The sequence below is a fragment of the Cervus elaphus genome, chromosome 23, assembly GCF_910594005.1.
Source record: "Cervus elaphus chromosome 23, mCerEla1.1, whole genome shotgun sequence".
NCBI classification, from domain to species: domain Eukaryota; kingdom Metazoa; phylum Chordata; class Mammalia; order Artiodactyla; family Cervidae; genus Cervus; species Cervus elaphus.
This window is the reverse complement of record NC_057837.1, coordinates 47,469,899-47,541,987: the sequence shown is the minus strand read 5'-3', so window position 1 is coordinate 47,541,987 and position 72,089 is coordinate 47,469,899. Positions and strand designations below refer to the sequence as shown.

Here is a 72,089-nt window from a genome sequence, read left to right as displayed (position 1 = left end):
GAGCTGGATCTCTTCTCTCTGGAGTGCAATGAAGTGTCCAGTAGTGAGTTTTGAGGTGTCTATGGGTTTGGTGTGACTTTGGGCAGCCTGTAGTTTAATGCTCAGGGCTATGTTCCTGAGTTGCTGGAGAATTAGCATGGTATGTCTTGCTCTGGAACTTGTTGGCTTTTGAGTGGAACTTGGTTTCAGTGTAGGTATGGAGGTTTTTGGATGAGCTCTTGTTGATTAATGTTCCCTGGAGTCAGGAGTTTTCTGGTGTTCTCAAGTTTTGGATTTAAGCCTCCTGTCTCTGGCTTTCAGTCTTATTCTTACAGTAGCCTCAAGACTTCTCCATCCATACAGCACAGATGATAAAACATCTAGGTTAATGGTGAAAAGATTCTCCACAGTGAGGGGCACCCAGAGAGGTTCACAGAGTTATATGGAGCATCTAGGTTAATGGTGAAAAGATTCTCCACAGTGAGGGGCACCCAGAGAGGTTCACAGAGTTATATGGAGAAGAGAAGAGGGAGGAGGGAGATAGAGGTGACCAGGAGAAGAAGAGAGGGAATCAAAAGGGGAGAGACCAATCTGGCCAGTAATCAATTCCCTATGTGCTCTCCACAGTCTGGAACACCCATAGAGGTTCATGGAGTTACATAGAGAAGATAAGAGGGAAGTGGGAGATAGAGGTGACCAGGAAGAGAAGAGGGGGAGTCAAAAGGGGAGGGACCAGTCAAGCCAGTAATCACACCCTTAAGTAAAAATGGGTACTGAAAAGTAGATTCTTAAAGGTACAAAATTGATAACAAATACCAAAAAGCAAAGATTAAAAATCTAGAGTAGGGGTTAGGCTCTCAAAAATACAATATTAAAAACACAAAACAAAATCAATCACAAAAATTATAAAAAATATATATATGAAATTTGCTTTAAAAATAAGATCTTTTTTGCAAGGTAATAGATTATAAAAATGAAAATTAAAGGAGTAATAAAGAACTTAAAAAATTTTTAATTAAAAAATGATAATAGTAGTAATATATCTAGGAATTTCTTGGAGCTGTTGAGGGCAGTGTGGGGTCAGTTCAGTTTCAGATAGTTCCTTGTTCAGCTTATACTTCTTCTCAAGGTCTATAGGCCCCTTCCAATGTTGAGTCAATTTTAACTATGGGGTTTTAAACTGTTGCACCTGTCACTTCCAGAGTGGTTTCCTCTTCTTTGTTTATTTTGGCTTCCACTCTTTGCAAGTCTCTTCAGTGTCTAATTTCTGCCCTGACACAAGGGGGCAAAGGTGGTCACTTATTTAGGCTCACTTGTTCAGTTGTGCTATGAGGAGGGAGGAACACTGCAAATAAACATCACTGGCATGTGTGGGGAGTGCTCACAGTGTATGGACCACAGTGGGTTTGCCCCTGCTCACTGCGTGTGTGCTTTCCCGGTCTACACGACTCAGGCTCCAGGTTGCTCTGCAGGGGAACTGTCCAAAGTGGGCCCTGGGTTTTGTGTACTTCCCAGGTCTAAGTTTCTCAGGTTTTGGTTCTCAGGTACTCCACAAAGGCACAGACTCAATTGGGCATGCGTTTTGTGCCCTTCCCAGGTCCAAGGAGCTCAGGCGACTAGGTGCTTGGTGAGCACACTGTCCCAAGCTGTGCATCTCAATCACCTCCCCAGTCCAAGCTGCTTGGTTTCCTGGGTGTGCTGCAAGAGAGCCGTCTCAGGTGTGCCATGTGTCTCCTTTGGGGGGCTGATCTCTGGCTGCGACCCTCCTGGCAGATGTCAACCATCCAGGATCCAAGGAAGACTTGGTTAGCAACTGGGAGCCTGCTCACAGTTTGGTGGAGGATGCTGTCTCTGAGGCTGAGATTGCCCCTTGCCTTCCAGCTCTCGCTGTCGCCTGCCTGCCTCTCTGCTTCTGGCAGTGGGGTGGGCTGGTCCGCAGCCAGCTAGCTCTCCTTTGTTATTTGCTCAATCCTTTGTTCTGTGAGCAGGCCAGGCTGTGCCTTAGGTTAGAGCTTTTCATAGGAAAGTTCTCTATCTTTTTTTTCTCTCTCTCTCTGGCTATCCCACAGTTTGCATTGCTATCTCATGTTAGCTCCCTTAGATTGTCCTCAGGGCATTCAGGCCCATCCTTGCCCTAAGCATGCAACCTACCCCTCCCTGTTCAGCCCCCGCTCGCTGGTGGTGGACACAAGCATCTGGGCTACTTCTCCACTAGGAGTTGTGGTTATATGCATATTCTGTGGGTTGTTTTTTTTTCCTCCCAGTTATGTTGCCCTCTGAGATTCCAAAACTCCCCACAGACCTGCCAGTGAGAGGGTTTCCTGGTGTTTGGAAACTTCTCCTCCTTCATGACTGTCTCCCCAGGATGGGTCTCCATCCCTAAATCTTTCATCTTTTTGTCTTAAATATTTTGTCCTACCTCCTTTTGAAGAGAATGGGCTCCCTTTCTGGGTGCCTGGTGTCCTCCACCAGCATTCAGAAGTCGTTTTGTGGGAGTTGCTCAGCATTCAAATGATCTTTTGATTAATTTGTGGGGGAGAAAGTGGTCTCCCCATCTTATTTCTCTGCCATCTTAGGACCGCCCTTGGTATTCCCATCTCTTGAAGAATTTTACACAGTTTGATGTGATCCACATAGTCAAAGGCTTTGGCATAGTCAATAAAGCAGCAGTAGATGTTTTCCTGGAACTCTCTTGCTTTTTTGATGAAAGCTTATGAAATAATTTTTAAAATATCTAAGTTGTAGATATCTGTGTTTTGTCCCTTCTCAAAATTTCCTTTTGTTATATCACTTACTTTCTGAATTTTTCTAACTTTTTTCAAGTTTTTTTTTTTTTTATGTGGACCATTTTTAAAGTCTTTATTGAATTTGCTACAATATTTGCTTCTATTTTATGTGGGGTTTTTTTGGCCATGAAGCATGTGGGATCTTAGCTCCTCGACCAGGAATGGAACCTGCACCCCCTGAATTAGAAGGTGAAGTCTTAAACAACGGACCACCGGGGAAGTCCCAATCTTTCTAACTTTGATTTATGCTTTTATTGTTTTTATCTGTTCATTAACTTATTTTAACTTGTTTAAAATGCAAGGGTTATAGTCTTTATCTTCTTTATGAGCATGTCTTTCTTGTATGCCTTTGTTGCTTGTAAAAGTGTTATTCTGCTCCATATTCTATTTTCTTTATAGTAACTTTGCATAGGAGTCAAATTCAATCTATTCCTTAAATCACCCTTAATCAAGAATGATTAAGTTGTCTATACGTTTAGGAAAAGTTGGGCCTGATATTTGTCACATCACAACTCTCAAGCTCCCTCTTCTGTTGTTTTTGGGACATGATCTTAAACATGATCTCAGAGATGCCACTGACTCATTCCCCCCACTTTTCTCTAGAGTTTATCTTTTTTTGCCCCCATTGTCCTTATTCTGTTCAATTTGGATTCTATTTTCAGTGTTTTTTCTCAGTACAAACTTTCCCTCACAGAGATAGTCTGAAGAAAGCATTAATCCTAAGAATCTGTCTTGCAGAGAGTTGAGAAGTGGGCCCAAGATGGTGGAAAATGAGGGCAAAACAGGCATCCAGCTGGCAAGAGCCTCACAGTATACGTGGAGGGAGGGGAAGAAAGGTCCATATCCCATGTGGAGACAGACAACCCAGTAGAGTGGCAGACCCTTGTTCTAGAGGCTCAGGGCAGACAGGAAAGAATGTTCCAATGTGTATTGGGTGACTGAGAGCATCTGGTAGGCCTAGTCTCCATCTTTTCCTCTCATTAGAACTGTCTTCTCTCTTTCTTTTCACAGAGGAGAAAAGGTAGGTAAGGGGGATTTTCTGCTATACACAGAACATGCCACAAATGGACATGTCCTTAAAGGCAGTGGGACACAGTTCATTTATTTAAATGTGTATTGAAATCATACTATATGGCAAGCACTACCTACACATTAGAGATTCAATCTTTGTTAAGACAACTGGTCAGAAGGAGTATGATACTGTTTGTGATTTTAGAAACTTTTTTTTTTAAAGATAATAGAAGCATATCTAAGCATATAAGGCCTAATAAATGACAGGCAGGTATATATATCATCTAATTTAATCTCCCTCAACAATCCTGAAAATGAGATATCATCTATATTTTGTCATTCATAACTGGCTCATAGAAATTAATTGACCAGTTCAAGATCTTAGTATATAGTGGGACATGGATTTCACAGCTGGATCTTCTGGTTCGAGAACCCACCTTTCTGCTATTACATCTATTTGTCTCTCAACTGGTCAAGATTGAACAATACTGCATAATAACCATATGATCTTGACCTCACTAGTATTCCTGGTTGACTACTTCAACTAAATGAGCCAAAACCAGTAAATAACAAAATAGCCTAAAAATGGGTTAGCAGCGGAGAGGAGGATGGTCGGTACTCTTGAAAGTTCTAATGCTGAAACTCCATTAAATGACCAACCTGTGAATGTTGTTCATTGCTTTCCTTCTCCCCCATCCTAAATTGTGAATGGCTCATAAGCCTCCCTCCTCTCCATTATATAGGGCAAAGGGCAGTCACCATAGAGGGCTAAGTTCTGATGGCTATTCTTTGCTGCTATAATTAGGTTTGAAAAGATTAAAATTAGCCATGTCCACATATGGAAAGCCCACAGTTGGGTAGAAAGAGCCTGACTTATTTCCTATTATTAGATTTTTTTTACAACCTTGCTGCTTTTGTTATTTACTGGAAGTTGGTGAATATTGACAGTAAAGATAATTTCCCAAAATAAAGAACATTGGAGATGGGTGACATGGGGAGAAAATTACCCCCAAATCCATGTAAACAGAGGAGGATTAGCAATAGGTGTTCTGTGTGTTTGCTAGGTACCAAGTTGTTCAGTCATGTTCAATTCTTTGCAACCCTATGGACTGTAGCCCACCAGGTTCATTTGTCCATGGGATTCTCCAGGCAAGAATACTGGAGTGGGTTGCCATGCCCTCCTCCAGGCGATCTTTCTGATCCAGGGACCAAACCTCTTATGTCTCCTGCATCGGCAGGCAGGTTCTTTACACTACAGGCACCAAATTGAAAAGTCCAACAAACTGGTGTCAGAAGCTAACAACTCTTCCAAAATAAGAAGTCATGTCCTGGGACTGCTCTAAAACAAGTTTAGTTATGGTGAGCAATGGTTCCAAGAGCCTAGACACTAAAGGGCTGGTGGGCATGAGAAGAGTGTTTTTAAAATATTAGAGGCTTCCCAGAGGATGATGCATTCTTGATACCTTGACAGTTCTTCAAAATGTTGAACCCCAAAGCCAAAGAAATTGTTATGCATTTAGGTGACCACTCATTTTTGGTACACACAATATGATTTAAATGATTCTGTATTTGTTCTGAGTCTGCATTACTCAGCAGAGGTATGTTTTCTGTTTCATTTGTTTGCTCCCAGCATCTAAGCACTTTCCCAATGCCCTTTATTTATTTGCTTTTATCTGCAAAGTACCTCTTCCTTCAGGTGGGGAGGACTTTGCAAAGGAAGATACATCTACCAATCCCCCATTCAAGATGAAACAGAATGGTTTCAGATTATTGGGATGCTTGGGGAAGAAATGCACATCATGGTAACATGATGTCACCATGAGATTGGTAACAATCTCATGGTAACAAATTGGACCCTGCCTGAGTGTGACACTCCATACTACCTCCACGACTTCAACAATACCCTGTTTTGAAAATATTGGGTACATGACAATTTCCCCAACATGCCTGTTCTTAACTGTGGTATATTGAGGTATAATTTACATACAGTAAAGTGTATACACCTTAAGCATACAGCTCAATGACTTTGTACATATAAGTGATGCACCTGCATCACTACTGCCCAGATCATTTAGACTTAGAACATTTCTATCATCTCAGAAAGCTTCCTTCTGCCTTTTACAGTCAATTGTTTTTCTTTTGAGAGTTCTGCATTTTCTCTTTTTGATATAACAGAAAAAAAGAGGTCCAACAACTCAATAGCAAGAAACAAAATACAGTTTTAAAATGGGTAGAGGACGTGAATAGACATTCCCCTCAAAAAAAAAAAAAAAAATCACGCAAATAGCCAGCAGGTACATGAAAATGTTCTTGACATCACTAACCATTAGGGAAACACAAATCAAAACCATAATGAGATATCATCTTAGGCCTATTAGAATGGCTATCGGAAAGATAATAGACAAGTGTTGGTAAGGATGTGGAGAAAAGGGAACACTTGTGTACTGCTGGTAGGCTTGTAAAATGGTATAACCACTGTGTGAAAAACGGTGTGGAGGTTCCTAAAAAAATTAAAACTAGAACTAGCATATGATCTAGCCATCCAGCTGGATCCAGCCATATATCCAAAGGAAATGTAATCATTATCTTGAAGACATATCTGCATCCCCATGGTCACTGTAGATTTATTCACAATAGCCATAACATGGAAATAGGTCCATATTATGTGTCCATCCACAAATGAATGGATGGTACATATACAATGGCATGTATACACACACACACACACTCATGATAGAATATTGTTCATCCATTAAAAAAAAGAAAATTCTGCCATTTCAACAATATGGATGGAACTCGAGGGCATTGTGGTAAGTGAAATGTCAGACTGAGAGAGTCAAAAGACACCAATTTATAAGATGAACAATTTATGGTGATCTAATATACAACAGAATATACAACAGAAATGCTCAAAGTTCTCCAAGCCAGGCTTCAGCAATATGTGAACCATGAACTTCCAAACGTTCAAGCTGGTCTTAGAAAAGGCAGATGAACCAAAGATCAAATTGCCAACATATGTTGGCTCATTGAAAAAGCAAGAGACTTCCAGAAAAACATCTATTTCTGCTCTATTGACTATGCCAAAGCCTTTGACTCTGTGGATCACAATACACTGTGGAAAATTCTGAAAGAGATGGGAATACCAGACCACCTGACCTGCCTCTTGAGAAACCTGTATGCAGGTCAGGAAGCAACAGTTAGAACTGGACATGGAACAACAGACTGGTTCCAAATAGGAAAAGGAGTACGTCAAGGCTGTGTATTGTCACCCTGCTTATTTAACTTATATGCAGAGTACATCATAATAAATGCTGGGCTGGAGGAAGCACAAGCTGGAATCAAGATTGCTGGGAGAAATATCAATAACCTCAGATATGCAGACAACCCTACCCTTATGGCAGAAAGTGAAGAAGAACTAAAGAGCCTCTTGATGAAAGTGAAAGAGGAGAGTGAAAAAGTTGGCTTAAAGCTCAAAATTCAGAAAACTAAGATCATGGCATCCAGTCCCATCACTTCATGGCAAATAGATGGGGAAACAGTGGAAACAGTGGCTGACTTTATTTTTCTGGGCTCCAAAATCACTGCAGATGGTGATTGCAGCCATGAAATTAAAAGATGCTTGCTCCTTGGAAGGAAAGTTATGACCAACCTAGACAGCATAGTAAAAAGCAGAGACTTTACTTTGCCAACAAAGGTCCGTCTAGTCAAGGCTATGGTTTTTCCAGTGGTCATGTATGGATGTGAGAGTTGGACTGTGGAGAAAGCTGAGCACTGAAAAATTGATGCTTTTGAACTGTGGTATTGGAGAAGACTCTTGAGAGTCCCTTAGACTGCAAGGAGATCCAACTACTCCATACTAAAGGAGATCAGTCCTGGGTGTTCACTGGGAGGACTGATGTTGAAGCTGAAACTCCCAATACTTTGGCCACCTCATGCGAAGAGTTGACTCATTGGAAAAGACCCTTATGCTGGGAAAGATTGAGGGCAGGAGGAGAAGGGGACGACAGAGGATGAAATGGTTGGATGGCATCAGCGACTCAATGGACATGAATTTGGGTAAACTCCGGGAGCTGGTGATGGACAGGGAGGCCTGGTATGCTCTGGTTCATGGGGTAGCAAAGAGTCGGACATGACTGAGTGACTGAACTGAACTGAACTGAACTTAAACTCAAAAGCTTTTGCACAGAAAAGGAACAATAAAGAAAACAAAAAGACAACCCACAGTTTGGAAGAAAATACTTGCAAATAATGTGACAAATAAGGGATCAGTATCCAAAATTTACAAACATCTCATGACACTTAATAACATTGAAAGAAACAACCCATTCAAAAAATGGGAAGGAGACCTAAATAGATATTTCTCCAAAGAAGACATATAGATGACCAAGAGACACATGAAAAGATGTTCAACACTGCTAATTATTAGAGAAATGCAAATCAAAACTCTGACATAAATTATGTTTTCTTAAGTCAATCTGTCAAGACAACAGAAATAAAAGCAAAAAATAAACAAAGTGGACCTAATCAAACACAAGCTTTTACACAGCAAAGAAAACTATTTTTAAAAACCAAAAATACAACCTATGGAATGGGAGAACATATTTTGCAAATGATGTCTCAGACAAGGGCTGAATCTCCAAAGTATACAAACAGCTCATACAATTCAACAACAACAACAAAAAACCAAACAACCCAATCAAAAAATGGGCAGAAGACATTAATAGACATTTTGTCAAAGAAGACATAAAAATAGATGGTCAGTAGGTATGTGAAAGATACTCGACATTCTCTAATCATTAGGAAAATACAAATCAAAACTACATCTCACTGGTCAGAATGGCTATCATTAGGAAGTCCACAAATAACAAATACTGAAAAGAGTGGAGGGAAAAGGGTACCCTCTTACAGTGTTTGTAGGAATGTAAGTTGATGCAGTCACTATAGAAAACTAAAAATAGAATTACCATCAGTTCAGTTCAGTTGCTTAGTCATGTCTGACTCTTTGCAACCTCATGAACTGTAGCACGCCAGGCCTTCCTCTGTCCATCACCAACTCCTGGAGTTTACCCAAACTCATGTCCATTGAGTCGGTGATGTCATCCAACCATCTCAGTTTTGAGATTGCATCCAAGTACTGCATTTCAGACTCTTTTGTTGACTGTGATAGCTACTCCATTTCTTCTAAGGGATTTCTGCCCACAGTAGTAGACATAATGGTCATCTGAGTTAAATTCACCCATTCCAGACCATCTTAGTTTGCTGATTCCTAGAATGTCAACGTTCACTCTTGCCATCTTCTGTTTGACTACTTCCAGTTTGCCTTGATTCACGGACCTAACATTCCAGGTTCCCATGCAATATTGCTCTTTACAGCATCGGACCTTGCTTCTATCACCAGTCACATCCACAACTGGCTGTTGTTTTTGCTTTGGCTCCATCCCTTCATTCTTTCTGAAGTTATTTCTGCACTGGTCTCCAGTAACATATTGGGCATCTACTGACCTGGGGAGTTCATCTTTCAGTGTCATATCTTTTTGCCTTTCATACTGTTCATGGGGTTCTCAAGGCAAGAATACTGAAGTGGTTTGCCATTCCCTTCTCCAGTGGACCACACTCTGTCAGACCTCTCCACCATGACCCATCTGTCTTGGGGAGCCCCACACAGCATGGCTTAGTTTCATTGAGTTAGACAAGCTGTGGTTTGTGTGGTCAGATTGTCTGGTTGTCTGTGATTGTGGTTTCAGTCTGTCTACCCTCTGATGCCCTCTCTCAGTGCCTACCATCTTACTTGGGTTTCTCTTACCTTGGACCTAATCATATGATTAGGTATTACCATATGATCCAGTAATTTCACTCCTGGACATATACCTAGACAAAACTATAATTCAAAAACATACATGCACCCGTAAGTTCAAAGTTCATAGCAACACTATTCACAATAGCCAAAACATGGAAACAATCTAAATGTCCAGCAACAGATGAATGGATAAGGAAGATGTGGTCCATATATACTATGGAATACTACCCAGCCATCAAAAGGAATGAAATAATGTCATTTACAGCAGCATTGATACAACTAGATTTTATCATACTAAATGAAGTAAGCCAGAAATAGAAAGACATATATTCACTTATATGTGGAATATAAAATATGGTGCAAATGAACCTACCTACAAAAAAGAAACAGACTCACAGACATAGGGAACAAACTTTCCCCAGGGGGCACGGATGGAGGGAGGAAAGGATTGGGAATAGCAAATGTGAACTCTTATATATAGGATGGATAAACAACAAGGTCCTATAGTATAGCACAGGGGACTGTATTCAATATCCTATAATAAATAATAATGGAAAAGAGGTGTGGGTCAGCAGTGGCTTGCCATGGGGATGGGGGTTCTGGCAGCAACAGTCCTGGGATGTGCCCCTTGGGCATAAACCCTCTTCAAGCTCACCATTAACCCTACTGTAGAGCCTGAGACCAGGGTCACCTCAGGCCAAAAGACTAACAGGGAGGGAGCACAGATCCACTCATCAGCAAGAAATTTTATTAAAGTTTTACTGAGCACAGCCCTGCCCATCAGAGAAAAACCCAGTTTTTCTCATGCCACTTCATCCCATCAGGAAGCTTATACAAGCCTCATCCACCAGAGGCTTGAATTAAAGAAGCAGAATTAAAGAAGAAGCAAGAATTAAAATCCCACAGCCTCTAGAATGAAAACCACATTCACAGAAAGTTCATCAAAATGAAAAGGCAGAGGACTATGTCCCAGATGAAGGAACAAGATAAAACCCCAGAAAAACAAATAAATGAAGTGGAGATAGGCAGAAGAATTGATAAATGACCTGGAAGAGTGAATGGTGGAAATCACTGCCACAAAACAGAATATAGAAAATAGAATTTAAAGAAATAAAGACAGCCTAAAAGATCTTTGGGACAGCAGTAAATGTACCAACATTCACACTACAGGAGTCACAGAAGGAGAAGAGAGAAAGGACCTAAGAAAATATTTGAGGAAATAATAGCTGAATAATAGCTGAATAATTTCCTTTCCCTAACATGAGAAAGGAAATAGCCAATCAAGTCCAGGAAGTGCAGAGAGTCCCAGGCAGGATAAATTCAAGGAGTAACATACCAAGACACAGAGTAATCAAACTGACAAAAATTAAAGACAAAGATATTCTCTATGTCTGTTCCTCCATTGCTGCCCTGTAAGTTAATTAAAGTTCTGTAAAGCAATTATTCTTCAATAAAAATTAATTAATTAAAAAAAATTAAAGACAAAGATAAAATATTAAAGGCAACAAGAGAAAAATGATAAGTAACATACAAGCGTACTCCCAGAAGGTTATCAGCTGATTTCTCAACTCTACAAGCCAGAAGGAAATGGCACAATATAAAGTGATGAAAGGGAAGAACCTACAATCAAGAATACTCTATACAATCAAGAATACGGTAAGACTCTAGTTCAGATTTTTTTTTTTTCTAGTTCAGATTTGACAGAGAAATCAAAAGCCTTCCAGACAATCAAAAGTTTAGAGAATTCAGCAACACCAAACCAGCTTTATAAAAAATGCTAATAGCACTTCTCTAGGCAGAAAATACACAAGAAGGAAAAGACCTACAAAAAATAAACCCAAAATAATTAAGAAAATGGTAATAGGATCATACATATCAATAATTACCTTAAATGTAAATAGATTGAGTGCATCAACCAAAAGACATAGACTGACTGAGTGGATACAAAAACAAGACAAGAAACCCACCTCAGACATACAGACACTTACAAACTGAAAGTAAGGGAATGGGAGACAAATGAGATTACTTACAAAACATAAACAGACTCACAGACTTAGAGAATGAACTTACGGTTGCCAGCGGGGAAGGATGGAGGGAAGGGATAGTTGGGGACTTTGGGATGGACACGTATACACTGCTATACTTAAAATGGATAACCAATAAGGACCTCTTGTATGGTATATAGCAGATGGAACTCTGCTCAGTATTCTGTGGCAGCCTGGATGGGAGGGGAGTTTGGGAGAATGGATACATGAATATGTATGGCTGAATCCCTTCACCATTCACCTGAAACTATCATAACATTGTTAATCAGCTATACCTCAATACAAAATAAGTTTTTATTTTTAAAAGAATGTCTATATGTGTATAACTGAGCCACTTTGCCATACAGCAGAGATTGGCACAACATAGTAAATCAACTACACTTCAATTTAAAAATACAATTAAAAAAAGAAAGTGTCACACATCATGACAGTTAACATTGAAAGATTTAAGTATGTATCTTCTAAGAGTATTCTCCCACACAGCCACAATATTATGAGCACACCTTAGAAGGTTAATGTCAGTGAAATAATATCAAACATACAGTCCATACTCAAAGTTTTCCAGATCATCCCAATAATATTCTTATATTAATAGTTTCTTTTTCCATTGAAGATCCATTCTAGGATCACTTACTACAATTGATTTTCATGGCTCTTTAATCTTCTTTCATCTAGAATAGCTATTCTGCTCATTTTTGCATATAATACTGGCTTTCTGAAGTGTCCAAACCAGTTATTTTGTGCAATGTACTTCAACTGTATTTGTGAGGTTATTTTCCTTATAACAAGATTTGGCTTATGTATTTTTATTAGGAACACTGCAAATGTGAGGTTGTACCCTTCTCAGTGCAACATCACATCAAAAGTCACATGATATCATTTTGTCCCATGACTTGGAATATTAAGTTTGACCCCTTTCCTAAAGTGAAACCTTCTAGATAATTCCCTTGTAAAACTACCTTTCTTCTTTTATAATTAACAAGTAATCTCAGGGCTCATGCTTCAAGGCTGAGGTCTGAAAGATCAATTACTGGAGGTGGAATAAAAACCATGATCCATCAATAATTCTGGGAAAGAAGAAAATGCAAGACTATTAGAAAGGAAAGTAAGTGCTCCCTCCCACACCACTTCCCTTTCATGCACACACACTGACACAATCTAAGGATCCCTGGAGATGCTGGGAAGAAGATAATGGTAAACCCAACATGTATGGGATGAGAGTTTGAGCTGTTTCATTTCAAACTAAAGGAAAAGTAACCCAGGCTGTTGGAAGAATTGGTAGCTCTTGAGGTGGCAAGCACTCTTGTAGATTGTTTGCAGTAATGAACCCAATTTGTCCATGCCCCTCAATCCATGCTCTTTGATAGTGCCTTCTCACATGGCCTCTGAACCTGGTCATATGACTTGCTTTTGTCAATGGGACAGTAGCAAATGACACGAGTAGAGATCAAAACAGAGAAGGCAATGGCACCCCACTCCAGCACTCTTGCCTGGAAAATTCCTGGACGGAGGAGCCTGGTAGGCTGCAGTCCATGGGGTTGCTAAGTGTCGGACACAACTGAGCAACTTCTTTTCACTTTTCACTTTCATGCGTCGGAGAAGGAAATAGCAACCCACTCCAGTGTTCTTGCCTGGAGAATCCCAGGGACGGGGGAGCCTGGCGGACTGCCGTCTATGGGGTGGCACAGAGTCGGACATGACTGAAGCGACTCAGCAGCAGCAGCACCAGAAATCAAAAAAGTGCACATTAGGATTTGCTCTCTTTCTGCTCTTGATCCTTGAGACTACCATTTGAGTGACCCAGCTAGTCTACTGGGCATTGAGAGACCACAGGACCCCAGCATTCCTCTCACCACAGTCTACGACAAAAGCCAGCAGACAAATGAGTGAAGCCATCTAAGACCAACTAGTCCACATACACCTTTCAAGCTGACCTCAGACACTTGAGCAAACACCACGGAGATCAGCCAAGCCTGGCCCCGTTGGCAGAACAGCCCAGCTGACCCATAGACTCATGAGAAATGATGAATATTTCTTAAGTTACTAAGTGTGGGAAAGATATACTAATTAATATTATGCAGCAAAAACAAACTGATACACTTAGGAACTACTTTCATTCACAAACTTTGATTCAAGATATAAACTGTTACCTGGTTTTTAAAAAATAATATCCCTCTTCATAGGTTATAATCTTTTTCAAAATGAGATTTATACTGAAACTTTATGAGGGTTTTCAAAAAAAACTTAACATGGTTTCAGCAAATTCTAAATTCAACTGAACTCAAAACCAATGTCTTGTGACTTTCTACATATATGCTTATTTTAGTACAAGATAGCTACGTACAGAATATATTGGAACATTCCAATGTTCTTTAGTTGGGTTATTAACATAAACACACTGTTCAATAGAAACACCAAGCCTCAAAGAAGACAAATCAATTTGACCTCAAATCATAACTTTGTTGTAAAGAGTTTAAAGTAGTATGAAAATCCCATAGAGAAATGCTCAAACTTTCCTGTGCATTAGAATCATCGGGAGAAGCTTTTAAAAATCCCAATACCCAGGCCACACTCCAAACCAATTATGTCAGAATCCCTGGGAGTAGTCCCCAGGTATCAGTATTTTTTGACAGCTCCTTGGGCCATTCTAATGCAGAGCTAAGCCTGAGAACCAGACCCACCAAATGTGCCTGTATATAAACGTATCAACAGATGTAAGTCATTGATTCTGCAGTTTCAGTAACTGAGAAGCAAAAATACAGTGTGTGATCTACTCACTAATATACATGTTACAGCAACCCTTTACAAAAGCATCAAAAGGTGTGTTCATCTCTCATTTCTACCCATAACAATTTCATATTTTAGGTAATATAAAAACATCTGACAACCAAACTTCACAATTATCCAAAACTACTTTATTTTTTTTTCTCTTCCAGAGTGTATCCTGAACCCTGGAAACTTACCAAAATAATTCAATTGCTTAATTTTAGAATTAAATAATGTAATACTTGTCTCAAAAGACCTCTGCACTCTAAGGATTCCCTATTCTCTAACTACTTGCCTGGCAGAAAATACTTTTAAATTTCCTTTGAAAACTATTCTTGGCTTGCTATTCTGAGTTCCTTAGCCATTATATCCTAACTGCTTTATGACTCAACCCCAGGACCCCTAAACCATGTGCATGATAAGTCATTGCATCTACATTGTGAGCTTTCCATAAGGGTCTTTTGCTGCTCGGGGATTTTGTCTACATTTTACAACCTGGCTCCTACAAATCCTCTGCAGCTTGTTTAGCCACAGATCTCTAAAATGAGCCAAACTGGTTTCCTTCCTAGATTTTTTAAATCCTCCAAGACATCACTGAACAGTTAGTTGTCTAAATTTCGTCATACCTACAACACAAGACATGTTGTATAACAATATTCTCTGAACAAAAAGATAATACACCAGATGATGGCCTAGAAGAGATTCAGAGATTACACAAACTCCCTTTCCCAGACATAGCCAATTCAACCAATTAAGTTGTAAATACAATCATCAGTATCTCCTGTCATGATTTCCCCACCCAACTCAGAGTTGGTATTGAACACCTTGAATCAAGTTAGGGTTATTGTGTGGCGGAAATAGACAATAAAATCTGAAACAGAGAAACTACAAACAGTCCCAAAGCCTCAAAGAATATTCTAAGGTCAACTATAAATATACTGACCTCCAACTACAAAAGGTGGTCGATGACTTGTCATTTCACAAGAGAATAACATTTTGAAATATGTGCCCAGCTGTATGGGTCTAAAAGGATGATGAGCAAGGATCAGGGGCTGTTGCATTCAAAGGAAACTGGGAAATTCCATGTCATCAAAAAAGCATAGAAGTGAAGCCTGAGTGACTGATCAGGAGAGCCTGCTCTACAGGGAGGAAAGGGAAGAAGGGGCTCCTAACGCAGCCTGAGTCTTGTCAAACATGGGAGAGGGTGGAGAATGGGGAGGGAAAACAGATGTAGAAAGTCAGCGGCTTTCCTGAAATACAGATGGGTTTTTATGTCTAATATGGGGAAAAGGTTGACAATTACAAACAGATTTCATGAAACTGAGTTGGTTTATAGGAGTGGGTTCAAACAGAGTTTTAAAAGGAAAGATCTGATTGCTTTCTCTGAGCCTGGTATCTTGGTCCATTCAGCAGGGCCAGGAGAAGCACTCTAGACCCTGCCTCACCACTTCTATACTATCCCAGATGCTTTCAGTCTCTAGAATGAAAGCCTCCTAAAGGAGAACTGTTACTTTCTTTAGTAAATTATTTGTTTCTTGGTGGTGAGGCTCAGAAGCTATCGTGTATTTTACTCAGTTATTTGATGGTATAGATTGAGCCCAGGGGATTTTTTTTCTTTTTTTTTTTTTAGCTATACATAGTGACACATATATCAACTTGGATTTAATCAAGTTCTTTATACATATAAACAAAGGTTTATAGTTTCTTTGTGGAATATGCCAGCACAAAGTACCTTCAGCCCCACTGTAACATGATCTGCCTGAAAGAGGTAGAGTAGAAAATTCTAGAGCTGTTTTTGTTATGGAGGTGGAGGCGAGAGGGGAGAGTGCTATCTCCCCCCTCACCTGCTTGGGGGAGTCCATACAATTCTCCTTGCCCCCACCCAGCCATAGATGATTGGACCGGAGGTGGATAAGGGCTTCCATGCAGTTGTCTGTGTTGTACCCTGCACAAAGAAAGGGAGTGGCTGGGCTCAAGTGAAACCCTGGCTCAGGGCTGTATCTGCCTGCCTGAGGAAGGATGCCTTTTCCAAGTAACACTAATGCACCCCAGATACCTTATCCAAGTGGGTGAGTTAAATGCTTTTTCTCCCAGGCAAATAGGATTCCTGGGATTTAAAACTATAAATGCAGATGTAGATGCAACTGGGTCTGAGAACATGGAGAGAGAGCAAACACACAGAGGAGAAGGTGTGGAAAACCAGGCAGAGACCTCACAGAATGTGGAGATACAAGCTTCATAATGATCTCCAGCTGGGTTTCTGGCCCCAAGTGTTCTGACTTGGGTTCCTGGCTCTCTCACCTAGATTTCACTCCTTGACATGGGCTGGTTCAGGTGCACTTCTGGTGGTTGCAACTAGTGTTGCTTGGTTGAGGCAAAGACCTTGTGAAAAGCTGCTCCCCAGGTGCCTTTGAGATAAATCATCTGATTCCTCTGCCCAGTCAGTATAACTTTCCCTAATGTTTCACTGCTGATGACAGTAGAAAAGTGGTTTTCAAGGGCTAGAGAGAAGGGGAAGAGGGTACTAGAGTTCAGTGGATATAAAGTTTCAGTTTTTCAAGATGGAAAATTCTATAGATATATCACACAACACTACTGAACTGTATACTTCAAAATGGTTTAGAAGATAATGTTGTGTTTTTCACTACAATAAAATATATACATATAAAAGGTGATAGACTATCATTTGCTAGTTCTGAGAGTTGCCACACTTTTTTCTAAACCAGTCCAACTGCAAAATGAACCCACCTTAGAATGGTAAGTGCTGTCTGCAAAAGAAAAAGTGGAAAATGGTAGTTGTCCCATCAAATAGCTTTCTACTTCAATAAAAGTAGCAACAACCACTAATTCAAGGCATGAGGTAGAAGTCAGCCTCTAGCTCTCTGAAGCTAGAGCCCAGCAGGTGGACTTCTGTTAGGTCAGGGTGCTAGCTGGTTTTGGAACGTACACAGAAGTAAATGGGGAGATGCTGACTTCTGAACTCACTGAAATTCAATATCCAGTGAAGCAGATTGAATTTGTTGGCCTTAAATAGCAGGAAAGTTGCAGACTGAACTCATTTTGCAGATCACAAAGCAAGAGTCATTCTATGGGAATGGTCCCTCCGTGGGGAAATAATGAATATTAGGGATAGCCTTTTTGGTGACTCAGACAGTAGAGGATCTGCCTGTAATTCAGAAGACCCAGGTTCAATTCCTGGGTCAGGAAAATCCCCTGCAGAAGGGAATGGCAACCCACTTTAATATTCTTGCCTGGAGAATACCATGGAGCCTGGCGGGCTACAGTCCATGGGGTCCCAAAGAGTTGGACACAACTGAGTGACTTATACTTTCACTTTTCCACTTTCCCTTGCCATAAAAAACAAAATGGAAACTGAGGGAAATAGAATTAGAAGAAAGAGCATGGCACCTTCTAGGCCTTCATACATGGATGATGTCAATGGTGGGTTCACTCCCTTACTTAACTGTTTTTTAAAATTTTATTTTATTTTATATTATAGTTAATTTACAATGTTGTATTAGTTTCAGGCACACAACAAGATGATTCAGTTATATATATACATATATCCATTCTTTTTCAGATTCTTTTCCCATATAGGTCATTACAGAATATTGAGTAGAGCTCCCTGTGGTATATACTGCAGTTCCTCATTGGTTATCTATTTTATATATGATAGTGTGTGTATGTTAATCCAAAACTCCTAATTTATCCCTCCTTCCTTTCCCCTTTGGTAACCACATTTATTTTCAAAGACTGCTTCACTTCTTAACTTTCAAGACAAGTGTAAAAGTGAACATTTATGATACCACATTGTAGCTGTCTCTTGTCTGCTTTTTCCTCTCTTTCTTTTACTCCAACTTCATCTCCAACTGGGGGACTGGGAGATGGCGTGTTCTGCATGGGTTCTCCTTCAGCCCTGACCCCAGTTTTGCCTTGTGGAAGCCCAATGCCCTCTGTAGGTCCTGTCTGCACTCTAGTCTCCATTCCCTATAAAGGGTCCCTAATGAGGCAGGGACAGCATTGAGTGGTGAAGAGAGTACAGGTATCCTAAGATGGAGCTACAAGCAGGTATGCATTTCCTACCGGCATGGCCCTCCCCCACCAACCCTCACCCATTTTTCCCTCAAAAACAAAGGCAAAAATGCCAGTGTTCTGAGCCCTTGGATGCCTTTTTTAGGGACACCTAGGTCTTCTACTGAGAATGTTTATAATGAGGGCAGTAAGATTTGGCTTCTTAATTCCCAACTTGTGCCCAAAGTGATACAAAGGGCAAAAATGTGCCACTATCTGGACTGTGCAGACTCCTGGAGGATAAGGCTCCAGCTCTTATCCTTATGAAAGCTTTTCTGGACTTAAATGTTAGTTGCCTTCTATTTAAAAAGAGACAAGTGCACATGACTCAGGCCATTTATTGGGTACATGGTTTCTCAAAATCTACTTCTAGTTCCCTGAACAAGTTGTACCTTTGGATAATCTGGTATTTTTTGTTTTTCCATTTTTGCCCCAGCTCAGAGGCACTCCACACTTCACTTTCCAAAGCCTTACACTGACAAGCAAGTGTGGTACATAGAGCTGGTACTCAAAAAACCATGTCAACTTATTACTGATTTTAACTTTCTCTTTCCAGTTACTGTGTGTGTGTGTGTTTTTGTTTTGTTTTGTTTTTATGAAATAATTATATGGATTTATTTTATTTTATTTTATTTTTTCCATTTATTTTTATTAGTTGGAGGCTAATTACTTTACAATATTCTAGTGGGTTTTGTCATACATTGACATGAATCAGCCATGGATTTACATGTATTCCCCATCCCGATCCCCCCTCCTACCTCCCTCTCCACCCGATTCCTCTGGGTCTTCCCAGTGCACCAGGTCCGAGCATTTGTCTCATGCATCCAGCCTGGGCTGGTGATCTGTTTCACCATAGATAAAATACATGTTTCAATGCTGTTCTCTCGAAACATCCCACCCTCGCCTTCTCCCACAGAGTCCAAAAGTCTGTTCTGTACATCTGTGTCTCTTTTTCTGTTTTGCATATAGGGTTATTGTTACCATCTTTCTAAATTCCATATATATGTGTTAGTATACTGTAATGGTCTTTATCTTTCTGGCTTACTTCACTCTGTATGATGGGCTCCAGTTTCATCCATCTCATTAGAACTGATTCAAATGAATTCTTTTTAATGGCTGAGTAATATTCCATGGTGTATACGTACCACAGCTTCCTTATCCATTCGTCTGCTGATGGGCATCTAGGTTGCTTCCATGTCCTGGCTATTATAAACAGTGCTGCGATGAACATTGGGGTGCACGTGTCTCTTTCAGATCTGGTTTCCTCGGTGTGTATGCCCAGAAGTGGGATTGCTGGGTCATATGGCAGTTCTATTTCCAGTTTTTTAAGAAATCTCCACACTGTTCTCCATAGCGGCTGTACTAGTTTGCATTCCCACCAACAGTGTAAGAGGGTTCTCTTTTCTCCACACCCTCTCCAGCATTTATTGCTTGTAGACTTTTGGATAGCAGCCATCCTGACTGGACTGTGTGTTTTTTAAGTGACATTTTTCAACTAGTAAATGTCAAAAGTATCTAGATTGAATTAAATATAAAGAAAAGGTCCAAAGCTGAATTTTTAATTAAAAAAAGAAAAGTATTCACACAACCTTGGCTGATGTGCAAGATTACAGTTAAGAAAACAAAATACCATTCTGCTAGGAAGATGCTCTGCTGTCTTGAGTCTGAGAGCATTAAGGGCCACCTGTTACAGTCAATGATTTATATCAGAGTATTTTAAGTTTTCTTGTTGTTTTTTGTGGAAACCCTGGTGAAGAATGAACACTTTTCTGAAGAAGCCAGGAAAATCTTATTGATATATAGCATAAAAATCTACCAGCATTGGGCCCAGGTGTGTGTATTCTGAAAAAGTTCTGGGTACACACTCCACTAAGAGAATTGCCAACATGGCCAGTCTGGGCTGCAGAGCCCCCAGAGTCAAACACGGGTCTTGGGAATCTTGATCATTATTATCCTGTTTTGTTCAGCTCTTGCTTCAACACCATACTCCCTTTGAGGCAGGCAGAGTTCACTAGAACAAAAGCCCGTGTGGTACATCCTGACCCCAGCCGCCTTTCCCTTGCACTAGGGAAACCACAGTTCTCAAGTGAGTGCTATGGGGAAAGTCTGGGATTTGAAGCCTCATTTGAATCTCAACTCTAGCGCCATTTTGCAGCTGAACCTCTCCAAGCCTATTCTTTCCTGCATGAAAAATACCTGAAACTGTTAGGAGTCCTTGATAGCAAACAACAGTCCAATTTTAGGTAAATTAAGCCCAAAAAGGAAACTTACATATTGTTGGTTTTGGGTGTAGAGCAAAGTGATTCGGTTATTTTTTGCAGATTATTTTCCATTACAGGCTATTACAAGATACTGAGTATTGCTCCCGGTGTTATACAGTAAATCCTTGTTGTTTATCTATTTTATGTATAATAGTTTGGATCTAACAGATTAATAATGCAATTAACAATACAAATAATAATTAACATACAGTTAGCAATACCATGCTCCTAATTTACCTGCCCCCTCCTTTACCCAGAGGTACAGGGGTAGAGAATCCAGCTGCCAATGCATGAAACACAGGAGATACGGTTCAATCCCTGGATTGGGAAGATCCCCTGGAGTAGGAAATGGCAACTCACTCCAGCATTTTTGCCTGGAAAACTCCATGGACAGAGGAGCCTGGCAGGCCACAGTCTATGGGGTCACAGAGAGTCAAATATGACTGAACATGACTATGCACGCACATCCCTCCCTTTCCCGTTTGGTAATCAGAAGTTTGTTTTGTCTGTGAATCTGCTTCTGTTTCATATATAGATTCATTTGTACTATAGATTTGTACTATCGATTCTACATATAAGTGATATCATACGATATATGTCTTTCTCTGACTTACTTCACTTCATATGATCATCTCTAGGTCCATTCATGATCCTGCAAATATCTCATTCTTTTTATGGCTGACTTATAGTGGTGAATCCACCTGCCAGTGCGGGAGACACAGGTTCACTCCTTGGGTTGGGAGGGTCCTCTGGAGAATGAAATGGTTCTTGCCTGGGAAACCCCATGGACAGAGGGGCCTTCTGGGCTACAGTCCATGGGGTTGCAAGAGTCAGACACAACTTAGTGACTAAACTACCACCACTTTATATAAACTACATAGTCTTAAACCATTCATCTATAGTTGGGTTTTTCCATGTTTTGACTATTGTAAATAGTGCTACTATGAACATTGGGATGCATGTACATTTTCAAATTAGAGTTTTCATCTTTTCCAGATATATGTCCAGGAGTGGAATTCTAGATCATATGGTAGCTCTATTTTTAGTTTTTTTAAGAAGCCTCCATACTGTATTCCATGGGCTTCCCCACTGACTCAGCAGTAAAGTAGCTGCCTGCAATGTATGGAGCCACAAGTTTGAACCCTAGGTCGGGCAGATCCCCTGAGAAGGAAATGGCAACCCGCCATTTATTTATTTATTTATTATTCATTTATTTAACCCGCCAGGTATTCTTACCTGGGAAATCCCATGGACAGAGGAGCCTGGCGGGCTATAGTCCATGGGGTTGCAAGAGTCAGACACAATTTAGGACTAAATCACCACCGTCACACTGTTTTCCGTAGTGGCTGCCTCAATTTACATTGTCACCAACAGTGTAGGAGGGATTCCAAAAGGGAAATTGCTGAGACAAGGAGATGCCTCACAAAACCAAAACAGCTGCTGAAGGGACAAGGCAGGTAGCTCTGGGATCCAAGACACCAGAGATAAATGCAATGTATTGTATTGTTTGGCACCGATCCTTCACTCCTCCCTTCATTTATGCCCTTTTGCCATATAACTTTGCAGTACCCTCCCCTAAGAGGTGGGAAACAATAACTCTGGACTCAGCCATATGACTCATTTCAGCCAATGAGTGAGCAGATGTGATGTAGGGAGAGGCTTGAAATGGCTTCATCCATTGAGATTTGCTTGTTCTTGCACCTCCGCCATCCTCATGAGAAGGATGTGCTCAGACAAACCTGTTGGAGGATGAGAAACATGAAGAAAAGTGAAAGCCAAGAATTATAGCATACCCATGCAAGGTAACACTCATATGGCAAATGTTCTGGGTGCTCACAAACACACATACTCACTATTTCAGTGCATGTCTTCCAGCTAACAGCCCAGGCATCTCTTTACCTGAGGACGTTTTCTGACTGCAAAATTCTGCTCTACCCACAGGTTGGGCAGATGGGACAAACTGGGAAATTAACAACATTCACCAGTAGTCCTCCACAGTTGATCGTGATCTCTCTCTCATGCCCTCTGCTGGCAGAACGCTGGGTTGTTTGTTCCACACTGTCTCAGAGACACCAGCTGAATTCACAGTTCCATTTGCCCATAGGGGAACTTGCATGATTTCACACGCTTTATTTGCTACCTTTCCATCCTTGTCTTACTTTTCTACTCCCCTAACATTATTTCTTGGGGTTATCTCCCCAGTAAACTCAATGCACTCAAATCTTTGTCTCAGGATCTGCTTTTATGGAAATCCAAACTAAGAGTCTACTTTCATCTTGGGGCACAAACTGTAATAGGGAAGAACCTTTATATTCTAAGTCAATCACTAAAGGGATGTTGCCTATAAATTTAGATTATGCATAATGGCTTATCTGTGGGAACCCTGCCTCCTAGTAATGAGTGTTAAGTTAAAATACCTTTGTTTAGCTCATAGGAAACATCCTGACCAGGCCCATATGTGAATAACTGCAGGAAGGAAGAAATTAACATATCCCCTCCAGAGGCTAACCGGAACCAGGATATCTGTGACTTTACTTCCTCCCCTTTTAGTATAAAAGAAACCTGAATTCTAACTGAGGCAAGATGGCTCTTTGGGACATTAGTCCACCAACTAGCTTGGTCTTCTAGTTTTCCAAATAAAGCCACTATTCTTTGCTCTAACAACTTGACTCTCAATTTATTGGCCCATCATGTGGCAACCAGTACAAGATTGGACTCAATAAAAAAAGCCAAGGTCACATTCTTTTTTATACTCAAGTTAACTCAGAGCCCCATGTTACTATAGTGAAAATGTATTCCTCCCCTTCCTGACTCCTCCCATAGTGATTCCAAGCATTCCCAAAGTCAGTATGTATATAATAAAATCTAGGAATAAGGGTCACCACTAAGAGACTGGATAGTGGAAACAGGGCAGAGGAAAGATTTAGATTTTGGGTTTCTACATTTCTACATTATGTGGATTTTTATCACGTGAATGTACCCAAAGTCTGCCTCAGATGATATCTGACAGGGGAGTTTTTCAATTCTTTACTGAGTTCAGGTAAATGTCAGATTAGCACCTGGTTACATAAGCTTCACCTCCAGGAGGAAACACCAAAGAAACTGAGGGTCAACCTAAATACCTAGTACTTTCTTATAAAACTAAATCCTCTCCAAACTCAACCAAACATAGCTCTTGACTCAAAAGACTTTCATCTTTATTACAGGCTACTATATAATCCTCTCATTCATCTGAATCTTCAGAGAACAAGATCATTATCACCAAGAGGATTTCATTAACTGAATTCTCAGTGAGTCCAGCTTTAATGCTGTTGATGACCTAATTCTTGGAAGGACTCGGTCCACTCAACCCACTCTCTTCTTGCCACTTTCTCCTAAGTGTTCTGAGAAACTTCAGAAACGGTTTAAAAACAATCTCAAATTTTGGACCAAACATCTGTAAGCTATGGTAGACATGGACCATGCCTGGCAGGCACAGATCCTGCTGCCTCATCTCACTGCTATCATCTTCCTGGTACTGCACAGGAAGCAGGTGGAAACCAGGGAGGAAACAATACTCTACCTGGGGCAGGTGAGTCAACCAGCAAATGAAAGCCAGGTGGATTGAATGAAAGGTGGATGCCAATGCCAATGCACCTTGAACCATTAATTATTCTCCACCTTTTCCAACAGTAATTCATAGAACTTAAATACAGTTACTTTCAAAGTAATTAAGTAGTTTACCTAATGTGTCTACAAGTCAAAACAATAGCACATTCTTAATTTGATTATTAGTTACTTTATGAAAGACATCAGTTCAATCCAGCTGCTCAGTTGTGCCCAACTCTTTGTGACCCCATAAACTGCAGCACACCAGGCCTCCCTGTCCATCACCAACTCCCAGAGCCCACCCAAACTCATGTCCATTGAGTCAGTGATGCCATCTAACCATCTCATCCTCTGTCGTCCCCTTCTCCTCCTGCCTTCAATCTTTCCCAACATCACATACAAACACATAAAAAATAACCTGAAGTAATTTTCTCAGAAACAGTGCCCCTCCCTATACTTTGAATGACTATACTATACTTTGAATGACTGCATTTGGAACTGAGGACAGGTGTGATAGAATGGCATTGTCAAGAAATCGTGCTTTTGAATATTGCCTTTTTCAGCCTCAACAGATATTTGATTATTTGTTCGGGTGCAGCCCCTGGCACTCATCTTTACCAAAGACAGTTCACCATAAGAGTGCAAAATGGCGAGACCTCTATGGAGTTTGATGTGACAGTATCTAGCAAACTTACAAATGATATCACACTTTGACTCACCAATACCACTTCTAGGAATTTATCATCCAAATTGTATTTGCACATATACAAAAAGATATTATGTACAAAGTTATTCATTGAAGCACTTTAATTTCATATTATAACACTACATATAGCACTAAATAGCTAAAAATTGGGAATTAATCCAATTTGTAATTTGACAGACATAATTTGAAAATATTAAACCAAAATCCAGCAATAGGGAGCTTTAAAAAACTGTGGTATGTCTGCACAGTAGACAACTGTACAATGCAAAAGGAGGAAAGAAGAAACACTCCATATTTTGATGTGAAAACTTCTAAAAGGGGAATATATGAGAAATATTTGCAAAAAGAAAACAAATGAAAGGGAACAAGGGGAACAAAATAGATGGGGACAAAGTAAGCATGATATTTCTCGATGTAAAATTCTGTGTATGTTTTTTGAATCATGTGAGTTTATTATTGGTACAAAAATGTAATAATTACATGATATTTCATAAAAGACACTTTTACCATGCTCTAATCAAATTGTGGGAAATTCAGGTTGAGGTTGTTTCCAATTCCTTATTATACTAAACAATGCTGCTATTAATGTGAGTGAGTGAGTGAAAGTCGTCATGTCCCATTCTTTGCAACCCCATGGACTGAGGCCTACCAGGCTTCTCTGTCCATGGAATTCTCCAGGCAAGAATACTAGAGCTATTAACATATTTGTAGTGAAGTCTTTACTGCTATATTTAAAATGGATAACCAACAAGGACCTACTGTATAGCACATGGGATATAACTCTGCTCAATGTTATGTGGTAGCCTGGATGGGAGGGTCTTTGGGGGAGGATGAATACATGTATACGAATGGTTCTGTCCCTTTGTTGTTGTTCACTTGAAACTATCACAACATTGTTAATCGGCTATACCCTACTACAAAATAAAAAGTTTAAAAAATCATATTTGTAGTGAAATCTTTATCTGCTTCACTCATTATTTCCATAGGACAAACTTAGAAAAATATAATTTCTACATTAAAGCATGTAAAAGTTTCCAGGTTTTTCATATACTTTGATAAATCAAGCTCCAGAAAATCTATACCCATTTTTTAAACTTTTCATTGGAGTATAGTCTCTTTACAATGTTGTATTAGTTTCTGCTATATAGCAATGTGAATCAGTTACACATATACATATATCCACTCTTTTTTCAATTTAATTCCCATTTAGCCCATATTTTATGGACTTTACTTTTTAGAGCAGTTTTAGGTTCACAGCAAAATTGAGAGGAAGGTACAGAGATTTCTTCTATATTCTCTGCCCCCACACATATGTTCAGTTCAGTTCAGTCACTCAGTCATGCCCTACTCTTTGCAACCCCATGGACTGCAGCATGCCAGGCCTCCCTGTCCATCACCAACTCCCAAAGTTTACTCAAACTCATGTCCATTGAGTCAATGATGCCATCCAACCATTTCATCCTCTGTCATCCCCTTCTCTTCCCACCTTCAATCTTTCACAGCATCAGGGTCTTTTCAAAAGAGTCAGTTCTCATCAGGTGGCTAAAGGACTGGAGTTTCAGCTTCAACATCAGTCCTTCCAATGAATATTCAGGACTGATTTCCTTTAGAATGGACTGGTTTGATCTCCTTGCAGTCCAAGGGACTCTCAAGAGTCTTCTCCAACACCACAGTTCAAAAGCATCAATTCTTCAGTGCTCAGCTTTCTTTATAGTTCAACTCTCACATCCACACATGATTACTGGAAAAGCCCTCTCCTATTATCAGCATCTCTCACCCTCTCCTATTATCAACATCTCTCACCAGAGTGATACATTTGTTGCAACTGATAAACCTACATTGACATAGCATTATCACCCAAAGTTCATAGTTTACATCAGTGTCCATTCATTATTATATTGAACATTCTATGGGTTTGGACAAATGTATAAAAACCTGTATCTCAGGTGGCTCAATGATAAAGAATCCACCTGCCAATGCAGGAGATGCAGGTGACTCAGGTTAGATCCCCGGATCAGGAAGATCCCCTGGTGTAGGAAATGCCAATCTGCTCCAATATTCTTGCCTGGAAAAATCCATGGATCAAGGAGCCTGTTGGGCTGAGTCCACAGGGATCACAAGGATTCGGACATGACTGAGCCCACACGTGCACACACACACACACACACACACACACACACAAAGTAGTTTCACTGCCCTAAAAATTCTCTGTGTTCCACTTTTTCATCCCTACCTCCTTGCTAACCTCTGGCAACCACTGATCTTTTTACTGACTCTGTAGTTTTGCCTTTTCCAGAATGTCATATAGTTGGAGTTATACTGTATGTAGACTTTTTGGATTGGCCTCTTTTACTCAATAATAAGCATTTAGGATTCTTCTAGGTCTTTTCATAGCTTGATTAGACAGCTCGTTTCTTTTTAGCACTGAATAATATGCCACTGTCTGGATGTACTTGTTTATTTATCCATTTACCTACTGAAGGATATCTTTGTTCCTTCCAAATTTGGGTGGTTATGAATAAAACTGCTGTAAACATCCATGTGAAGGTTTTTGTGTGGACATAAGTTTTAAGCTCCTTTGAGTAGATACCAAGGAGCAGGATTACCGGATCTTAAGGTAAGTATATGTTTAGTTTCGAAGCAACCACAAAGTGGCTTCCAAAGTGGCTGTACCATCTTGCATTCCCACTAGAAATGGATGAGAGTTCCTGTTGCTCTACACCCTCACCAACATTTGGTGTTGTCAGTGTTCTGGGTCTTGGCCATTCTTACTAATGATATCTCATAGTTGTTTTAATTTGCATTTCCCTGATGACATCTGATGTGGAGCATCTTTTCATTTGCTATTTGCCATCTGTATAATCTTTTTTGGTGAAAGTGAAAGTGTTAGTCTCTTAGTCCTGTCCGACTCTTTGTGACCCCATGAACTGTAGTCCTCAGGCTCTTCTGTCCATGGAATTTTCCAGCAAGGGTACTTGGGTGGATTGCTATTCCCTTCTCCAGGGGATCTTCCCAACCCAGGGATTGAACCCAGGTCTCCTGCACTGCAGGCAGATTCTTTACCATCTGAGCCAACAGGGAAGCCCCTTCTTCAGTGAGGTATCTGTTAAGGTCTTTGGTCTACTTTTTAATTGGGCTATTTGTTTTTATATTTAAGAGTTTTAAGAATTCTTTGCATATTTTAAGAAATATTTATCAGATATATCTTTTGCAAATATTTTCTCCCCAAGTGAGTAGTTTATCTTTTCATTCTATTGACAGTGTCTTTTGCAGAGAAGTTTTTCATTTTAATGAAATTTAGCTTATTAATTCTTTCTTTCAAAGATCATGCCTTTGGTATTGTATCTAAAAAGTCATCACCAAACTCAAGGTTATCTAAATTTTCTCTTATGCTGTCTTCTAGGAATTTTATAAGTTTGCACTTTACATTTGGGTATGTGATCCATTTTTCTTGGGTTTGGGGTTTTTAATTTTTCTTTATTTTTATTGAAGTATAGTTGATATACAATATTATATAAGTTACAGATGTAAAATATAGTGATTCACAATTTTAAATATTATACTTCATTTGTAGTTATTATAAAATATTGGATCTATTTCCCATGTTGTACAATATATCCTTGCTGCTTATTTTATATGTTATAGCTTGTACCTCTTAATCCTCTACCCTTTTACTTCCCCTCTCCTCTTCCCTCTCCCCACTACTGGTAACCACTAGTTTGTTCTCTATAAGGAGGGTATGTGATCCATTTTGAGTTAATTTTTGTGAAGCTGTAAAGTCTTAGATTCTTTTTTTTTTTTAATGTGGATTTCTAGTTGCTTCAGTACCATCTGTTGGAATTTTTCTCCATAGTTCTGCTTTTTCTCCTTTGTCAAATATCAATTGGCTATATTTATGTGGATCTCTTTCTGGGCTCTCTATTCCATTCCATTAATCTATTTGTCTGTTCTCTCACCAATACCACACTGTATTGATTGCTATAGCTTTACAGTAAGGCTTGAAATTGCTCGTGTCAGCACTCCAATTTGTTCTTCTCCTTCAGTATTGTGTTGGCTATTCTGAGTCTTTTGCCTCCCCATACAAACTTTAAAATCCGTTTGTCAATAGACACAAAGTACCTTGCTGTATTTTGACAGGGATTGTGTTAAATCTACAAATCAAGTTGGGAAAAACTGACATCTTGACAATATTAAATCTTCCTGTCTGTGAATATAGGATAGCTCATTTATTTAGTTATGCTTTGATCTCTATCATTAGAGTTTTGTAGTTTTTCTCATATAAATCTTGTCCTATTTTGTTAGTATTCTGTTTTGTGGGGAAGCTAATATAAATGGTATTGCACTTTTTATTTCAAATTCCACTTGTTCCTTGTTAGCATGTAGGAAAGCATTTGAGTTTTGTATATTAACCTTGTATCTTGCAACCTTTCTATATTCACTTGTTAGTTGGAGAAAGTTTTTTATTGATTCTTTTAGATTTTCTATATAGACAATCATGCCATCTGCAACACAGATTGTTTCATTTCTCTGTTTCTAATCTGTATTCCTTTTATTTCCTTTCCTTTATTATTGCATTAGTTAGGACTTTCAGTATGATATTGAAAGCAGTGATGAAAGAGGACATCCTTGCCTTGTTCCTTGTCTTAATGGGAAAGATTTTGGTTAGGTTTTCTGTAGGTATTCTTTATCAGGCTGAGGAAGTTCAACTCTGTTCTTAGTTTACTGAGGGTTTTTTTTTTTTTTTTTCACCTGAATAAGTGTTGAATTTTGTTAAATGCTTTTTCTGTATCTATTAATGTGATCATGTGATCTTTCTTCTTTAGCCTATTGATGTAACAGATTACATTAATTGATTTTCAAATGTTGGACCAGCCTTTTATACCTGGGATAAATTCCACATTGTTGCAGTATATAATTCTTTTTTCTATTTTGTTGGATTCAACTTGATAATATTTTGCTGAATATTTTCACGTCTATGTTTATGAGAGATATTGGTCTGTAGTTCCCTTACAATGTCATTGTCTGATTTGGGGATTAGGATAATACTGGTCTCACAGAATGAGTGAGGAGTTATTGCTTCTGCTTTTATCTTCCGAAAGAAATTGCAGGGAACTGGTATAATTTTTTCCTTAAATGTCTATTAGAATTCACCAGTGAACTCATCTGAGCATGTTTTCTGTTTTGGAAGGTTATTAATTATTGATTCAATTTCCTTAATATATGTATACCTATTTAGATTATTTCTTTTTTTTTTGTAATTATTTATTTCTTTACACATAACTGAAGTGATGTTACAGTACATAAGTTATTTACAACTGTGCAGTAATGTGTTGCAAAATAAATTATCTAGAAGGCAGCAAAAGTACATTGTGAACGTGTATAAAACTGTACAGCGTTTAAGGGTACACTTTTTATATGATTATTGGCTCTGTAGTGTTTCAAGTTATGTTCTCAGAAAGAGAAACAAAATGCCCAAGATTAAAGGAAAAAATATACAAACCACGCGGATTTGACTCCATTAAAAACACAACTGAGTGTCCTGCCTCCATGTCCCTGTGAGGCGGCGGGCGGTGCAGCCAGGCCCTCGCCCAGCCCAGCGTCCTGGCCCCAGCCGGAGGCCCGAGCCATCGGCAGCTTCGTGGTGACAGGACGGTAGCCGGTCCGGTGCTCTCCCCGCCCTCTGACCAGAGACCACTCTTGCTGAGGGGTAGACGCCTTAGTTTTATTCTCTTGAGTCGATCAAAAATGGAACCAGGAATTTAAAGACTGCTCTCCATCCTGCAGCTCCTGAGATGCCTGTGCAGCCGCCAGAGAAGAGCCCGGGGCCACCGTGCCCGCGCCCGCGTCCCCGGCTCCGCGTCCTCCCGCGGGGGCCGGTAGGAAGGAGGCGCACCAGGGACCCAGTGCGGTTTCTCCCTGGGTGTCCCCATTGGAGACATGGTCTCCTCCCGCCGCCTGGACTCGGCAGCAGACGTCAGGGGGCTCGCCTGTGTCCTGTGCAGCTATCCCTGCGCGTCAGGCCGGCAGGAGCACAAAGTCGTCATTGACGTCGACCATGGGCACGTAGAAGGACGGCACCTCATTCACGCACAGGGACTTGTGCCTGGCGGGGTCCAGCTCCTGGACCTTCAGCTGCCACTCCATCCTCCGCACGGCGTTGAGAGCTGGTGTAATTTTTTCCTTAAATGTCTGTTAGAATTCACCAGTGAACTCATCTGAGCATGTTTTCTTTTTGGAAGGTTATTAATTATTGATTCAATTTCCTTAATATATGTATACCTATTTAGATTTTTTCTTCTTATGTGAGTTTTGGCAGGTTGTGTCTTTCAAAAAGTCAGTCATTTTTAATCTAGGTTATCTAATTTTGGGGCATAGAGTTGTTCAAAGTATTCCTTAACTATTCTTTTAATATATTGGCAGTAACATCCCCACTTTCATTTTTGGTGTTAGCAATTTGTGTCCTCTCTCTCTTTTTTTTCTTAGCCTGACTAGAAGCCCATCAATTTTATTAATCTTTTCAAAAACCAGTTTTTGGTTTCATTGATTTTTCTCTATTAATTTTCTGTTTTCAATCTCTTTCATTTCTGTTCTGATTTCTCTTATTTATTTTCTTCTGCTTACTTTGGATTAATTTGTTCTTGTTCTAGTTTCCTAAAGTAGAGGTTAAATGATTTATTTTAGATCTTTCCTCTTTTCTAATGTATTCATTCTATGTTTCTCAATTTTCTTCAACCTCTGTTTTTATTGTATCCTACAAATTTTTATGAGTTGCATTTTCATTTAGTTGAAACATTTTAAATTTTCTCTAGATTTTTCCTTTGACTCATGTATTATTTAGAAGTGTGTTACTTTATTTCCAAATATTTTGAGATTTTCCAACTATCTTTCTGATATTGATTTACAGTTTAATACTATTGTGATCTGAGAGTAGACATTACATGATTTCTCTTTCTTTTTAACTGCTTAATGTATACAAGTTCATCATCACTAGACCTGCCTTACAAGAAAAGCTAAAGAAATTTCTTCAAATTGAAACAAAAGGATGCTAATGACATGAAAACATATATAAAACTCGGACGTGACTAAGCAAGTGAACTGAACAGTAAACATATACTCAAGTTCAGAATACTCTAATACTGTAATGAAAGTGAAAGCAAAAGTGTTAGTCACTCAGTCCTGTCTGACTCTTTGAGACCCCATGGACTGTAGCCTGCCAGGCTCCTCTGTCCATGGGATTCTCCAGGCAAGAATACTGGAGTGAGTTGCCATTTCCTACTCCAGGGGATCTTCCTGACCCAGGGATTTAACCCACTTCTCCTGTACTGCAGGTAGATTCTTTACTGTCTGAGCCACCAGGGAAGTCAATACTGTAATGGTGGTGTATAAATCATTTTTATCTCAAGTAGAAAATTTTAAAATAATATTAAAAGTAACCATAGCTACAATAGCATGTTAGTGAATGCGCAATATAAAAATATATGAAGTATGACATCAGTAGCATAAAATGTGCAGGGAGAAGTAAAATTATAGCATTTTTATATGCAGTTTATGGTAAGCTATGATCAGCTTTTTAAAAAATGTTATATCTAGAAAACTTTATGTAAGACTCTATGAGGCTTTATATAAAACTCACAGTAGCCACAAAGAAAAAACCTATAGTAGTTATCAAAAGTTAAAGGGAAAGAAATTAAAGCATATTACTACCAAAAAATAAATAAAAATCACAAATAAAGACAAGAAAGACAGGAAAAAAGCAACTAAGGAACTAAAAAAAAACTAAAAAACAATTAACAAAATGGCAATAGTATGTCCTTACTATTAGTAATAGTCCTTACTATTATATAGTAATGAAAAGTGAAAGTGAAGTCACTCAGTCGTGTCCGACTCTTTGTGAGCCCATGGACTGTAGCCTACTAGGCTCCTCCCTCCATGGGATTCTCCAGGCAAGAATACTGGAGTGGGCTGCCATTTCCTTCTACAGGGGATCTTCCTGACTCAGGGATCAAACCCAGGTCTCCTGCACTGAAGGCAGACGCTTTAACCTCTGAGCCACCAGGGAAGCCCATTATATAGTAATACATATTACTTATTTACTATTACTTATTATTAAGTAGTAATAGTCCTTACTATTATTACCCATTAATAATTACTTGGAGTCTGGCAGATTACAGTCCATGGGGTCACAAAGGGTCGGACGCAGTGAGTGACAAACACACTTTCTTACTTAAATGTAAATGGACTAAATTCTCTAATCAAAAGACACAAAGTGGTTGAATGGGTTAAAAAAGATAAGATCCAACAGTATGCTACCTATAAGACTCACATTAGCTTTAAAGATGCATATAGCTTGAAAATGAGTGATAGAAATGGAGTATCACATAAAATGAACTTTCAGTCAAAATTGGTTACCAGAGAAAAAGAAAGTTACTATATAGGGGTAAAGGGATCAGTTCATCAAGAGTATACAACAATTGTAAATACATATGCACCCAACACTGGAGCACCTAAGTATTTTAAGCAAATATTAATAAACTGAAGAGAGAGATAGATAGCAATACAATAGTAGTAGGAGACATCAATACCCCACATTTAACATTGAACGCATCATCCAGACAGAAAATTAATAAAAAGCACACCTGAATAACACTATAGACCAAATGGACCTAACAGACACATACAGAACATTCCATACAGCAGCAACAAAATACACAGTTTTCTCAAGCACACACAAAATATTCTCCAGGACATTGTATATTGGGTCACAAAGCAAGCTTCAATGATTTAAGGAGATTGAAATCACGTTTAGTGTCTATTCTAGCTTTGATGGTGTGAAACCAGAAATCAGCAACAGGAAAAAACTGCAAAATTTACAATTATGTGGAAATTAAACAATACACTCCTAAATAACCAACTAGTTGAAGAAGAAATCAAGAGAAAAATCATAAAATTCTTTGAGACAAGCAAAAATGAAGTCACAACTACCAAAACTTATGGGATATATCAAAAGCAGTCTTAAGATGGAAGTTTATAACAATAAATTTGTACATTAAGAAAAAGAAAGATCTCAGATAAGCAACTTGAATTTATACCTCAAGGAATTAGAGAAAAAGTTAGAAGCTCAACATTAGCAGAAAGAAGAAAATAATAAAGATTATATGAGAAATAAATAAAATAAAGATTAGAAAGACAAAATCAATAAAACTAAGATTTAACTTTTTGAAAAGATAAAAAACTGAGAAAACTTTAGCTAGTCTAAGCAAGGGAAAAAAGAAAGGACTCATAAAGGTGTAAATGGCAGAAGAGACATTACAACTGGTACCATGGAAATACAAAGAACCCTAAGGTTACTATAGCAATGAATTGGATAATCCATTAATAGAAGAAACTGATAAATTTCTAGAAACATGCATACAATATACCAAGATTGAGTCATAAAGAAATAGACAAACTGAGCAGATCATAGTGACTAAGGAGATTGAAATAATAATCAAAAGCCTTCCACCAAAGAAAAGCTCAGGACAGGATGCTTTTGCTGGTGAATTCTACTACAAATTTAAAGAAGAATTTTTTTTAAATCCTAAAATTCATATGGAATCACAAAAGACCTGGAATAGCCAAATAAATCCTGAAAAGAAAAAAGCTGGAGGCATGATACTTCTTGGACCTGGAATAGCCAAATAAATCCTGAAAAGAAAAAAGCTGGAGGCATGATACTTCTTGGTTTTGAATAATACTGCAAAGCTATAATAAACATGCAGAAGGAAATGGCGACCCATGCCAGCATTCTTGCCTGGAGAATCCCATGGACAGAGGAGCCTGGTGGGCTGCAGTCCGAGGGGTCGCAAAGAGTCAGACACAATGAAGTGACTTAGCATAGCACAATAAACAAAATAGTATAGTACTAGCATAAAAGCAGACACACAGTCTAATGGAATAGAATGCAGAGCCCATAATTAAACCCATGTACATACACTTAACTCATGTTTGACAAGGTAGCCAATAATACTCAATGGGGAAAAGATAGTCATTTCAATAAATGGTGTTGGGAAAACTGGATATTCACAAACAAGAGGATGAAACTGGATCCCTAGATACGTCACTCACAAAAATTAACTTGAAATATATTAAAGACGAATGTAAGGCCTGAAATTGTCAAACTCCTAGAGGAAAACAGGGAAAATTTTCCATGACATTGGTCTTGGTGACCATTTTTAAAATATAACCTTAAAAGCATGCTCAATAAAAACAGAAATAAACAAGTGGGGTTATATCAAACTAAAAAGCTTCTGCATATCAACAGAAACAGTCAACAGAATGAAGAATCAATCTAATGGGATAGGAGAAAATATTTGCAAACCATCTTCCAAATAAGGGGTTAATATCCAAAATGTATAAGGAATTCATACAACTCAATAGCAATAATAATAATCTGATTTTTTAATGGTCAGAGGGCTGATTAGGCATTTTTTTTCAAAGAAGACATACAAATGGACAACAAGTACATGAAAAGATGCTTCAGTATCACTAATCATCAGGGAAATGAAAATCAAAACCACAGTAAGATATTACCTCATACCTGTTAGAATGGCTATTATCAAAAAGACAAAAGATAGCAAGTTTTGGCAAGGTTATAGAGAAAAGAGAACCCTGTGCAGTGTTGGTTGGAATGTAAATTGGTGCAACCACTATGAAAAAAGTTGTGAAAGTTCCTCAAAAAATTAAAACTAGAACTACCATATGATCCAGCAATCCCACTTCTGGGTATATATCAGAAGAATACAAAACCACTACCTTGAAGAGATATCTTCACCCCCATGTTCTGTGCAGTGTTATTCACAATAGCCTAGACATGGAAACAAGCTAAGTGTCCATGAATGTATGAACAGATGAGATACATATGACGGAATATTGTAGAATGGTGGTTGCCAGGGGCTGGAGAGGTAACGGGGAGCTGTTGGTTGAAGGGTACAAACTTGCAGCTATAATATCAATATAAGTTCTGGATATCTAATTACAGCATGGTGATTATAGTTAACAGTACTGTATTATATACTCGAAAGGTGATGAGTTGAAAGTTGACCACTTTAAACTGTCTCACCACCAAAAAAACAAATTATGTGAGGTGATGGATGTGTTAATCAACATTATTTTGGTAATCATTTCACAACGTATACATGTATCAAATCATCACACTGTATACCTTAAACTTACACAATGTTATATATCAACTCTAATAAATTTGAAAAAAATAAAGTAAAAAATATGAAAGAAAAGGAGGGTAGGGTTAGTTCTATATAAGGTGAGAGGCAGAATCACATAATGTCGCAACTCAAAAGTTTTCTTAATCATCCATCCAGGAATTTGAAATTGGCATCCCATTGGACTGTATCCATTATGAAATATGTTCTCTTTGGACAACACAGGGCTTTTGTTTTGTTTTAACTAACCCAAGAGACTATTTATAAAGTTCTGAAATCCCAGACTCTGTGAAAAGATGGGAAGACCTGACCTGTCCATATTCCAAACTGTCGATAATCATTGGCTAGGATTTAACAGCAGGAAATACCTTCAATCCTTCCGTCTCCTGCCACAGCTTCCAGTTCCAATTCTGTAAAGCCAGAGCTTCCCTCTGATGGCTGCAGCTACCAGCCATCAGTTGCAGGTCCTGAGAGTTTAATCCCTTCGTTCAATGTGTAAGGAAACCAAAGACCAGAGAAACCGTAGGAGTTGCCTAAAATCAGAACCTATTGTAAACAAAGTGAGGAACTCAAGAGACTCCTTAAACACAGGAGGACCCCAACTGGGATGGTTTTGAATGACCAAGGTCTCTGGCAGTTGTGGGCATCGCAGTTTTTAGTGAGTTCTTCGGGTTGGTTCTTTGAGTAGGGCAAGCCTCCTAGAGTCTCCAGCTTCCTCCAGAGGAATCTCCTCCCCCACAACCCCAAAGCTCTATTCTGCACTCGACAGTGTCCCCAGCACACAGCTTCCAGAACGAACGATAGAATGCACCCTGGGCTCCTCCAGAAGTAATCAGGGTATGCAGCGGGAGCGAATGCTGTCACTGGGCTCCAGGAAGACAGGATCCCTGTGGGGCGCCTGGCAGGGGTACAGAGGGCCTCGCGGGTTCCCCAGAATTGCTTCATATCTAAACGGCTACTGCGGTCCCATTCACACTGGGGTACGAGGGCTCGGAAACCCCCTTGAGGGACCGACCCCGCCAAGGCGGCTAGAACTTCGTGCGTCCCGAATCCTGGGAGCACCAGGTGCGCGAGGCGAGAGGCCACCCTCCGCCTCCGCGCTGAGACAGGCGGGGACCCTGGGGCGGAGCCCAGAGCGGAGCTGGCGCACCAGCCGGGCCCCAGAAGCCAGGGAGAGCTGCGCGGGCGGAACGCGGGCTGGAACCCGGGGACCACGACGCGCCTGGGAAGGGCGCTGGGTGAGAAGGAAGAGGGACACCTCCTTAGAAGCGCAAGTCCGGCTTCCCGAGACCGCTGGTGGGGAGAGCTCGGAAGCGGGTAAGTGCAGAGCTTGGCGCAGTCCCGGGCTTCGGTGGCGGGATGCGGGGCGTCGCTCTGGCTGAGGGCTCAGACGCCCGCTTCTTCCTCAGGGAGTTTCGGGCCGCTTTGCCTGCTGCCGCCTTGCGAATGCGCCCTGGCTGGCTCGCAGTAAAGGAGTGGGTGCTGGGAGATGACCAGGCAGGGGGCGGTAGGCTGGGGCTAGGCAGGGCGGCCGCGGACCGAAGGAGCGCTGGGCCGCGGGGCGAGCACCAAACCGCAGAGGAGGGCGTGGGCAGGGAGCGCCTTCGGGAAGGTGAGCGGGAAAAGGGAAGTGTCTCTGGGAAAATCCCCTCTCTGCAGCTCCTCTCTCCACTCCCAGTTTTCTTCCCGCCTGGAGGCCTCACAGGCTTTGCTTCTCGAGCCTGAATTTCTGACTTTATTCCCGCCCCTGCCAGGGCAGCGCCTCCGGCGACTGTGGTTAATGAGAGACAGTGGTTAATAAGGGAGACGAAGGACCAGGCTCCCGGAGCGGGTTGGTCAAGGGCAGGGAGAGCATCCCGAGGTAATGGGGAGTGGACCGGCTCCAGCCTGGCAGCCCTCCGTCTCCTCGCGGGTCCCGGGACCGGAACCAAAGAGCAGCCGAAAGTAGAATCCGAGAGAGCGCGAGTCCAGCTTCCCGATCGCCGCCTTAGTAAAACCTGCGGAGGGCTGGGTGAGACACAGAGGCGATCCAAAACGAAGCTATCTTTAGCTGCGGTCTTGAACCTCGCCCGGTACACAGCAGGCTGCCGCGCCGCAGGTTGCAGTGTACTGGCCATCCTGCGACTGCTGTCCGTGCTGGGGGTCTTGGGGGTGGGGTGGGGGGGGAGCAGTTTCTGTCCTTCTTTCTCCCCACCTTCTCACAGGGCTGGACCAAATCAAACCTACTGTCCAGTTTGTTCCGCTTCTTGCCTCCAGCATCCCGTGGCTCCCACTTTTGGGAGTCCTTCCCAGTGTGCTAGGAGGTGGGGGAAGGTGGATGAGCGCGGGGAGCGGGGCGGAGGGTGGGCAGGTGAGAGGTGGTATTCCGTGGGTGCTGGGTCTGGATTCTTTTCCCAGTGCCTCGGACACCTCGAACCCAACGGTACCCTATCTTCCGAGGGCTCAGTACTTCAGAAACTTTATTTCCTCCCCTATGGGCATCTGGAGGCACCAAGAATGTAGAGAACTTAGGCCATAAGGGACATGTCAGCCCTCAAGCCCTCCTGGATCCTCACTGACACTCCCCCCACTCCCACACCCCCACCCCCTTGGGCGGCTGTTTTCAGTTAAGCAATATCTTGGAGCTGCCACCACTTTCAGAGGACACAGACTCCTTAAGGAGATGTGGTGCCTCCCGGTCAAGGCTGGAAGGGGAACTGGGGGCCTGGTGAGGGTGCAGATCAAAAGAGTGGAGGCAGGGAAGGGAAGCAGACAGCAGGTTTTTTCTAAAATGGCCTCAGGAAGCAGCAGGAGAGTTCCCTCCCACCCACAGGCTTCTCCACCTGCAGAATCTTGTTTGGGATCTTCATTCATTCCTTCAACAGCCCCTCCTCTGTGTCAGGCCCTGGGCTAGGCATCAGGATTTTGGTTTATAGGAAAACTGGAATTCAGAGAGCATAAATCACTGGCCCAAGATGAATCAGCCTGTCCATGTGAAAGTGGTGATTTTCAAGTCTGTAAACTGGCCCAGAGAGGAAGCAGTCCCTGCTTTGGAGAAAAGACCCTACTGTATCCATATCTTCTGGCTTCATTGTCCCTGGTCACAGCTGGTAAAACACTGTGACTCCCATAGAGTCCTGAGTCGGCTGCCTGAGCAGCTGGGGAAAACTTCTGGAAGACCCTTGTGGAGGCTTCCTGGGGGGCAGGGGAGGGTGACTGGGCAGTCAAACTGGTCTTGGCCCCTGGGCAAAAAGCAAAGATATACATTCTTCTTGGGTGTCTCTGGGGAGTCCAAACCAACCCATGCCCAAAACCCTCCTGACAGCCAGTCAGTAGGGGGGTTCCCAATTTCCAGGTATCATGTGTCCTCCCCACTGTACCATGGGCAGTTCTGCCTGAGGGTAGACACTGGATCTGGTTTGCCTACACCTGGGGGGACTCTGAGAAGATGCTACCAGGTGTTCACCTGTATCTTATCAACTGGCTGTGTCTCCTTCCAGGATCGAGGATGGCATGTTGACTCCCCAAGGATGTGGGCAGGGTGCTAGGATCTCTGACCTCATGAGAGCAGAAGGTCTGGACCCTAGCTCAGAGTCTGCAGACCCTGGAGTCTCCCACACACCGCTCCCTGGCAAGCTTCACCATGGCAGCCCAGAATGGAAATGCTAGTTTTCCAACCAACTTCAGTATACCCCAAGAACATGCCTCCTCCCTCCCCTTCAACTTCAGTTATGGTGATTATGACCTCCCTCTGGATGAGGATGAGGATATGACCAAGACTCAGACCTTCTTTGCAGCCAAGATCGTTATTGGGGTGGCACTTGTGGGTATCATGCTGACTTGTGGTATTGGCAACTTTGTCTTTATCACTGCCCTCACCCGCTATAAAAAGCTGCGCAACCTCACCAACCTGCTTATTGCTAACCTGGCCATCTCCGACTTCCTGGTAGCCATCATCTGCTGCCCCTTTGAGATGGACTACTACGTGGTGCACCAGCTCTCCTGGGAGCATGGCCATGTGCTCTGTGCCTCTATCAACTACCTGCGCACCGTCTCACTCTACGTCTCCACCAACGCCCTGCTGGCCATTGCTATTGACAGGTGAGGATGTCAGGCACGGGAAACATGACGGAGGTGGCCCAGGTCTCCTCTTTCCTCGCTTCCGCTCTAACAGCTGGCTTTATTCCAGATTCAAATGTTTGCCGATCTATCGAGGCAAAAGGAGGGTTGGTTTCTTCAGTTGTGGCTCATATTCTCCCAAACGTAGGCAAGAGTGAGTCTCCTGAACCCCTAGCTCTCAGCCATGCCGCCACATACCACATCTGCTTCAGATACAGGCATGTCATATAACCATGAGCCTCTCCAACACACAAGCAAAAGCAGCAGGTTTAAGCAAGTTACTACTTAGCTACATTATAGACAAGGCAGCTTCCAGTCAAGGCAGCATGTGCAAAGTTTTTCTTGTAACCACAACCCAAATCAAGATATAGAACATCTTCATCCCCTAGAAAGCTTCCTTGTGCTCCTTACCAGTCAATCCTCCCACCCCAGGCAACCATCAATCTGATTTCTAGTGTCATAGTTTCATTTTACCCACTTTTTAACTTCACAAAAATGGAATAATACAGTAGGCACTCTGGTTTCTGGTGACTTTGATGCAAAGCTGATTTTACAGTGGGTTTATTGCCTGGTTTGCTTGTAAAAAAGAGAGAAGGACATTTTTGCCTTTCTTTTTTGCATACATCCCTCTGCTTATTTGCATATATTTGCATGATATATTCTGGAAGTCCTTGATCTGTTGTAAATTTATAAAGAAAAATTTCTAATTACAGCTTCAGACAAATTTGACACATGTTTTATTTATGTAAACAGTAGTAGGCCAGCATTGAACCACCAGTGGCTCTTTTTAAAAAGCCAATCCGTGTCACATCTTCTTGGTTCATCATTGTGAGTTATACTGAAACTCATTTTGATGATGTATTTTTAATCATCTTCTTCCTTTTTATCATCTTTCAGTTTGTTTTTCCCAGTTCTCAGTGCTATTTAGGTTCATTGTCCTTTTTAATCAACCCATTGATTTTTTCATTTACGATAATATAATACACATGCAGATATAAGAGGCTTCTTCCTTTTTATAACTTAATTCCTATAGGGAAAAAACAATTTTGTTACCACAACTGTGAGGCTCTCAAGCCCTGAACCCAGTGTTTATGAAACTTACCTATCAACCAACTACACAAAATACCCCAGGGGAAATATGTTTGATACAATGATACAAAGTCAGATTCTTGGGGCCCTACTGAATGGGAATCCCCTGGCTAAGCATCTGCATTTTACCCAATTCCCTGAGTGACTCTGTTGTCTGCTCAAGTGGGAGTTACCACTGTCCTCACCCACTTTGTTCCATTGAAATCTTTGTCTTTATAATGTAATTGCAGGGCTTTTCTTTCTTTTTTTTTAATATTAGAGATTCTCAGGAAGTAAACATCCTGTTACAATACAGGAGTGGTTCCTTTTCCACTCCAAACTAGCTCTGCCTCAGTCAGCTTTCAGCTCTGTCAGCAGTTCCACCATCTCCCAGTCACACAAGCAGGTAATACCACCATCATCCTTTGCTTTTCTCCCCGTTCTACCCCCACCCACACACCCCCTTTGCCAGATGCAGCCCTACACCAGGTCCTGGCACTAGTCCCTCCAGCCTCATCTCTTGGCAAGTCATGGCTGGACCATCACTATGCTCCTCTAACTTGTCTCTTCCCCTACAGGAGATTCTGACTGCCCCCTGAAATCCATACTCATCCATAATAAGCATCAGAATATCACCATTGAAGAGTCTTTCTAATATATTTCATTCCTTACAAAACCTCCAAAAGTTTCAATGCCTATAGAATACATGCCAAATCCTGAGTCTAGCACCTTGTATGTAGTCTTTATAGTCTGATGCCAATCTGTCTTTCAGTCTCGTGTATGGGGACACAGTCTTTTCCAAAGGACACTGTATTTTAAGCACAATAACCATGTCTTCTATCTTTATGTTTCCTTTGTGCTTAGCAAAGAGCCTCAAACCTGTGCCTTAGTTTGGTTTACTCCCAAAATAGACCCTGAGACAAGGATTCATGTACAAGTAGCACCCAGGAAGCACCTACAGGGAGATGGGAAATGCAGCAAGGGAAGGCAGTCAATAAAAGCTGTGTCACTGAACAAATTTCCACTGTGGGAAACTGATGCTTATTCTTGCCACAGAACTCTTGGAGCTGGTGTCGATCACACCTCAGAGTTCTCCCAGGAGTGGGAGGTGGGTGAAGGAGCTGAGCTATTTATATACCAAACCTCATAAGTCATTTGTGAGGGCCTCTGGAAATTCTGTTCAGGTTACCAAGAGTACTCTGGAAGCCAGAGAAGACCTTCTGACAAAGAAATGCAGGTGTTAGCTGGTGGGAGTGGACAGGTATGCACTGAAGTCATAAAAGCCAAGGGATATAGGGGGGCATCAACAGCATCTGCTTCAACCTGGTAGATCCACAGGTTGCTGAATCCTACTGTATTTTTATGCCCAGCCTATGTGTGTGGAAACATAAAGTAGTAGAAGACACAGTCTTTGACCTCTGGAAGCTTTACTTCCACACAAAAACTAGGATAATCTATTGATAAGTTAAGAGTAACTTAGAGGAAGACATGATGATTATGTTGGTGATGCAGTCTGGGAACACTTCATGAGGAAGTTGTGGTAATTTGAGTGCGCTATTCTGACCACCTCCTATACTCCACTGATCAAGGCAAGACTCTATAGCTCCAATAGTAGTAGATGACTGAACACACAACCCTTGAAGCTAGAACAGTGAGGCTGACCGCAGTTGGTTGGTCTCGTATACTCCCAGCCCAAGGGAGGAGATCGCTGCACCCCAGGCAGGGCCATGTGTCCCGTGTGGGAGTTGCACTCAGGAATAGAATGAACCAGCAGGGGCTGTGGACAGCAGGCTTTACAGTGACAAGAGGCTGAGGTGACCTTAGCTCCCATGGGAGGATGTGATTGGCTTGTTTGAATGATTTTGCCAACTGGCAGGGAAGTGAAACCCATTAGTTGTGGGTTGGGGGTGCACTTTTTCCCACTGATAGAGAAACTAGCAGGACAGGAGCCTTTCCCACCAGGAGGAGGGATACATCTGGTGAAAAGAGAGGAACTCACTGCTAAATTTTTATAGATATTAAAGCACATATGGAATTCCAACTCTTAAAATTCATGACTCTAATAAATAGCATCCCTCTTTCTTACTCAGTTTCAAACCAATTGAAAAATAAGGCAAAATGATAAGAAAGATAGATGATGGCCAAACTCTTACTTTTGTTGAGATGACATTAATATTAAATAATTGGCTTGTATCTGTAGGCACGGGGACTACATCATACTCAGAACAAACCCTGACACTGGCATCAGGAGAAGAGCAATGTTCATGTGCAGAGGGCCTAGAAGAGATGCTATTTGAAGTCACAGAGACCCCAGAAGAAGAGTGTTGACCTCAAGAAACAGCCAAGCAGATAGATGGCAGCAAAGACTTTACAGATGTCCCTCTTGCCAATGAAAGGGTCATAGGAAAAGATGAGTTTAAACAAAGTATTATAGCTTCCAGCATGCTTTATGTACATTTACCTTCTCAAATGGAACCTTTCAAAAAGGTTATCTGTAGTTATTTTTGTCCACCTTTCACAGATGAAGAAACTAAGTCCCAGGGGCATAAGTGATTTATCTGAGGATTTAGGTACAGAGCTAAAATCCAGGGTTTCTGAATAATACCTAGGCAGTGTTCTTTATTTTATGATTTATTTGATGACAATAAATCGTAAAATAAAGCTCTGAATTTTGGAGCATCCTATAGGATAAGGAAGAAGTTACTGAGGGAAAAGGAATTAGAATTTAAGAGTTGACAGCAGAGTAAGCAGGGCTGTAGAAATTCTCTTTAGCATTGGTCACTGAGATACTTTTCATGCTGAAATCAGATTGGGAGAGTTAGTAAGTCCTGAACTAGTTCTACATTATGTAAAGACTTTGGACTCACTATGGGAGGCAGAATAATCACCCCAAGATATCCATATCTTAATCCCTAGAACATGTTATGCCTAAGAGGAATTAAGGTTGCTAATTAGCTGATCATAAAATAAGGACATTATACTGGATTATCTGGGTGGGCTCAGTGTAATCACAACAGTCCTTAAATGGGCAAGAGGGAGGCAGAAAAGTCAGTGTCAGGGTGATGTGTTGTGGGAATGGCTTGACTGATCATTGATGGCTTTAAACATATTAGGGGGCCATAAGCCAAGTAATGCAGGCAGCCCTAAAGGAAAAACAAATGAGATTTTCCCCAAAGAGCCTCCAGAAAGGAACACAGGCCTACCAACACCTTGATGTTAGCCCAGTAAGATACATGTCAGACTTAAGACTTCAAAACTATAAGATAATAAATTTGTTTAAGCCACTGAGTTTGTAGTAATTTGTTATAGCAGCAATAGGAAACTGATACACTTAGCATCACAGAGAGACAATGATTGTGAGATGTCCCTGCCCCAGTGAAGGATGAGCTAACCCACTTGTCCCCATCTCCAGCCCTGTGAGCCTTGTGCTATCCAGGCAATTCGTGCAGGTTAACTTGGAAAAACTGGGACCCATGATGGGTAAAGAAATCTAGCACGCACTGCTCATTAATTTATATAGCTAGGGTGCAGCCAGTGGTTTGGATGAGATCCAGTTTTATCTCAAGTCTTCAGAAAGCTGCAACCTGGGGTGAACCAGGCTGCCACGAGATCGCCTAATTGAAGTCTATGGTCAGAGCTGCCGGTGGGAAAGGGGAAGGCAAAAGCAGGTAAAACAACCTCATGACAGATTATTGCCAGGGACAGACAAAAATAGCACTTCAGAAGGCCTTCTTGGTCAAGTCAGAAACTTGGAAAGGTGACCAAAGGGTCTAGTTACCAAAAAGTGTAAAGTGAAAGTGAAAGTGAAGTCGCTCAGTTGTGTCCAACTCTCTGCGACCCATGGGCTGTAGCCTACCACGCTCCTCCATCCATGGGATTTTCCAGGCAAGAATACTGGAGTGGGTTGCCATTTCCTTCTCCAGACGCTCTTCCTGATCCAGGGATCCAACCTGGGTCTCCCACATTATAGGCAGACGCTTTACCATCTGAGCCACCAGGGAAGGCTAGATCGAAATCTATGGATGTCTTCCTGCTGTTGGTCATAACCTGACTCAAGCTCCAGGTATGAGGTATATGTTCATCTCCAACACTGAATTGCTTCTTCCCAACCCCTCATGCCTCTTTTCTTCCTTCACCTTCCTCCACCACCTCTTCCTCTTGACCCATAAAATGCATAAGAATGATTTCAGGGCACTAAATTATCTAAATAGGTGTTATTAGGTTTTGCTAGAAAGGAGGTGTTCAACCTACACAAATGGGCTCATTTCCCACTAAGGGCTCCAACCTCTTTCCCAGGCAGTGTTGCTCATTGGAAAGAGGATAAAAGCCTTATGCTATATGCTTATGCACCTTATGCTTGATGGTGTCAAGGCAACTTTACATACCTTCTAATCTGAGCTTGAGACAGCCCATGGAGGTAGGTGTAAATTGTATCAGGAGCCTACATTCCATTCCCTGCACCAACTGAGCTTGGGCAAGTCATTTACATCTCACTAGATTGCTCAGATTCTACCCTAAACCACCCCTACCCTCCAGCTCTGTAATGCAGAATGACACCTGAGGGTGTCAGCAGAAAGTCCTAGTCCACAGACCTTCTTTTGCCTCTACACCAGGAGATATGTGAATTGAAAAGTTTTGAAAGAATTATATTCTTAGGCAGAATGGCAACCTGGAAAGTCAGTTCGTATCAATAGGATTTATAATCATGATAGACCGCATGTATTTATTGAATATCTAGTACATGCCAAGCATTTCACAAACATTGTAGCATTTAATATTCACAGCAGCCCTGCAAGGTAGATGTCATTTTATCCCACGTTGCATTTGAGGAAAGGAATCTCAGAGAGACTGATTGACTCTAGACCCTCAAAGCCAATCAGATTAAAAGCCAGGATCTATTCTGTTTGACCCAAATCCTGTGCAGTTCCCACTAAACCTCTCCTCTCTTCCAAATGCCAAATGATGTTGCTAAAATAAAATGAAGTATGTTGACACTGGAAAATAGGTACGTGGGGAGTCATTGTGCCATTTTGTCTGCTACTGTGGGTGTTTGGGTTAGCTAAAAACTAATAATGATTACAAGCATATATCAGCATACATCATTGCTACTGATGCTTCCCTCCCCCACCAGATATCTCGCTATCGTTCACCCCTTGAAACCACGAATGAATTATCAAACAGCCTCCTTCCTGATCGCTTTGGTCTGGATGGTATCCATTCTCATCTCCATCCCATCAGCTTACTTCACAAAGGAAACCGTCCTCTTCATTGTCAAAAACCAGAAAAAGATCTTCTGCGGCCAGGTCTGGCCAGTGGACCAGCAGCTCTACTATAAATCCTACTTCCTCTTTGTCTTTGGCATCGAATTCCTGGGCCCCGTGGTCACCATGACCCTGTGCTATGCCAGGATCTCCCAGGAGCTCTGGTTCAAAGCGGTCCCGGGTTTCCAGACTGAGCAGATCCGGAAGCGGCTGCGCTGCCGCCGGAAGACGGTACTGGTACTCATGTGTATCCTCACGGCCTATGTTCTGTGCTGGGCGCCCTTCTATGGCTTCACAATCGTGCGCGACTTCTTCCCCACTGTGTTCGTGAAGGAAAAGCATTACCTCACAGCCTTTTATGTTGTGGAGTGCATCGCCATGAGCAACAGCATGATCAACACCGTGTGCTTCGTGACAGTGAAGAACACCACCATGAAGTACTTCAAGAAAATGCTGCTGCTCCACCGGCAGCCCTCCCACCATGGGAGTAAGTCCAGTGCTGACCTCGACCTCAAAACCAGCCGCCTGCCGGCCACGGAGGAGGTGGATTGTATCAGACTGAAGTGACCCACTGGTATTTCACAATTGAAAACCCAAAAGCCAGTACTTGGAGCAGTTTATCAATAACCAAGTTCACGGGCTGCATGGGGAAAGGGCAACAGTTTTCACACTTCACTGCTCTCAAGGATCTGGATGCTTGGGAAATCATAAAATGCAGTGCGGCTTGACACAAACCACAGCAGCTAACAGTTACTGATACCTGCTCAACGTACTGTGCACAACGACACCAGCGAGATTAAAGAGCAACGGGAGCCAACATTGACTGATTACCTACTATGTGTAAAAATATTTAAATAGCAAAATGAATTGGCAGAAGTCATTGGAGTCATTGAGTTATATCCAGATATTTAGGTGTCACAGGCCGCAGTTGGTCTTCTAGACTCATACTTCATCTTACCTCATTCTGTATCCAGTCAGTGCAGGAAAGTCAAAAGCCAACAGAATATAGAACAATGGAGATAAAAGCATGAGTTACAGTGTGGGGTTTACAGCCTCATGGGGAGACAGTTCACGCCATCCCAATGAGCTTTTTCACTCAGATCTTATGATTTCCTTAGAACATTCTCTTGGATTCTGGTTGCCAGAAAAGAATTTTTCTCATAATCAGGTCATTAGTTATCTATAATGGTGTCATTTCAAAGAAAAGAACCAAAAAATTTCTTTTCCTCTGATCCTTGAAAGCTCATCATTCTTTTGGGTGAAGACAGATAATCCTGAAATGAGGAACACATCCAGTTCCTGACACCTTAAAGTAAGTGATGTCAGAAACTCCAGTATCAAGGACAAAGGGGTGCAGTTTGCCACTGGCAATGAACGTAATCTATGTGGCCATTTTGCTAAGGCCTGAGCCATTTTTCTAGAACACACTCTTTTATTCAAAGATGAGCTCTACTTGGAATTCAAAGACCTGGGTTCAAGTTCTAAATCACATGACCTAGATGTTTATTCTCTCTGCATCTCAGTTTTGTTCAATAAAACAAGACTACCTTACAAGACTGTTGGGAGAGACCACTGAAGTCATAGTTTATGAAAGTGATTTTCAGCTATACAAGTGACGAGAATGGATAACTGACATTGAGCAGTTTGTTTGGACCCCATCCACTGTGGCTTATTATGGAGAAACACTCCCACTTTTTCATCCTTATTCTATGAACCAGTGAGCCCTGAACTCTTTGCAGATCTCTGAACTCTACATCAGGAGAAAAAAAAAAAATCCTTGTCCTGGGTTATAATCAGGAAGATTCGACCTCAGAGTCTCGGTAACCCCCTCCCCTGACTTTCAGTATCCCTGTGATCATAGAAGTGTTTTGACAATCTTCCCTGCACGTTGCCAAACAACATGCCCCAGAGTTGCCTAAATCTGTTTGTATTATCACATATCTGTGGTAATTGTGTATATTTGTCCTCATTTCTTCTGGATTCATTTTGAAGCAGAGACTATACAAATGGGAACTGATTTGGGATTGACTCAAATGACCCACATTTGGACAATTCCCACTTTTCTGTAGTTAAAGTGTTATTTAATTGTTTGCTTATGTGTGTATGTGTGTTTAATTAGTCGTTGGTGTTTTATCCAACAGTGATGTTTCAACCAACGTTTTCCTCTATCACCACACAGCAGACTCACTTTCACCCCAATTATTGTACCCTCAGAAAATGTAAACTCACTTTAACATTAGGCTAGCCAAACTGTTTATAAATTCTGGTTTAAAAAACTACATGATTTATTCTAAAGCCAAGCAAGTAAATATTTGGGGTTACCTGCATTTTCACAAATGTAATAACTGCATTTTTATTTATTACTCCTATCCTGACTCTTCTCCTAATAATATGATTCTTTAACAATAGACTGTTAACAATTGTATCTGTCAAAAGAATTCAGCCCCCTTTTTCCTTTTTATATTAAAACATACTAACCTCTCTCTTCATTTCAATTTAATGGAAACAACTTTTGTAAATATCAGTGTGATTTGTGAGTTTCCAGTGAATAAAAGTGTTACATTGTTATCAGATGAAATAATTAACATATGGAATCTTAACCACACTATTAAAGCATTTTCTCTGCTAACCTTCTATGTGTTAGTATATTTAGATATCTGTGAAGTAATAGCCATTTAAACAGTTAAATCTTGAAACAGAGAAGGAAGTTCTTAAAAGCATTTTTAGAACAATAGTAGCTCACACCAGCAACCAGTCTCATCTTGGTCACATCTCTCAAGCTGGCAGCCCAGGAGAGTACTCATGCATGCAAATCAGTCAGAGAACCACTACTCCATGTTCACATTCACATTCACGCTCCCCCTTCATTTCATTCTTTAAAAATAAAAAAAATTTTAAAAAACATTCATTTTAAAATCATCTTGTTTGTTTAATGAATAATGCTGTTTACATGGAGACTGTTCATTGATCTAACTGGTGTTAAGGTAATAAATGAATAGCACTTGTGTTTACCCTTTTCTTCTCGAGACTAATTAATGCTAAGCTTAAGATACTTTTAATGTGCTGAGATATATAAATATTTATATATAATTTTATATTTGGGGCTATTGAAAATTTAATCTCGTTTAGCAAGACAGATCCATTTCCTTGGCCAGCATAAAAGAAGGATGGCTTTGTGATGAAGCTATTAGAGATTTTTCTTTTAGCATCCAACATCAATAATAAGTTGATTCTCAAATTGAAGAAATTAAAAAATAACTTCAGGCCTTTCGGGGGTAAAAACCAATTCCAGACTTATGAAGGAAAAAGTTACACATAGGACGTGATTATAAGACTTAAAGTGAGTTCTATCTCTAGGGGAAAGTGTCGGCTTTGAATCATATCTCCTCAATCTAACCATTATCTCTCCCTTGAACTCGAGATCACACACACACACACACACACACACACACACACCCCTCAACAGGACGCCAAAGCAAGAAAAGGCCTTTGGGGGCATGTAATTCAACTCACCAGTGTCTTAGATGAGAAGATATGAATTCCAAAGGAGAAAGTGATTTGCTTAAGGATGCACAGCTAACACTTGCTGGAGCCAAAATAGTGCCCCAAGGTCTCAGTCTGGTCCAGTAACTGCCCTTCTGAATCCAAAGGAGAGGACTTCCTCTAAGAATGTTTAGAGGGCAATTTAAACTGGTTCCTGACCTCCTGAGAGAATCTTAAACTGCACAAAAGATACCTTCCTTCTCTCTGCCAAGCAGAGTGCATCCCATCCAACAGATTTCATCATCTAGACTCCAGGGTTCCAGAGAAACCAGAATTACCCCAGGACGACTTTAATGTTCCTGCCTTTCATTTCTCCTAATGGGAGAAGTGCCCTCTTTGGGAGATGTCTAAGCACATTTAGCTTGAATGTACATGGAGCTATTTGGATGTGGTGTTGGAGCCATGTGGGAAAGCAGATTATGATGAGAAGAGCCTTGGCCACAGGAAAAGTAGGTGGTGGGGAAAAGGGCTTTCTCGTATTGGAAGACAAAGCAATCCAGGGCCAGAGTGTGTAATCATCACACAAGTGGTGAGCAGTGGTCATTCTTTATGCCTCCCAGGAACCAAATGCCTCTGGTCACCAGCTCAGCCTCTCTCCTGAGGTCCACCTACCAGGCCACACATCACCTCCTGGAGTTGCTTAAACCAATTACTCCTTTACAGATGCTCAAAGAGCTCCAAATACAGGACAGTTTTTCTAAGCAATAAAGAGGTGTGGGGAAAAAAATATGTTTGGCACTTGCTTCAGCTATAACAAGTGGGAGGTGAGAGATTGGCGGGAGGTGAGAGATTCATTGGAACTTGAAAAGAATAATCATCAGATAGAGGAAAGTAGGCAGGGGGGTTGCCTCCAAGAAGTGAGGAGGTCAGTTTTGGAACAGAACGTCATATAGACACAAAGTCCTTCCAGTCCTTTGTTGATTCCTTGTACTGAATTTCCACATGTGAGTCACAGTCTGAGATGAAAGAGGTCATCTCCAGGATCTCATGTAATGCTGTTTGTAGTTTTCCAGCTCTGGATCCAGGCAAGTTCCTGATACAATTCTTTGACTGACTTCTGCAGCAGGAATGGTCCACTGTGTGCAGAAGATCTTCCACCCACTTACTTATTTAGTCTCTGTGCTGACTGCTGTGGAGGAACAAAGGTGTGGGTGCAAGTCTACATCTGAGAGTGACTCTCAAAATGATACATGATTAATTCTATGTCGAAGTAGAGACACTGTAAGCACAAAAATGGAGAGGATTTAGAAGACAGATTCCTTCCAACCATGGGAATCAGAAAAGGTTTGGAGGAGAGGTTGTTAGGCAGAGTTCTGGAAGATAGAGAATGGTGGGGAGGGGGTATTCTAGACAAAGAGAATAGAAAGAGCAAAGACATAAAATAGGGGAAATGAGATAGAATATAAGTGGAACAACAAATAGTTTGATTTGACATACAGAATATAGATGTTTAAGGGAGAACAAACACTGGCAGCAGGATAAAGAGCAGGATGAAAAAAGAGGTGTACTGAAAGAGACTTGGATTCACAATGAGAATTATATTCAAATAGTAATTCTTATTTAATAACTTTCACTTTACTTCTTACCCCTTTACTTGTAAAATAGGAATGATCATAGTACTTACAACATAAGATTATATGTGGATTAAATATATATATATCTTAAATAACGCCTCAGTTCAGTTCAGTTCAGTCACTCAGTGGTCTCCATCTCTTTGTGACACCATGAACTCCAGCATGCCAAGCTTCCCTGTCCATCACGAAATCCTGGAGCTTGCTCAAACTCATGTGCATTGAGTCGGTGATACCATCCAACCATCTCATCCTCTGTCATCCCCTTCTCCTCTTGCCCTCAATCTTTCCCAGCATTGGGGTCTTTTTTTTTTTTTCCACTTTTGATCTTTATTTACTTAATGAGTCAGTTCTTCGCAGCAGGTGGCCAAAGTATTGAAGCTTCAGCTTCAGCATCAGTCCCTCCAATGAATATTCAGGACTGATTTCCTTTAGGATTGACTGGTTGGATCCCCTTGCAGGCCAAGGGACTCTCAAGAGTCTTCTCCAACACCACAGTTCAAAAGCATCAATTCTTCACTGCTCAGCTTTCTTTATAGTCCAACTCTCACACCCATATATGACTACTGGAAAAACCATAGCTTTGATTAGACAGACCTTTGTTGGCAAAGTAATGTCTCTGCTTTTAAATATGCTGTCTAGGTTTGTCATAGCTTTTCTTCCAAAGAGCAAGAATCTTTTAATTTCATGGCTGCAGTCACCATCTGCCATGATTTTTGAGCCCAAGAAAATAAAGTCTCTCAACTGTTCCCATTCTTTCTCCATCTATTTTCCATGAAGTGATGGGACCAGATGCCGTGATCTTAGATTTGTGAATGTTGAGCTTTAAGCCAGCTTTTTCATTCTCCTCCTTCACTTTCATCAAGAGGCTCTTCAGTTCCTCTTCGCTTTTGCCATAAGGGTGGTGTCATCTGTGTATCTGAGGTTACTGTTATTTCTCCCTGCAATCTGGATTCCAACTTATGCTTCATCCAGCCTGGCATTTTCACATGATGTACTCTCCATACAAGTTGAATAAGCAGGGTGACAATATACAACCTTGACACACTCCTTTCCCAATTTGGAACCAGTCTGTTGTTCCATGTCCAGTTCTAACTGTTGCTTCCTGACCTGTATACAGATTTCTCAAGAGGCAGGTCAGGTGGTCAGGTATTCCCATCTCTTAAAGAATTTTTCACAGTTTGTTGTGATCCACACAGTCAAAGGCTTTGGTGTAGTCAATAAAGCAAAAGTAGATGCTTTTCTGGAACTCTTTTGCTTTTTCTGTGATCAAACGGAAGTTGGCAATTTGATCTCTGGTTTCTCTCCCTTTTCTAAATACAGTTTGAGCATCTGGAAGTTGTCAGTTTGCATACTGTTGATGCCTACCTTGGAGAATTTTCAGCATTACTTTGCTGGCATGTGAAATGAGTGCAATTGTGTGGTAATTTGAACATTCTTTGGCATTGCCTTTCTTTAGGATTGGAATGAAAACACGTTTTCCAGTCCTGTGGCCACTGCTGAGTTTTCAAAAATTGCTTATATATTGAGAGCAGCACTTTAACAACATCATCTTTTAGGATTTGAAATAGCTCAACTGGAATTCCATCATCTCCACTAGCTTTGTTCATCGTGACGGTTCCTAAAGCCCACTTGACTTCAGATTCCAGGATGTCTGGTTCTAGGTGAGTGATCACACCATCATGGTTATCTAGATCATGAAGTTTTTTTGTATAGTTCTTCAGTGTATTCTTGCCCCCTCTTCCTAATATCTCCTGCTTCTGTTAGGTCCACACCTTTTCTGTCCTTTATTGTGCCCATCTTTGCATGAAATGTTCCCTTGGTATCTCCAATTTTCTTGAAGGGATCTCTAGTCTTTCCCACTCTATTGTTTTCCTCTATTTCTTTCCATTGATCACTGAGAAAGACTTTCTTATCTATCCTTGCTATTCTTTGAAACTCTGCATTCAGATGGGTATATCTTTCCTTTTCTCTAGCACATCATAAGCAGTCAATAGATATTAGCTATTATTTTTAGAATGATTAATTCTGGGAACAGAATTACTCTTAGAGGAATCCAGAGTATTGTGTCACATATAATGGATGTACTATTTGGGATTTATTCACCAGAGTATTTTCATCTTTTTTTTTTTTTTTTTTTGAGTATTTTCATCTTCTGTGACTCCGAGTCTCTAGCTATCTTGAACTCCCAATTCGACCTGGCCAGCTCAAGTCATAGGATTTCTTCCATAGTATAAGGAAGATGCTCTTCCACCATTAAGGCTGAACCAAAAAGATTAATGATTCTAAGGAAGTTGGCATTAATGTAGGGGAAGTCCCTTCCATACAGAAAGAAGAAAACAGAGCATACCCCTTCCAATCCCAATGGCGGAGGGAAAGAAGGAAACTAGCTGATTAAAGACAGATGCATTTGTCTCTGCTTTCTCTTTCAGAATATAAATGTAGGTGGTGAAGTGAAGATGCAATAGAAGCACCTAAGTTATAGGGAAGCATAAGAAATGCTTGGGGCAGGGAAGCACCAATTAAATGCTTGCCCACATTCACTGAGGTAGGCCCTAGACCTCTAATAGAAGTCATGCACAAAGCCCAGAGATAGTGAGACAGCAGTGGAAGAAGCTATAAAATAGAGGAGTCTGACATAGTACCTTGACACCTCACAGAAAGTAGTGAGGCATAGGCATCCATAAATTACCATGTGCCCCACTTAGGGGTCACAGATGGATGGACAAAAGCCTGGGACTGAGTCAAAGGGGCCATTATACATGGGGCCTTTGCAATCAAGCACAAATAGCTAGGACCATAGACTCCAAAAGACCAGTTGAAATGCATTATTTTTCAACAACCACTCTGCAGTACAGTCAGCAAGGATCCAGAATCCACATAACAGCATGTGTTTCTGAGTGTTCCCTCTATCCTTCCCCAACATGCTTTCATGGGAGCTTTACCATATTGGGAAAGAGCAAGAAGAAGGGGCTGAAATCCCAAACATTTCATTTATCTGAAAGTGGGTGATTTAAACTGAATGGAGTATACTTAGGTCCAAAAAGACTATATGTTATTAATAGTGAAGTTTAAGTTTGTTCTCTACCTCCCAGTAAGACAGGGACTTATAAAGCTTTGACCAATGATAGAAAAGTCAAGAAGCTATGTTTTCCCCATCATACAAGTGTAGTGTCAGACAACACTGCACATATAACAATGATGAAAAAACAACAGAAGATTGAGGACTGGCGTGGGGAGAAAAGAGGAAAAGCAGTTGTCACACTGGAAACTCATGATAAAAAAATGGGAGTTGTTACTATAGGATCCAGATCCAAATCTTATGGAATAGGGTTCAAAACAATAAGGAGAATATGATGGTACTCTCACTTGGACCAGCACAGAAGTGTGTAAGCACTGAAAAGGGACTTGCACCTGAAGCTTGACAGATGGCCATGAGAGGAGTGGAGCTCAGGAGGCCAGAAGTCATCATGAGGGAGGCTTATGTGGAAAGAAGGGGTGGCTGCTGTTGAAGGAGAGGCAGTACTTCCAACTGTTCACCTCTGGGTGTGATGGCAGCTGTGGACTTCTCATATATGTACTTTGCTGTGGTGAGAGATCAAGCCCTGAGCCTTTGGAGTGGGAGCACTGACTCCAAGACCCTAGACTACCAGAGAAATAACCCTGGGGAGTATAAAATAGTGAGAACTCCCACAAAGGAAACCACTTGAATAGAAGACTCAGCATCAGCAGTAGCACCCTGTGCCGGATGCCTCATCCAAACAAAAAAATAAAACAAAAATACAAATCATATCATCAGCAGACAGGAGTACCACCTCTCTCAGCCTTGCCCATCAGCAGAAAATAAAACAAAACAAACAAACAAAAAAACTCAGCACAAATCTCACTCTATACAAAGCTTACGGAAACCACTGCACCAATCTTAGGAGGGCAGAAATCAAAGGGAAGAAAGAATTCAACCTTGAAGCCTGGGAAAAGGAGACCTCAAACACAGTAAGTTTGAAAAAGAATAATGAAAATGCAGAGAAATACTGCACAAATGAAGGAACAAACTAGAAAAACACAAGTCTAAATAATGAAGAGGAAATAGGCAAATGCCTGAAAAAGAATTCAGAATAATGATAGTAAAGATGATCAAAAACCTGGAAAGCAGGATGGAGAAAATGTAAGAATCAATTAACAAAGACCTAGAAGAATTAAAGAATAAATATACAGAAACAAACAATACAATTACTGAAATTAAAAATACTCTAGAAGGAATCAATAGCAGAATATATGAAACAGAAGAATGAATCAGTGAGCTGGAAGACAAAATGGTGGAAATAACTTCTGAGGTGCAGAATAAAGTAAAAAGATTGAAAAGAACTGAGGATAGTCTCAGGGACCTCTGGGACAATATCAAATGCACATTCAAATTATAGGGGTCCCAGATGAAGAAGAGAAAATGAAAGGGTATGAAAAAATTTTTGAGGAGGTTATAGTTGAAAATTTCCCCAACATGGAAAAGGAAATGGTGAATCAAGTCCAAGAGGTACAAACAGTTCCATGCAGGATAAACCCAAGGAGAAACATGACAAGACACATACTAATCAAACTAACAAATATTAGAAACAAAAAAAGAACATTAAAAGCAGCAAGGGAAAAGCAATAAGTAACATACAAGAGAAACCCGTTTAACAGCTGGTCTTTCAGCAGAAACTCTGAAGGCCAGCAGGGAATGACAGGATATATTTAAAGTACTGAAAGGGAAAAGTCTACAACCAAGATTACAGTACCCAGGCAAGGATGTCATTCAAAATTGACGGAGAAATAAAAAGCTTTCCAGGCAAGCAAAAGTTAAGAGAATTCAGTACCACCAAACCAGTATTACAACAAATGAAAGGGCCTTATATAGTCAGGAAATAGAAGAGAAGAAAAAGATCTATAAAATCAAACCCCAAACAATAAAGAAAATGGCAATAGGAACATATATATTGATAATTACTTTAAATGTAAATAGATTAAATGCTCCAACCAAAAGACACAGACTGGCTGAATGGATACAAAAACAAGACCCATATATATGCTGTCTACAAGAGACCCACTTCAGACCTAAAGAAACATATAGACTGAAAGTGAGAGGATGGAAAAATATATTCCATGCAAATGGAAAGCAAAAGAAAGCTGGAGTAGTAATCCTCATATCAGACAAAATAGACCTTAAAATAAAGAAGATTACAAGAGATAAGGAAGGACACCACCTAATGATCAAGGGATCAATCCAAGAGGAAGACATAACAACTGTAAATATCTATGCAGCCAACACAGGAGCACCTCAATACATAAGAAAAACACTAACAGACATAAAAGGAGAAATTGACAGCAACACAATAATAGTAGGAGACTTTAACACCCCACTCACACCAGTGGACAGATCATCAAAACAGAAAATGAATAAGGAAACACAAGTCTTAAATGATACATTAGATGAGATGGATCTCTTGATATCTCCATGGCATCCCATCCAAATACAGAAGAAAATACCTACTTCTCAAGTGCACATGGAACATTATCTAGGATAGACCACATCTTGAGTCACAAATCAAGCTTCAGTAAAGTTAAGAAAATTGAAATCATATCAAGTATCTTCTCAGACCACAACAGAATGGGACTATATATCAATTATAAGAACAAAAACTGTAAAAAACAAATTTGACAAAAACACGTGGAGATTAAACAATACATTTCTAAATAACCAACAGGTTACTGAAGAAATCAAAAGGGAAATCAAAAAATTTCTAGAAACAAGTGACAATGAAAACATAACTCAAAACCTATGGGATGCAGCAAAAGCAGTTCTAAGAGGGAAGTTTATACCAATACAATCCTACCTCAAGAAACAAGAAAAACATCAAATAGACAACCTAACTTTACACCTAAAACAACTGGAAAAAGGAGAAGAAAGAAACCCCAAAATTAGTAGAAGGAAATAAATCATAAAATTCGAGCAGAAATAAATGAAAAAGAAATGAAAGAAGCAAGTGTAAAGATTAAAAAAACTAAAAGCTGGTTCTTTGAGAAGATAAACAGAATTGACAAACCCTTAGCCTGACTCATCAAGAAAAAAAGAGAGAAGAATCAAATCAACAAAATTAGAAATGAAGAATTTGAGGTTACAACTGACAATGCAGAAATATAAAGGATTATAAGAGACAATTATAAACAACTATATGGCAATAAAATGGATAACCTGGAAGAAATGGACAGATGCTTAGAAAAGATCAATCTTCCAAGACTGAACCAGGAAGAAACAGAAATTATGAATAACCCAATTACAAGCACTGAAATTGAAGCTGTGATCAAACATGTCCCAAAAAACAAAAGCCCAGGGCCAGATGGCTTCACAGGAGAATTCTATCAAACATTTAGAGAAGAGCTAATGCCTATCCTTCTAAAACTTTCAAAAAATTGCAGAGGAAGGAATACTTCCAAACTTATTCTATGAGACTACCATCACCTGATACCAAAACCAAGCAAAGATACCAAAACACAAAAAAAGAAAACTACAGACCAGTATCACTAATGAACATGGGTGCAAAAATCCTCAACAAAATTTTAGCAAACAGAATTCAACAACACATTAAAAAGCTCATACACTATGATCAATAAGGGTTTATTCCAGGGATGCAAGGATTCTTCAATATATGCAAATCAATCAATGTGATACACCATATTAACAAATTGAAAGAAAAAAAACATATGATAATCTCAACAGATGCAGAAAAAGCCTTTGACAAAATTCAGCACCCCTTTATGATTAAAACTCTTCAAAAAATGGCCGTAGAAGGAACCTACCTCAACATAGTAAAGGCCATATATAATAAGCCTACAGGAAACATTATTCTCGATGGTGAAAAACTGAAAGCATCCCCCCTAAGATCAGGAACAAGACAAGGGTGTCCACTTTCACCACTATTATTCAACATAGTTTTGGAAGTCCTAGAGACAGCAGTCAGAGAAGAAAAAGAAATAAAAGGAATCCAGATCAGAAAAGATGTAAGTCTTTCACTGTTTGCAGATGACATGTTACTGTACATAGAAAACCCTAAAGATAGTATCAGAAAATTACTACAGCTAATCAGTGAATTTAGCAAAGTTGCAGGATACAAAATCAATACACAGAAATCACTTGCGTTTCTATATACTAACAATGAAAAATGAGAAAGAGAAATTAAGGAATCAATCCCATTCACCATTGCAACAAAAAGAATAAACTATCTAGGAATAAACTCAACTAAAGAGATAAAAGAACTGTACACAGAAAATTATAAGACACTAATGAAAGAAATAAAAGGCAATATAAACAGATAGATAGCCCATGTTCCTGGGTAGGAAGAATCAATATTGTGAAAATCTATACTACAAACACAATCTCCAGATTCAATGTGATACCTATCAAATTACCAAGGGCATTTTTTCACAGAACTGGAACAAAAAATTTCACAATTCATATGGAAACACAAAAGCCCCCCTATAGCCAAAGCAGTCATGAGAAAGTAGAATGCAGCTGGAGGAATCAACCTTTCTGACTTCAGATTATACTACAAAGCTACAGTCATCAAGACAGTATGGTACTGGCACAAAAACAGAAATATAGACCAATGGAACAAGATAGAAAGCCCAGAAATAAACCCATGCACCTATGGGTACCTTATTTTTGACAAAGGAGGCAAGAACATATAAATGGGCAAAGAGAACCTCTTCAATAAATGGTGCTGGGAAAACTGGACAGCTACATGTAAAAGAATAAAATTAGAACACTTCCTAAAACTACACACAAAGGTCAAATCAAAATGGATTAAAGACCTAAATGTAAGACCAGAAACTACAAAACTCTTAGAGGAAAACATAGGCAGAACACTCGATGACATAAAGCAAAGCAAGATCCTCTATGGCCCACCTCCTAGAGTAATGGAAATAAAAACAAAAGTAAACAAGTCAGTTCAGTTCAGTTTAGTTGCTCAGTCATGTCCGACTCTTGCAACCCCATGCAGCACACCAGGCTTCCCTGTCCGTCACCAACTCCCGGATTTACCCAAACTCATGTCCATTGAGTCAGTGATGCCACCCAACCATCTCATCCTCTGTCGTCCCCTTCTCCTCCTGCCTTCAGTCTTCTTCCTTCTCCTCCTGCCTTCAATCAAGTAAACAAGTGGGCCCTGATTAAACTTAAAAGCTTTTGCACAGCAAAGGAAACTATAAGCAAGGTGAAAAGACAACCCTCAGAGTGAGAGAAAATAATAACAAATGAAACAACTAACAAAGAATTAATTCCAAAATATGCAAGAAGCTCATACAACTCAATGCCAGAAAAAGAAACAACCCAATCAAAAAGTGGGGGGAAAACCAAAAAAAAAAAAAAAAGTGGGGGAAAAACCTAAACAGACACTTCTCCAAAGAAGACATACAGATGGCTAACAAACACATGAAAAGATGCTCAACATCGCTCATTATTAGAGAAATGCAAATCAAAACTACAATGAGATATCACCTCACTCTGGTCAGAATGTCCATCATCAAAAAGTCTACAAACAGTAAATGCTGGAGAGGGTGTGGAGAAAAGGGAATGCTCTTGCACTGTTGGCGGGAATGTAAATTGATACAGCCACTATGGAAGATGGTATGGAGATTCCTTTAAAAACTAGGAATAAAACCACCAAAGGACCCAGCAATCCTAATCCTAGGCACATACCCCGAGGAAACCAAAATTGAAAAAGACACATGTATCCCATTGTTCTAGCTATTTACAACAGCTAGAACATGGAAGCAACCTAGATGTCCATTGACAGATGAATGGATAAAGAAGTTGTGGTACATATACACAATGGAATATTACTCAGCCATAAAAAGGAATGCGTTTGAGTCGGTTGAAATGAGATGGATGAACCTAGAGCCTATTAAATAGAGTGAAGTAAGTCAGTCAGAGAAAGATAAATATTTATATGTATTTATAATGTATTTATAATGCATATATATGGAATCTAGAAAAATAGTATTGAAGAATTTACTTGCCAGGCAGCATGGAGAAACAGACATAGAGAATAAACTTATGGACATGGGGAGAGAGGAGGAGAGGGTGAGATGTATGGAGAGAGTAACACAGAAACTTACATTACCATATGTAAAATAGATAGCCAATGGGAATTTGCTGTATGTCTCAGGAAACTCAAACAGGGGCTCTGTATCAACCTAGAGGGGTGGGATGGGGAGGCAGATGGGAGGGAGGTTCAAAAGGGAGGGGACATATGTATACCTATGGCTGATTCATGTTGAGGTTTGACAGAAAACAACAAAATTCTGTAAAGCAATTATCCTTTAATTAAAAAATAAATAAATTTTTAAAAAATTAAAGCAGAAATCAATGATATAAAAACTAGGAAATTGTTAGAGAAATTCAATATAACCAAATATCGGTTCTTTGAAAGACTAAAAAAAAATATATGCCTGCAAAAAAAAATAAATAAATAAGGAGAAGCCAGTATGTCTTCAACATTGACAGTGCAGGAAAATATAGTTGATATCAAATATGGGAGCCCTTGATATTGGCAACTTTGATATTTGTGACATTATTCATGAGCAATCAAAAAATTCATGATGTAATAATTTGCCATTTTGGAGGTGAAAGCTTCAATCTCGGACAATAGTGACTAGATCTATTGTGACTAGTCAATACTGACTAGTCAATAGTGACTAGCCAATCACATGGCAGTCCATTTCAACGGAGCTTCCTTGTTATTTACTCAACAATGTATTATCAGTTGCTCTTATGAAGTAATGAAAGACTATATATCTTAGTCTAAAAAATGTCTATGGCCCTAAAAGAAAGCCAGCAGCTTTTTCGGTGATGGAACCTGATGCTAATGTTAAAAATTAAGAAAGAATGAAAATATTAGTAGGTGAGATGTTAAGGATCCTTTAAGAAAATGATAGTTCATAGCCAGAGAATAGAAGTTCAGATAAATTAATACAGTCATATATTTGCTTATTCCAATCCATGGCACAAGTAAATCAAATATAAGTTTTATAGAGAAATAAGAAGTGATTCATAATATTTCCACAAATGCTACAGCCTGTGGCAAAAAAAAAATGTATTTTAAGGAAGAAATTACATGCCATAATGCTAGTGATATAATAAGGGGTTTCCAAAGGTAAGGCTCTAAATTTTCTTCATCTCAGTTAAACTTTCAATAGCTTGGTATTTTGATTAGTTAAACATCTATGTCAATCTAAAGATTTTAGCCATTACTTGACTGAACCTAGAGAAGGCAAGATTATTAAAGATCTGGACCCCTGAATTCCATGGACAGGAAATACTTAGATGAATTCCTTCTCATTGGTGTTTGATATTTGAGCTACAACAGCTAACAGAATATTTCACAAAAGGCTTCAAGCATCATTTGGCATTCTTACTCAGACAGTATGCCTGAAGTTCTGCATTTTTATTTCAGCAAATGGTTATTGTATCATATAGAGGCAACTGTGAACTCTGGGAATTAGTTCTCCTCTTGCTCTGCCACCTCATTATGTCATTACCCTCTACCATCTGCAGAGAGCTGTAGGAGTATCGAGAGAAAGGGAAAACTGAGGGGCCCCATAACTGACCCAGGAAAGCATTACCACCCACAGCTACCCAGTTTTCATTGCAGAATTTTTATTAATTAAGCCATCACTTTCCTGATCTCTGAGCTTCACTTAAAGAAGGGGTAACGCCATGGTTCTACTCCACAGTTATTCTTATTACAGCATCATATAAATACACAGTGCTGATGTTTCTGGTTCTCACATTACTCCAGTTGAGCCTGACTTAACTATCTCTTAACCAAAGAAAGGCAATGCCAAAGAATGCTCAAACTACTGCACAATTGCACTCATCTCACAAGCTAGTAAAATAATACTCAAAATTCTCCAAGCCAGGCTTCAGCAATATGTGAACCGTGAACTTCTAGATGTTCAAGCTGGTTTTAGAAAAGGCAGAGGAACCAGAGATCAAATTGCCAACATCCACTGAATCATTGAAAAAGCAAGAGTTTAATAGATGAAAAATATCTATTTCTGCTGTATTGACTATGCCAAAGCCTTTGACTGTGTGGATCACAATAAACTGTGGAAAATTCTTCAAGGGATGGGAATACCAGACCACCTGACCTGCCTCTTGGTAAATCTGTATGCAGGTCAGGAAGCAACAGTTAGAACTGGACCTGAAACAACAGACTGGTTCCAAATAGGAAAAGGAGTCACGTCAAGGCTGTATATTGTCACCTTGCTTATTTAACTTATATGCAGAGTACATCATGAGAAACACTGGGCTGGAGAAAGCACAAGCTGGAATCAAGATTGCCGGGAGACATATCAATAACCTCAGATATGCAGATGACACCACCCTTATGGCAGAAAGTGAAGAAGAACTAAAGAGCCTCTTGATGAAAGTGAAGGAGGAGAATGAAAAAGTTGGCTTAAAGCTCAACATTCAGAAAACTAAGATCATGGCATCCAGTCCCATCACTTCATGCCAAATAGATGGGAAAACAGTGGAAACAGTGGCTGACTTTATTTTTCTGGGCTCCAAAATCACTGCAGATGGTGATTGCAGCCATGAAATTAAAAGATGCTTGCTCCTTGGAAGGAAAGTTATGACCAACCTAGGCAGCATATTAAAAAGCAGAGACAAAAAAAAAAGCAGAGACATTACTTTGCCTACAAAGTTCTGTAAACTCAAAGGCGTGGTTTTTCCAGTGGTCATGTATGGATGTGAGAGTTGGACTACAAAGAAAGCTGAGTGCAGATGAATTGATGCTTTTGAACTGTGGTTTTTGGAGAAGACTCTTGAGAGTCCCTTGGACTGCAAGGAGATCCAACCAGTCCATCGTAAAGGAGATCAGTCCTGGGTGTTCATTGGAAGGACTGATATTGAAGCTGAAACTCTAATACTCTGGCCACCTGATGCGAAAAGCTGACTCGTTGGAAAAGACCCTGATGCTGGCACAGATTGAGGGCAGGAGGAGAAGGGCACAACAGAGGATGAGATGGCTGGATGGCATCACCAACTCAATGGCATGAGTTTGGGTAGGCTCCGGGAGTTGGTGTTGGACAGGGAGGCCTGGCATGCTGCAGTTCATGGGGTTGCAAAGAGTCAGACACCACTGAGCGACTGAACTGAACTGATCTTTTAATTTTGGGTTTACAAACCCAGTGAAGTACTTCTGACTGAGTCTTGTATTCCCCAATATGATAGGCTCAATAATGACCCCCTAAATATGTCCACATCCTAATTCCTAAGACCTGTCAATATATAATCTTATGGGGAAAGGAACTTCATGTGATTAAATTAAGCATCTTGAGACTAGGAGATAAGTTTGTATTATCTGGGGGGAGTCCAAAGTAATCATAAGCATCCTTATAAGAGAAAAACAAGAACAAAGTCAGAAAAAAAGGAGTTGTGACAACAAAAGCAGAGACTGGAACGATGTGCTTTGAAGATGGAGGAAGGAGTCACAAGCCAAAAAATGCAGATACCTTCTAAAAGCTGAAAAAGGTAACAAAACAAACTCTCCCCTAGAGTCTCCAGAAGGAATGCAACCCTGTTGATGCCTGGATTTTAGCCTCACAAACTCTTTTTGGACTATGAGAGAATAAACTTGTATTGTTTTAAGCTACTAAATTTGTGTTGATTTGTTATAGCAATACTAGGAAACTAATTCACCCAGTTACCAACTCCATCACCATCTTTAAGGTTGAATAATCAGTAGCACTTTGGTACTCCCAAACTGCTTGACTCCAGCTGGGTATTTACTCTCCTGTGTATTAGTGAGGACAGCTGTAAGTTGAGGCTGATTTGGAAGGCACATAATAGGTGGTCCAGAAAGCGACAGGTAATACTGCTAGTAAACGCAGCCTAGGGGTCAAGTTTAGAGAGAGAAATAAAAGCAGAAGGATCAGGCAGAGCCCAGGCAGTCAGACAGCAAACTCAACCCCAAGTAACAACATGATGTGCTCAGCTATTCAACAAGTGATGGCTCCATCTCTGTCTTTGATTTGTAGGTCAACAGGGTGGAACTCTTTGCCACAGAAAGAGATCAAAGGCCTACATGAGACTGAAGTCAAAGAAGAACTATTTGAATTCCCTCCCACTAGACACAACTTGTCAGAACTTTCAGGTTATAAAAATGTCAGAAAACATATCAGAAGCCAAGTACTTGCCTCTGTAGAACTTCACAGCATCTGCTCTTATACAATAAATCCAGGATGACTCTTCTTTGGAAATTTAGAAATTTCTAAGCTGGAGAGTTCACTCAATACCCTCCCCATTACCAACTATCCTCATCTCTTTTAAAATTAAAAAGAAGAGGTGATCAAATTAGGGAGAGGATAGGAAATAAGAAAGCACCTATATTGCCACCTTCTCTGTTGCCAGGTTCTATGAGACACATTTGATATGTGGAGGCATGTTTAAACCTCAGTGTCATTTAACTCCATCATTTAAAGATGGTTAAACCTCCCTGCCCTTGCCCAGCCTAGAAGTCCTTGAGGTAGGAATGAGATCATTGGACAAATTGAAATATGAGTTGTTCTCAAGGCTCCCCTGTGAATAGCTATTAGAATCACAAAGCGCCTAACTTCATCCAAGAGTTGTTCAAACAATGTTTGTTTTTAAGAAACAAACTTACTTTTAAGAAATAGATGGACAGACTCTTTCCTGTGTACAGTCAGTGCTCATTATACTCAGAGAGTATATTTGTGAATTCTGCTGCATGCTAAAATATATTTGTACCCCAAAATCAATATTCATGGCACGTTCATGGTCATTCACAGGCATGTGCGGAGCAGAGGAAAATGTGAGTCACCCAATGCTCATGTTCCCAGCAGAGATCAAAGAAACTGACACTCTCCTTCCTTGTTTCAGCTCTCATAGTGTAAACAAGTATCTTTTTCATGTTCATTGTAGTGCCATGGTTTTTGCATTCTTATGCTTTTGGTATCAGTTTTGCTGACAGCTGAAGGACTTTCAGTGATCTAAGCACAAGATGAAAGAGAAAATATATGTATGAGATAAGCTTTGTTGAGGCATGAATTGCAGTACTGTGGGCCATGAGTATTTGTGAAGCAACAATATATCTTAAACAGATATACATGTTTCTGTCTTTGAACAGAAACACATGTAAAACAAGGTTATGTATTGATGGTTGATGAAAATATTGTGACCAGAGACTTGCAGGAACCTAACCTTATAATTCCCTTAGAGCAATAGTTCAATATTCATCGTTTGTGGTAACTTTATGGAACATAACTATTGTGAATAAAGAGAATTGACTGTAACCTTTCAAGTTCATATTTTGTTTGTCACAAGACATAACTTGAAGTGTTAGTTGAATAAAATCAGAGCCCAAGGTTTGAGTTGATCAAATTGCCACTTTTTGCAGCATCCCTGAAGCCCCTCCTTCCTACATGTCTGCCACAAATTGAAAGCCCTTGGAAAGAAAGGTCTGTGATGAAAACACATACATTTAACCAAACAACAGCCCACACTTACTGGAGATCACATGTCTAGGAAAGCAGGGTTTTTTCCCATTAAAAAAGAAAGTTGAACTTGAAAGATACCCTTCATCTGCTCTATTGCATTACAAGAAGAAAACCACACTCTGTCCCCATCCCAGAGTGGAAAGAAGGGTAGCCCTTGGCTAAGACTTTGAGCCTCTTTGTGGTCATTTCAATGGTTTTCAAAGTTAGTTTTTGCAGAGCTGAGGGGACAATTACTAAGAGGTAGTGCTATGTCTTACTCAGTGGACCCACGAACACTGTCTGAAGCAGGAGATTGGGACAAAACAAAAGGATCCAGGGATCTTCCACATAAAACTGTGAAGTTTAATTCACTGAGAAGAGGTGGTCTTGGAAATTATGGAGCATGAAAAAAATGTTATTCTGCCTCCTTGTGGGTTTTAACTATATCGTTCGTCTTTGATGAGAGAAGGAGAATGGAGAGTGAGAAGGAAAGAGGGAGGTGGGGTAAAGAGAGAGAGAGATGCCTTTCTACCTGATTCAACAGACACTCACTGGAAAATGTAGAGGATGAAGAGGCGTGCCTGCAAAAAATGCAGATGGGGAGAAGCTCTGGAAGCAAAGGCTCATCCTGGGCTGTGCTGTGGAAATTGCAATGTCAACAGCTACCTTGCACTGCCCTTCTGGAATCCCCAGGAAATTCTCATGGATGGAGTTCCTTAGCAATAGGGAAAGTACTGCCAAGGGGAGAGGGACAAATCCTGGGTGAGGCAAACCCCTTAGGTAGATAACAGAATTTCTAAAAGAGTGAGCGGGAGTCCCACAATGAACATTAAAAAGAAATTGGTGCCCCCCTTTTAAAGCAAGAATGAGATAGGACTGTCTGCTCTCATCCCTTCCATTCAAACTACTAGAAGTCAGCCTAATAAAACAAGGGAAAAAAACATTATAAGGATTAGAAAAGAAGAATACCATTGTGATTATTTGCAGATAATATGTTTGTCTGCAAATAAAACCCAGAATAACCTAGTAAAACCTAATAAATTAATAAGAGAGTACAAAAAGGTAGTTGACTACAAGATGCAGAAACAAAAATCAACAGTGAACTTGACAAACTTATACCAAATTCAAACCAAAGCACATATTTTTTCAAGGCACATTTTTGAAGAAGGGACTTAATCCATCAGCCAGCAATATTTATTATCAAGTTATGGTAAAACTGGAAGAGTGGGGTATTCACAGAAGGGATAAACAAATAGGCCAATCAAATAAAATTTAAAACCCCAGTTTTCAGATGCATGTATGTATAGGAATTGGCAAAATCCATTTTTTTTCCAAAATGTGGAAATCAAGGCTAAAGAGCTAGTTTAATCTTAGTTACAGAAAAATAAATTGAGATTTTAAACACTTGACTTCCTTACGGAAAATCTACACCTCCTATCCACCCTCTACATTTTGTGGAGGCGCTGAAAAGGATTAGGGGATGCGACAGAACAGGGAAATAGGCTCTGCTCCCATTTCAGCCTGTGCTAATGCAAAGAGAGAGGCAGCAACATCCAAGGGGGTGAAGGGAGAGTGGCGTCCAGGCATTCCTGGGTCACCAGCAACAAAGAGAGCAGAGGTGGAGATGGGAGCCGTGATGACCTGGCTACTGTCAGGTGAATATCTCATAAAAGACTGAAAAGAAACTCCATTGACACAAGACTAGGAAGCTGGGAGCCTGGTCCAAGGATAACTTTTTACACAAATCCAGTCAACTATCATATATTACCAATAGAATTCCTCTGTGCGTAACACACTGACAACCTACTTCCTAAATGCATTCTGCAGTTGTCTTTTCTGCTTTCAAGAGTCTTTACCCATTTTTTATTTTAATTTTTATTAGTGCATAGTTGATTTACAATGTTGTGCTATTTTCAGGTACACAATAAAGTGAATCAGTTACACGTGTACATATATCCACTGTTTTATTTTAAATCCTTTCCCCATATAGTCCATTACAGAGTACTGAGTAGAGTTCACTGTGCTCTACAGCAGGTTTTTATTAGTCATTTGCTTTACGTATACAGTGTCCATATGTCAGTCCCAGTCTCCCAATCATCTTTACCTATCTTTATCACAATAATCCTCTCCTTCCCCATAATCACTAAAGAGTCAGCCAAAGCTGCATAACTCATGAGCTGTGATTCTGCCATCATGCATTTACCACCAGTTGATTTGTGTCTATTCCTGCCTGTCCCTAATCTTATCCCTACTCAGTCTTCTCTAATACCATGAGAGTAACCCTAAACCTTCCTGCCTTTATCCATATTACCTGCTCCAGTTTCTCTGATAGAATTATCTCTCTCTCATGACTATTGGCTGGTTCTGGTCTCATGCACAGCCCTGGTTTCCACTACATTGGGAATGAGCTCTGCTGGATGCAGAAGGATTCCCCAGAGTGAAGACGCAACTTTGCTCCCAATATGAGAGACCGCTGCCTTCTCCTTTCCCAGAGAATGTCTCCCAGGTTTCAGCACTAGCACAGACCAATAACAGAAACCTGTAATTTAGATTCATGTGACCCAGTTCTTCTATTGGGCTTGATTCCTGTGTCCTTCTCCCATATCTTCCAGCTTTATTACACCTCCTTCCCCACCTCTAACCTGCACCCCTGATACCCAGAAAACCAAATTAAGATCCTAGATGTCTTTAGTCTTTCTCTCTGTGCCAACTGGAATCTTAGTAGGAAGTGAATTCAACTCAGCTGGTTCAAATGAGAAACCTTTAATAAAGAAGGTATTTACAGAGGTGTGGGTGGAGATAAGGGAATCAATAAGGGGTGATGGGGCTCCCAGAAACCAGCAGCAGAGGGTAGCTTTATCACCCTTAGGACTGGAGAGCAAGAGAAGGAAATGATGACACAGGAGCTCAGTGAGAGCTGGAGTCACTGGAAAGGGGCTGCTCCTGGAGGGATGGAGCCACTGTCAGAGCAAAAAGTAGTATATCCTGACCTCCCTCTCCTGCTGCCCTCCAGTCTCAAGCACCTCCATTGGTCAAACCCAACCAGATGAGTACAAGCAGACCCTTTGTTTCTCATGTCAGACCTTTCATTTCTCCTGCAACCATGAGTGTTTCAGACTTGGGCTCTCCTGGCCTCCTGACAGGGGAGTTTCTCTTAAGCCCTTCATGAGGTATCTACCTGGCAATAGCCAATGTGTTATGGTTCCCACAAAAGTATTCCAACTATTCAGATATGAGTGAGACCCACTCCTGGGCAGGGAATACCTGGTACTTCTCAGATGCTAGGAGTTACTGGGAATTTATGGAGAGAGGACAATGAAGACATGTCTCCACCAAGGGAGCTCCCAGTGGAGACACAGGCAGATGGGATGAAGCAAATGAGAGGAAGGCCACAGGACTAAGAAGCTCAAGCCAGGATGCTTTGTTCCAGTTAGTGGGTGATAATCCCTCCTCTTCTTCCAGGGTGTGCCCAACAAGTAGCAGAATGACTCAGGCCATCATGATGGGAAGGGCTACAGACCGTGTAACAATACCCATTCCATGTTCACATCCTTTGTCCTATTCAGACCAGAGACAGATTCCCAGCCCCAGGTTGGTCACACACAATTATCCTGCCCTGGCTGAGTTCTTGTTTCCCTACGTGCATTTCATATTCTGAGTTTCTTCCTTTCCTTCTTCCTAGGTTTATTTATGTCATCCCAGCACTTTTTGTTGTCACCTAATCACAATTTCATGTCCTTTGTCAACTTTTAGTGACTTTAAAAAGTATGGTTGCCATAACAACTGTTGCATAAATTATGGGCTGGCTGCCTTATTTATCAGTAGTCATATCCTACCTTGAAATGGCATCTTGGTTAATACAGAGAGTGTGGGCTTCTATTTTATCTTAACACTAAGAATCAGGGACCAAAACCAACACACTCACCACCAGCGGGCACAAACATTAGCTCATTTAACCCTTCAACTCTCCTCTGAGGTGTGAACCACTATTAGTCTCATTTTAAAGATGAGGTAACTAAGGCTCAGAGAGGTTGATTAATTTGCCCCAGGTCATGCGGCTAGTGAGGATCCTCTCAGTTCTCTCTCTGTCCTTCTGATTGTCTGTGACCTAAGAGTGAGAAATAAAAGCAGCACTTGAAGGAAAACACTTTTCTCTCCTCTTGTTGCAGCTGTTTCTCTGTCTCCCCTTTGGATTCTGTACAGAGCTGCTGTTCATCTTTGCCTTATGCTTCAGAACAAGACAGAATGAATGAATAACCAAGGCTGTTGGGAGCAGCCTCCCAGATAGGATGACCAGATCCCCAGGAAGCTTGAACACTAGGCTGCCATGGCTGAACCTTTACAATCTCAATTCAATAGTCTGCCACTGTGCCTTTGTTATTTCTTGTGAGCCTGCTGTATTTAGGAACATAGAAAAGAACTTTTGTTTAGCCAGGAGGTATGGGAGTGGGGTCATTCTGAAAGAGGAAAACTGAGACAGAAATGGGACAGAGCCTCTAACTGCTCTTCATTCTCCCATTGTCTCTGTCAGGCGTCAGTTTCAAACTACAAAAGCAGAAAAGCATGGCTTGTTAAGTCTGCATTATCTGGGACAGTTTGGGATCTCTCATCCATTCCTCAATACACACACACACACACACACACACACACACACACAGAAAGAGACCCCTAACTTGGTACAGAATGGGTAAATGCCAAGTATTCCTGTCCTAATTGCACTCTGAAGCTAAATCCACCCTGATACTTGAATTTCTGAATAGTGAAATGTCCAGAGAGGCAAACTGTCCTGTACAAAGTCACAGAACTGTTCACACGGCAGACTATGGTCTAGAACCCAGTCTCCTGGTCCCCAAGTAAGTTTTTCACATTGCATTATCCTCACCCCCTCCATGAGGGCTCGTTGCAGAGGGTCATCAGCAGGGTCCAGCTAGGCCCCACATGTGGGCATGAAGAGAAAATTCATAGGGGAAGACGTTCTTGAAAACCCAAGAGATGAGTTTCATGGTCTTTCTTGGGCCAAAGAGAACTCTTCCCAGGTAAGGCTGGGAATTACAAATTTACAAATTGAGATACAGGATGCCCAGACTTCCCAAGTGGTACTAGTGGTAAAGAACCTGCCTGCCAATGCAGAGACATAAGAGATGCAGGTCCAATCCCTAGGTTGGGAAGTCCCTTGGAGGAGGGCATGGCAACCCACTTCAGTAATTCTGTCTGAAAAATCCCATGGATAGAGGAGCATGGTGAGCTACAGTCCAAATGGATAACAAAGAGCTGGATATGACTGAAGTGACTGAGCGCACACAGCAAACACACACAGGATGGCCAGTTAAACTTGAATTTCAGATAAACGATAACCTAATGCTTTGGAATAAGTATATCCAAGTATTTCAACTGTATCTGGCAACCCTATTCCCAAGGTTCAGATGAGGGAGGAAACACCACAACCGCCACAGATACTTCCCCATTTCCCTGCAGGTGTTCAGGCCCTCAATGTTCTGACTCTAGCCAATGGAACCTGCCTTGTTTTCCAGAATTATTTCTGGTCTAAGGTAAACATGGCACCAGCAAGCAATTGGGAAAGTTGGGGAGTTAAGAGAAAATATAGATCCCAAAATATTTAACCCATACCACTGTATCTTTGCTATCTGAACTTCTCAGAGTGTGAAACATAGACTTGTCATACTGGAAACTCTACCCATCAGGGATGCCATTCTAAGGACAATGCCAAGCAGACTAACCCCAAAGTAGGGAAGTTCTTTACACAGATTTCTTGAGTGAAGCCAGGGCCAGAGCAGAGAGTCAGGA

The 72,089-nt window shown here is 40.6% G+C and overlaps 1 protein-coding gene across 1 annotated transcript; it reads left to right on the top strand.

Annotated features, from left to right (window-relative positions):
- Positions 1–37,393: 37,393 nt before the first annotated feature.
- PROKR2 (prokineticin receptor 2) lies at positions 37,394–49,646 on the top strand. Its single transcript, XM_043883828.1, has 3 exons — positions 37,394–37,525; positions 39,688–40,288; positions 46,506–49,646. Exons 2-3 carry the CDS (start codon positions 39,831–39,833, stop codon positions 47,200–47,202), a joined length of 1,155 nt encoding a protein of 384 aa, XP_043739763.1. The 5' UTR covers positions 37,394–37,525; positions 39,688–39,830; the 3' UTR covers positions 47,203–49,646.
- Positions 49,647–72,089: the final 22,443 nt, after the last annotated feature.

What these genes read in the sequence shown, in the direction of transcription:
- PROKR2 (XM_043883828.1), top strand. Translation starts at nt 39,831, where the DNA reads ATGGCAGCCCAGAATGGAAATGCTAGTTTTCCAACCAACTTCAGTATA. An exon ending in CTGGCCATTGCTATTGACAG is followed by an intron (nt 40,289 to 46,505) that starts GTGAGGATGTCA and finishes CTCCCCCACCAG; the next exon opens with ATATCTCGCTATCGTTCACC.